The following is a 70,528-nucleotide window of genomic DNA, read 5'->3' on the forward strand; positions in this document are numbered from 1 at the left end:
ATCCTCATTGTTTAGGAGGCTAGGGGGTGCCCAGGGTCCGGCAGCTGTAAAATGATCCAACTGGCATCCCCTAATCCCCCCCAGAACCCCCAACCTATAACTCTACCCCCCAGTGGGCCACATTATCAGCATAGTATCTGCTACACACTGGAGACTCCTTCCAAATATGCTAAATAAAATATCAAGAAAATATCAATTAGACATAATTTTGAAAAACTTTTATGTGGGTGTTTACAGCACAAATATGGATTTTGTTATACACAGATATCTAATATCTCTAATAACATTTAGTTAAATTTATTCAGTTGAGATGTGTCCCATAAATGAGTGTTGTTGTTGTTGTTGTTGTTGTTGTTGTTGTTGTTGTTGTTGTTGCTATTTCATTTCCGTATATTTTTACAGTTTGATGAAAAATAGTGTCTCCTGGACTCCTAGAGTGGCACATGCAAACACTACAGAAAATCAGTAGCATGAGGATGTATACCAGAGAGAGACTTAAAACATGTAAGTGCAAATATCTATAATATGAGAAGACATTGCTCCTTCTAGCTGGACATATTGCAGTGAATATCATCTCTGTATTCTCTTCTCCAGCATTTTCCCTTTTATTACTGTACCTCTCTCTCTCTCTCTCTCTCTCTCTCTCTCTCTATCTATCTATCTAAGGCTTATCTATCTCAAGCAGATGGTTCACTTGGAATAATGTGCACACAACATGATCTGCAGCTATGATAAGACATTCCTCCTTTTCCCAGTGAACTCCCTCTCATGCCCTTCTGCATTCCCACTTATCTCTCCACTTCTCTCCTATTTAGCCACCTAATTTCTCTTATCACTCAATTCAATTTTGCCTACAATACAAATTCTCCCCTCTTTAATTTCCTATTCTGGATCTTGGCTTATCATTTTGCTTTTTGTGTTTGTTCTTTATAGTAATCCTCCATCACTCCTTTCACTTCTTCCATCATTCCATCTCCGAGTTCAACAATGTGGACTCTTTTCTGAATGATACCTTCAACTCATTTTCTTCTCTCTAAAACAACTACACCCAAACCCTAACACACCACACACACATGCGCGCACACCCACACACACACACACACACACACACACACACACACAGTCATGAGTCCTGCTGTTGTCCAATTGTCTCTCTACCCTGTTGTGTTGGCGCCCGTCAAAAAGACCCTAGGACGATCAGACAGTAAGGGGTCCGGAGTTTGCCAGGGCTGCCAGTGCAGACTCTCTGCTTTTATATCCCTCTTGTCCTTTTCCTTATTCCTCCATTACATGATTTTTGTCTTATTTTTGCTTGTTTCCCATTTGACCCATAGTATTATTCAGTTTAAGTTTAGCTCTCCTTCAGTCAGAAAACTGAAATATTTCCACAGGAACTACATTTTAAATGAAGCAAACCTTACACCTTTACCTTTGCCTATAAAATTGTTTTTTTTTTGCAGGACAATACAACCATACCTGCCAGTCTCAGTTTATCTGTTCACATGCCAGACCAATCAACACCATTCATTTTCCAGTTGAAAATTTCAAAGACAAGGGAGGATCACATGGTAAGGATAGCTGTTCCCTCAGAACTCTGTGCAAGGCATGAGCATGTGATGAACCAGATTATACAGTCCCTAGAAAAAGGCAAATAAGGCACAGCTGATAGCTGCATTTACGCATGGACAGGCTCCGAAGTTTGGGAGGTCCAAATGACCCATGAAAAACTTATTGTATGATGTCTTGACTTTGTTGGAAGCTCTAGCTCAGATATTTATAGCACTTTTTGAACATAATTAATTTGTCTAAATATAAAGAAATACATTCAATCTTCCATATACAATTATTTATATCTTAGACAGTCATGTCAGTCATGGCAGAAAGTAGAACAAAGTCTGGTGCTTCAAAAAAGTTTCACTTAAGGGCTCTTTAGCCTCTGGTGCAGTGCGACAGGCTTTTTCTAGAGAGGCTTGAGTGACTTTAATCTGGCCAGTAGAATCTGGCAGACATTTTAGAGCACCTGCGACTGGCCAGAGTGGCTTTTGTCCGGCCTCAACCCTGAACTTTTTCCCTCTTAATCAACTTAACAGAAACTAATTAAAGCCCACTCCTCTCCAGGACCTGCATTGTGCCCCTCAGCATGAAACGTACAAACATAAATAGAGACGCTGAATAGGGGCAATTGGATATGACAGCAGTAGTTATACAGAAGACATTGTTCACTGTAGTAATTAGAAACCAAGAAATAAGTAAATTGAAATATTAATTAAACATCATAGACAGGCCAAACTGTACATAGCATTATGATGCAGCACAACATATGATGCAGCTGCTTAAAGAATTTATGGCCCTGTTTTTTATGCTTTTACTGCAAATTAACTTTAATAGATAATATTAGATATTAATCTTTTAAAAGCAGGTCACATTTTTACACTTTTATGCACATTTCAGGGACCCTAATTACAAAGAAATAATGCATTTCTTGCAAACACACCATATAATTATAGATATAAAGATTCTATACAATGTCCCCTAATCTTAATTCTTAAAATGGATTGAATACGATAAAATTGCCTCCTAGGTGAATGTGTGTGTGAATCTGTGTGCATAGTGAGCTGAGAAAGACTGATATTTTGTTTAGGGTGAATATTTGCATAGCATCCGTATTTCCCAGGGCTGGCTCTGGATTCAGTGCTATCAAGAGTTCTGACCAAGATGGAATAATCCCTGAAGAGCATTTACTCACTCATTCACATTCAGTTGCTGCTTTATCCTGGTTTGGGTTGTGATGGATTCAGAGCCGATCCCAAGAACAATGGGCGTCAGATGAGAACACACCCTGGATTGGCTGCCAGTCCATAGCAGGGCATCATACAGGCACATTTTCACACACTCATTCACAACTAGGCACACTTCATCTTAGCCAATCCACCTTCCAGGTGGAAGAAAAATACACAATATCAACAGCAACTCCACTTAGGAAGTCACCTGAGCTCAAAATCAAACCCGGGGTCTGTGAGGTGGCAAGGCTTTAATTAAACACGGAAAATATTTCTGACTGAATATCAGAAATATTAATACTATAATTAAAAAATTGTGATTATAATTATTGTGATTATACCGGCTTGAGCTTGCATTTTGGTGAAATCACACTGTGTTGATATTGATCGTATTGGTAATTTGTGGATCTATTCATATAGAAAGTTCTATCTTGACTTTAGACTCAGTGAGCAAGCTATGATGACTAAGCATGACTGAGTGGATGGAATTCCCAGCCACTGCCATGGTAGTGCTCTCACAGTCAGTCACAGCCTGCTAAGTGAGAGAGACAGTAATTAAGGAGAGCCTGCTCGAATAGATAGGCCTCCAAAGGAGATTAAAAGAGAGAAAGTGATTGTGCATGTCTGATTCTAGCTCATCAGTGGGTTCTCAGACTGAAGGCTTAACTTTCAAAGAATAGGTTATGCACAGGATTAGGTTTATGTGTCCCACATGGATACACACAAACACACACACTCACACACACACAGGCCATGTTACTAAAGAATTTTTGCTATCCAATATCCTACGATTAACATTTTAGTGAAAATGATACACTGACAGACAGCTCACAACATGCTAATGTGCATACAGTAAGTGCAGCTCACAGTGAGTCTCAGCTCAGCACACTGCCAGTGTGTTTACAGATGTATAACACTGCACTGTAAAAAAAACCCCAAAAAACCCTGTAAATTTTAGAGTAATTTATTGTATTTAACCACTGCACATTTTTTATTTTTACAATAAAATTTCTATAACATATTACATACTATGGTGTAACACATAATCCAGTACATTTGCTCTTTTGGTTTAAAAAATATTCATTTATGTTTTTAAATATACAAACTATATACAATTGAGCTGAAGGTTAAGGGTCTTACTCATGGACCCAAAAATAGCAATTTTGCAGTGCTGGCATTTGAACACACAACCTTATGTTCTGCAACTCAGACTTAACAACTGAGCAACCTCAACTAATCATTTCTAAACTCAACTCTAAACTGCCATGGTTGGGCCCTTGAATTAGAACCTTAACCTTTTGTTCAGTTGTTTCCTGCATCAGTCATAGGTTTTTCCCTGTTTTTAAGAATTAGCCTAATGAGCAAATGTACTGGATTATGTGTTACTTTATACTACATAAAATACTTTACACTAGGTATGGAATAGGCAAATGTTAAAGCTGTTGTTGGAAAACCCATCATTAATAAATTACTGTAAAATTTCAATACTTTTACAATTTGTCTACACTTTTTAACCTAATATCGTCTGCAAACATGCATACAATAGATGTGAGTGTGTTTTTATGAATTGCAAACATCATTATAGCCCTACATCACTACTGTAAAATAGCAAAATATGTGTGTGTACACAATTCTGTCTTTGAAAGAACAGACTTCAATAAATAAATAAATAAAAACTACAAATACGTGATTAAAAAGCATGTTTGAGTGAATCATTTTGCTGATGTTATTGTTATTGCATATTATCTTAAGCCAACTTTGTTAACATAACTGGTAGTTAAAACAACCTACAACAGCATGGGACATGGTGCCTTTTTATGCTTTATTCAGAATTTGGCAATTCACAAATATTTGTATTTAGAAGTGTATGTTGTTAGTGAGTACAGGGCTTACTTTAATTATTATAATCAATTATTATAAGTTAATAGTGGTTAATAGTTAATAGTTTATTTGTTTGTTAATTTATTAATAAATCAGTTGTTTGTAATAATAAAATAAAAAAATAATAGTGTTTTTTGCTTACGTACACAATTTTTGTATTTTTGGTATTTTGTTAAAAGCTATGAAATGAAGTTGTCAAATGAAATTAAATTGGTTTATTAACAAATATAATACGCTTATAGATGTCACTACTACATGTCGGATTTCAGGTGCAGAACTGGGGAAAACAATGCAACAACACCGCCCTCTTCTCCTACTTTAGCAGTACTGCACTTACTGCACTAAAAACTACTGTAATGACGTCTGGTAGTTTGGACACACATTTTCATTGTTTTTTTTTGCATTCTTAATAAGATGTATTATTGACACTTTATTTATTAATATAATAAAATTCAGGCAATTCTGATTCCGATCTTGCCCCTACACAGACCTCCGGTCTTGTTGCCCCTACACAGACCCCCCCGTCTTGTTGCCCCTACACAGACCTCAGAATCAGAATCAGGATCAGCTTTACTGGCCAAGTGTGTTGACACACACACAAAGAAATAAATAAATTAAATTTTAGTAATAAGACTTTAGAGAATTTTAATTCTAATTTCGAATCGAATCTCTAATTTTAGAGAAGACTAATTCTCCAACTTTATCATCATTTTTCTTGCTGAATCATAACAAAAAAGCTTTAAAAATAAATGTCAAAATAAATATCTAATAGTATCTTCTTCTACTTTTGGCTTTTCCTGTAAGGTTTCACCTCAGCGAATCTTCAGTTTCCACCTAACTCTATACTCGGCATCCTCTACTCTCACACCAATTAACTTCATGTCCTCGTTTAACACATCCATGTATCTCCTCTTTGTCCTTCCTCTTGATCTCTTTCCTGGCAGCTCCATCTCCCATATCCTTCTACCAATATAACCATCTCCCTCCTCTGTACATGTCCAAACCACATCAATCTAGCCTCTCTGACCTTGTCCCAAAAACAGCCAACCTGAGCTGTCCCTCTGATGTGCTCGTTCCTAATCCTGTCCATCCTCGTCACTCCCAAATCAGAATCAGAATCGGAATCAGAAACAGAAAGAACTTTATTGTCTTGTATGCTTGCGCGCATACAAAAAAATTTGTTTTAGTGTTATACGCTTCCAGTACACAAAAACAACAAGATGAGATTACCAAAAAATACACATGTAAAAAATGAGAAAATAAATAGCAAAATAAATAAATTCTACTATAGATGGTAGAATGGAATAGACTAGATATAGAATATATAGTATAATAATAATAGAATAGATACATGGATGTACTAGGATGGAGATGGTAACAATTAAATATAAGGTTATTGCACATTGTTATTGCATAATGAGGGGAACATTTAACTGTTTATGGGGTAGATTGCCTGGAGGAAGAAATTGTTCTTGTGCCTGGTTGTTCTGGTATTTGGGGCACTGCCAGATTTAAAAGTTTAAAAAGTGTAGTAAAGAAAACCTCAACATCATCATCTCTGCAACCTCCGTCTTTGCCTCATGTCTTTTCCTCACTGCTACATTCTCTAACCCATACAGCATAGCTGGACTCACTGCTGTCTTCTACACCTTTCCTTTGATTCTTGCTGACACTCTTCTGACACAACACTTCTGACACTCTTCTGTCACTCAACACTCCTGACACTTTTCTGTCACACACAACACTCCTGACACTTTTCTGTCACACACAACACTCCTGACACTTTTCTGTCACACACGACACTTCTGACACTCTTCTGTCACACAAAACACTCCTGACACTCTTCTGTCACACACGACACTTCTGACACTCTTCTGTCACACAACACTCCTGACACTTTTCTGTCATACAACACTACTGACACTCTTCTGTCACACACAACACTCCTGACACCCTTCTGTCACACACACAACACTCCTGAGACTCTTCTTTCGCACAACACTCCTGACACTTTTCTGTCATACAACACTCCTGACACTCTTCTGTCACACACAACACTCCTGACACCCTTCTGTCACACACACAACACTCCTGACACTCTTCTGTCACACAACATTCCTGACACTCTTCTGTCACACAACACCCCTGACACTCTTCAGTCACACGACACTCCTGACACTCTTCTGTCACACAACACTCCTGACACTCTTCTGTCGCACACAACACTCCTGACACCCTTCTGTCACACACAACACTCCTGACACTCTTCTGTCACACAAAACACTCCTGACACTCTTCAGTCACATGACACTCCTGACACTCTTCTGTCACACAACACTCCTGACACTCTTCTGTCACACAACACTCCTGACACTCTTCAGTCACACAACACTCCTGACACTCTTCAGTCACACAACACTCCTGACACTCTTCAGTCACACAACACTCCTGACACTCTTCAGTCACACAACACTCCTGACACTCTTCAGTCACACAACACTCCTGACACTCTTCTGTCACACACAACACTCCTGACACTCTTCTGTCACACAACACTCCTGACACTCTTCAGTCACACAACACTCCTGACACTCTTCTGTCACACAACACTCCTGACACTCTTCTGTCACACACAACACTCCTGACACTCTTCAGTCACACAACACTCCTGACACTCTTCTGTCACACAACACTCCTGACACTCTTCTGTCACACACAACACTCCTGACACTCTTCAGTCACACAACACTCCAGACACTCTTCTGTCACACACAACACTCCTGACACTCTTCAGTCACACAACACTCCTGACACTTTTCTGTCACACATGACACTCCTGACACTCTTCTGTCACACAACACTCCTGACACTCTTCTGTCACACAACACTCCTGACACTCTTCAGTCTCATGACACTCCTGACACTCTTCAGTCACACAACACTCCTGACACTCTTCTGTCACACACAACACTCCTGACACTCTTCAGTCACATGACACTCCTGACACTCTTCTGTCACACAACACTCCTGACACTCTTCTGTCACACACAACACTCCTGACACTTTTCTGTCACACACAACACTCCTGACACTTTTCTGTCACACACAACACTCCTGACACTTTTCTGTCACACACAACACTCCTGACACTTTTCTGTCACATGACTCTCCTGACACTCTTCAGTCACACACCACTCCTGACACTTTTCTGTCACATGACTCTCCTGACACTCTTCAGTCACACAACACTCCTGACACTTTTCTGTCACATGACTCTCCTGACACTCTTCAGTCACACACCACTCCTGACACTCTTCTGTCACATGACACTCTTCAGTCACACAACACTCCTGACACTTTTCTCCACCCACTCCAACCCACCTGCACTCACCTCTTCACCTCTTTTCCACACTCCCCGTCAAACTGGATGTCTCATAATATATCTCATAATATCTATATGTATAACTATCTATATCTCTTTATTTAACCTCTTTGCAGTTAACCGACTGAACACCTTGAAAATGTTCACATTATAATTCTGTATATCTGATTTGGACAGACTTTATTCTTATTACGTTACAGTAGTACCGATTATGCATATATGTATCATAATATGTGTAATATACTTGTCATGATCTTATCACCTTAGTCAGGGTTTTGCAAGGGTTTAGTAACATAAATGTAGATTTTCTAATATATATTCTAATATTAGGCCATAATAAATCAAATGCTGCTGAGCAAAAAAAATAAATTATGAGGCAACTTATATGAAGTCCCAAATACACCTGAATCAAGCCTAATTTGCATAACATAATTTCATTTTTTTATGTGAAAGATGTCGTGACGTTCTGTCGTGAAAATGCTTTGCAGCAATAATGACGATTCGAGCAACGCAGCGCTTTCCGGCAGTGAGGTAAACAACGCGGTGTAGATAGACAGTGAGTTAACGTGAGCCGGAGTTAACGTGAAGCTAAATATGAGCTGTCGTTTAAACAATGTCTTCTGTATGAGACTCGGTGAATACTGCTACGTTTATTAGGGTTTGTAACGTGAACGCGGATGGCCGCGGTTCCATCTGGGCCTGGTAGCGGATCCCGGGCAGAGATGATTTCCTTCCCCGGGATTCGGCGCTCTGTCCCCGGGGAACTGGAGACCATCAGTGGGAAGCTGCAGGACTCGGGCGTGACAGATACAGGACAGACACCGGATGTGTGCGGATGTAAACTGGACCCGTTCTCAGAACAGAACCAACATTGTGAAACGTTCGTGCGACAGATTAACGGCTTCAGCTGTATCGGATTGTCAGGTTTTATCCACGATCACAAACAGGATGAGAGTTTAAATGAACTTCAGTCCACCTCAGATCACTGTGACAGATCCAACAGCGACCCAAACACCAGCAACCCAGAGCACAAACTAGGTTTACCATCTTACATCCATGATGTAAACCAAAAGATTGACAACAGTCAAACTCATGGAAATATAGGACGTGATCTTGGTATTAAAGTCACAAAATGTTACCTAAGGACTGATCAAGGACCTGCTGTAGCATATCAGACTGTTTGTGATGCTGATGGACCAGTAATAGAGATGTGCAGGTTAAATCTGAACCGTTCACCACCAGCCACAGAAGAGACCCAAAGTCAGGATGTTGTGTATGTGCACTATGAGTCTGAACTTCAAATGCCAGGCATAATGAGACTGATAACTAAGGATCTGTCCGAACCTTATTCCATATATACGTACCGGTACTTTATCCACAACTGGCCACAGCTTTGCTTTCTGGTATGTAGGTAAATTTATCTAAGCTGTATCTTTGATCTGGTTCAATGAACTACCAGGTTGTACATGCTGACAAAACCTCAGGATGAAATGTCGCTGATTAAACTGAAAATAAATAATAATCTGTTTGTTGGACCAGTGGTGAAATGTAGGATGGACTTTTTGAGTAGTTGCGCTCAGGTGAATAGTTTTCATTTGGCAAAAACCTTATCTAATGCATGGTTAATCTACTAAATCTGAGGGCTCTGAGGACAGCAAGTGAAACCTAAGTTGTATTCCTGTCCTTTGAGAAGCTCTGGTAATGCTGAATGGAGGTTATATATAAGAAGTGTGCATATTTACGTTTTACTGCTGGACCGCACATGGACACAGAGCACAAATAAGAAAAAAAACCTCTAACAACAAATCAATCTGAAATTTTATCCTGCTTTCTGATCACATCTGTGTCTAGTAATGTTTTCATCATAAAAAAAAAGCATTGTGACTGACCCTAGGATGTTATTCCATGATACATGTTAATCTTGAAGCAGATTCAGAAGTATTTAATAAAGCAGTGATTAGATCAAGAGATCATTGTAAATGCTTAACTTTATTTATCCATAATTTGCATGGAATATTGGTGAAATAGAATATTATTTTCAACGTTATCTAATTTTTACAGTCTTACATTTTATATGTGATGCAACACTGAGCTAAAATCAGTCCAGCTTATACAATTATTTTTACAATTATGAATTACAATTCCTATGACTATCTGTCATCTGCAACAACCTTGGAAAAGGTAGACTGTGGTAGCAGCATTGTAAAATGTTCCCACGGAGTGCAGAAATGCATTACATTACACAGTTCTTTTGAACTAACGGTTGCGGCCTGCAGACGAGAATGAGAATGCTAATGAATAAGAGTGCTGTGTTCATTAGATAAATTATCTTTTCTCTAGTCCCTGTAATAACTCATAATTACAGCTCTGATTGCATGGTGTATAAAGAGGGCCTTTTGAAGAGTTTTAGACAAAATAAAAAAAACAATTCTGGCTCTTATCCTCTTTTGAATATCTTACAAATTAGAGATTTTATCACTATATATAAAGTTATTAATGATTGATTATAACTTATTTTTATTTCAGGCAATGGTACAGGAAGTCTGTGTGGGAGCAATTGTGTGTAAACTAGACATGCACAAGAAGATGTTTCGGCGTGGATATATTGCTATGCTTGCTGTGGACTCCGAATATCGTCGAAAAAACATTGGTGAGGATTTCTGTCCTTAAGTTAATGACCAGGCTTTGTTACATGTGGACAGGAAATGCATTTATCATGACCTTGTACATACATGTTCTTGGCAAACCTTGCTCTAAGCTGTGTTTTGATTTTTTTAGGTACTAACCTTGTGAAGAAGGCCATCAATGCTATGGTGGAGGGAGCTTGTGATGAAGTGAGTTGCCACATGCTATTTTACAAATCAGACTACTTAGATTATTGTACTGGACGAATAGTAAATTATAAGAATAAGAATAGTGAATATTTAAGAAGTGATTGTTGGTAGTTTATTTATGGATGAGTTAGCATGGTATTTGAGAGCCCACTGTAACAAACCTTTGCTTTAAAAACATAAATATTATTTTGTATTATATATTACTTTTTTCTTTAATCATTGGCACATTGTGTTGTATGAATCTGTTTATTCCAGGTGGTTCTGGAGACAGAGATCACTAACAATTCTGCTCTGAAGCTGTATGAAAACTTGGGTTTTGTGAGGGACAAGCGGCTCTTCAGATATTATCTCAATGGTGTGGACGCTTTGCGGCTCAAACTGTGGCTACGCTAAGCTGTCTGAGCCTCCCTTTCTTCAGTATGCTCTCAGTCAGAACACAGTTTTGACTGGGCACAATCATTAAAGGCTATTTTTGCTGTTTAAACAAAGTACAAAACTTGATATATATCTCTGTGAGAATCAGGGATCACAAAGGAAAAAATCTCATGCGTAGCGTTTGAAGTACTCAAAGAGTTACTTGGTATAACTCTTAAGCAGTGCTTGATCTCAGAAGTATCAACAGGAATCGATCTAGCAGATAAAAATCAGATTAGGCTGAAACAAATAACTGACATGAGACATTTTGTGTTTAACTTGAGGCTTCAGTAAGACGTGTTTTGTTTCCATTTTGTTTATTGTTATACAGTGGTTTGAACAAAGTACGGTTTTTTATGTAGTGTGGTGTGTTTTTGATTGCACTGAGGGGATGCTGTGAGCAGCGTGTGCAAGTAATGTGCTTACTGTTGAAGCTGATATGTGATTTCTACATGGGTGGAAGAGTTCCACTCTATATTAGTCCCAAAGCTGTCATTTCCCCATAAACTTTTGTTGAATCATGCATCAAGTTTTAGATTTAATGAAAGATTTAATGAAATAAAAGAGCAAGTATACATTGTGGAAAACAGAATAAACACTTATCATGTACGGGAGCTCTTTAATGTGGTACTGATGCTCATATTCACAAATTATTGTTAGTCTTAATAACTGCAATGGAGAGATTCAGGTTTCGGAAGGTTCCGTGTGAAATTCTGCCTGTGTCAGCAGGAATATAGGAAGTCTTAAAAAACCTTAGTCTGAACAACTACTAACTCACAAAACACCTTTTGAGTTGGTCATGCTGATAGAATAGAAGAAGAATATTTGAGAAATAATTTACGAATGAATTCTACTGTTGTTACATCATAGACAATTTATTTCATTTTAGAATGTAACACCAATTACAAAAAAAAAGTTTTCCTTTATTATGTAAAGTAATAAGAAAGATGGAAAATAGCAGATTTGCCATATTTTATACATTTTGCGTTGGAACTCATTCTATCATTGGGAGTATGCTGCTACTAAAAGAAAAGAAAAAACATTACAAACCCCTGACACCAGAGACTCCTTACATAAATGTCTCCTAACAGAAATCTTCACCGTCTAAATGATTATAGTCTATGTCCTGTTATTATTAAACATAGACTATAAGAAGTGGTCTCTAATAAAAGTCCCTGTGAATTAGTACTGCAGAAGAGACTATAACGAGAACGAGATTTGAATTATATCAGATTCAAGCATCAGATTCAAGCAATCAAAAGATAAATAGAATATTTTACTGTTTAATGCAAAGTACAAGGAAAACAAGACAGAGTAGGTAAGTAACAAAAATGGTCAGAAACTGGGAGAATGTGGTGTGTGTGGTAAAATTATTATTTTGTAACTGCCTTAACATACCTTTGCATCCTTTGAATAATTTTTTACACAATAATTCTGTCCAATGTTATCCACGGTGAGAGAGCATTTTTCTGTTCATGTTGCCTTGTTTTATGTTTAATGCTTTGTATTTGTTGAGAAATCTTTAAAATATATAAACAATATAATATATATATATATATATATATATATATATATATATATATATATATATATATATATAACAATATTATATATATATATATATATATATATATATATATATATGAGAATATAGATTATATATATATATATATATATATATATATATATATATATATATATATATATATATATATATATATAAAAGATCAGAAGAGGGAACTGAAAATTCAGAATAATTGTGTGTCGAGGCGTTCGCTTCAGGAGGTGGTGTCTAGTGGAGTTGGAAGAGATTAAACAACTGGAATATTTAATGTATGAGAGGAAAATGAGAGCAGCTGAAATGTTTACTGGTTATTTCACATTTTACAGCTCCCATTGAAATAAATTTAAATAAAGTCTGTTTTAACTTTTACAGCATCTGTGAGGATATGTAATTTTATTACAGTAGCTTCATGTTGCCTAGCTTTTGAATTAAAGAAAAGAGGTTTCTACAATTATTTTATAATTGAAAGTGAGACGTCAGAAAGTATGTTGCACTTTTGTGATCCACAGGCAGAGTGCAGCACTACTGTAGAGCAAAAGCACAACTTCCACAGAGAACCTTCAATCGAAACAGAAGAAGACCCAGACAATCTCTCTTCTCCTACTTCAGTTAGCTGAGCACAGCAGACAATAACAGTCTGATAAGTTAAAGTTCCCCACATGCAGCAATTTTTTGGATGGCTAACGTCATGGGCAGATTAGAGAAAAACTCTAAATCCAAATATTATTAATAAAAGAATGAACACAGCAGATAACTACAGTTATGGAATGTAATTGGTCTCTGTCAGATTTTCAGCATGCTAAATCTACGTGAAGTGTTAAAAAAAGTAAATATATGATCCGGTAAAGTATAGAGCCAGTTTATCTGGTGATTCTCCAAGGCTGTATTAAGCTGTAGTAGTCTATGCTGCCCTGTAGTCACATGTAAAAATGTCCCCAATTTCCTTACAATGTTACAGTGATGGAAACAGGAGCAGACCATTACTAAACACCGTTTACAAACTTTGCCAGTAAACAACTGGTAAAATATTAAGGCTTTCACATGTGTCCAGTAAAATCAACACACTCCTAAAAGTTGTGTAGCTGATCTAAGTACTAAATATGTTCTCTATTGCCTTTATTTTAAGATACTGAAGTGTTTTACTATGCTCAGTGAATATACGTTGAAAACCAGTCAAAATGACTAAACTTTCGGATACAAGTCGGGTAATCATAAAAAAGTAAAGTCGCTTTATTGTTTCACGTCAACATTTGTTAAAGAAAAGTGCAGAAATTGTGAATTTTGTTTATTATTTTGTTTCTTATTATTTGCCGCAGGTGATTTTGAAGATCCGGACACATAAAAGTAATATGTGTTTGTTTTTCCTCGCTCTGTTTAGTCTTATGTCTGTTGGTGCAAATTCTTTTAATTATCATAACAAACTCATTATAGTTGCTGAACTACCTTAACAAAATGGATTAGTATTTAATTAGTATATACAAATGTGTGATTTGTTATAAATATTGGTTTTACTGGGTCCTTATCTTTCTGTAAAGCTGAGGTTTACACAACATCATTTAGTCATATCAAAATTCATCATAGTAACCTTGGACATTTTATTTAAACATATTCTGGTCTGTTAATTGTTGTGGACAGCACAGAATGTCAAATAAAGTTAGATTTTTTTTTCTGTGGTGTATTTTTGTTGACTAAATCTGGAGTTACAAGCCATTTTCTATTTTCCTACATCACTAATTAAACTCTACTTTTCAGAACTCATGAAGAAAAAAGGTCCATAAATCAGCAGGCAATCTGTTATTTACTCTTAGGTCCTTTTAATTGTCATTATGACAACAGAAATAACACAAACACATGTTTATAACAAAGTGCAATTTGTTAGATTGTCACGAAGGCATTGGAACAACATGTTAAATCTAAGAGCTGATAATAATTAGCAATAATACAGCAATAAACCTTGTACAGTACAATGTATACTTTATGCACAAACATGATCCATGTAATATATACAGTTGTATGCATTCATGGAGCATGTGTTTATTTTCAGAAAGTGGGCTACAGTAAACATAGTGTACTCCATTAGTGAACAATAATACCTTTTGATTTCTGTCTATTTATTTTTTATGATGATCTGACACTTGTGTTAGCAAAAACTTATTCCCATTGCATAAGCAGCTGCATCAAATAAAAAGAATAATTTTCAATTTGTAAATGATAGTCTTCTTTTAAAGTGCTTTGCACATCAAAATGATTTGATCTATTCTAAATACAGTAGGCTTGTAGTCAGAATTTATAAATAGGAAAAATCATTTACACAATTTTCTCATTACCTCAAAAGAACAGATCCAGAACAGGCTTGTTGCGCAGCTTTACAAAAGACAAATGTCTTTTTTTCTGTACTTTCAAAGGTTGACAGTAAAGATTCTTTTCCCATATTGATTTGTTCCTATTTTTCCAGTAACGGAGATTAGAATTTAAGATCAACACGTCACATACCTTTGGCAAAATGCTGCAAGCTAGTTACCTTTTGTTAAGTAGCTTTGCTAATTTAACTAGCTAATTTGATATTAACATTTCTTTTCTTCCAGAAACTGCAGTACTGATTAATATGTGCAGTTTAATGCATTCACTTATAGCAAAAGATTAACAAGCATAATTGCTAATAATACAGTCAAGTTCTTGGAGAGTAGACACACAATATGGACTTAGCCAGGTGCAAAATAACGCAACGTCAAAATGGTTTTGTTTTTTGGAATGTATTGAATAGTCAGAATACTGAGCATTATTCCATTAATGGAAAAAAAAAACAAGCACGATTACAGACTATTAAAAAATAAAGCAAGTTTCAAACCTCAAATATTTTAAAGACTTTTACCCTGCCTGAATCTACAAGGCAAGTGTAGCTAAAGATTAGTTAAAGATTAGATTTACAGCTTTCTGTTTAGCAGTGAGCATGGATGTCTACATCAAGTACTTGCTTTAAAAGACATAGCTGGCTATGTAGAACCATCCAAATACTGTATAAACAGTTTCAGTATAAACAGAAGATATTGTTCACCAAAGCTGGATGCTTGTAAAAACAATACTTTAGGACAGATGCCCATGATTGGCTGGTGACTGAAAGAGAAAAGAGAGTATGCCATCCCTCCTTCCCATGACCAATTCTGTTTTTGTTTTTTTAATCTCCTCACCGTGTGGCCAAAGCTTTTCTGTTGCACCACTTGGGAGCTCTCCAGGAATGTCTTAGCTTTTCTGATTAAATCTTTTGTCCAAACTAACATTTTATTTATTTGCACAGATATTAAACCATAGAATTTTGCTGATGTTTGGGTGCCATTAAACACAGTAAAATGCACCTTAATGTACATTTAAATAATTAGTAGGAGATCAACTTCACAAAATGAAGTTTTTTTTCCAAATATCTGTTGTTAGGACATGTAATATTGTGAGATGGCTGAAGCATTAAATGATCATGAGGACGAACATTTTGTATCGAGTGTTTTAAAATTCATCTTCAGAGCTATCAGCTAGTAGCATTGCTTGGTCTGGCCCACTTCTGATTTCTGTAGGTTGCTGTAGTCAACAAAAACAAAATACCAATCAGAAGTGGACATGTATCATACACGCATTTTGTAATTTATGCATGAGTCACAAAGAAGCTTTTTCTGTCTGGTTTACCTTTCTCCTCTGTTGCTTCAGGCTGTTCTTCCTCTTACGATGGATCATCCGGATGCCATAAAGAGCTCCAACAATAAGTAGTGCCCCAGCTATACCGATCCCCACAGGTGCCAACATCCCAGAAACATAGCCAGCCTTAAAGAAACAGTATTACTTTCCACATTGAGCAGTAAAAAAATTATTAACATTCATATTTTTTTCTTTCTTTTTTTTTTCAAATCACCTACCTTTTCTCGTATCAGCTTAACCCAGCTGCGTACTGCAAGAAAGCAAACAATTGTTAGCGCGTAAAAATGCTACGTTTTTTATTTGAACTAAAGCTTCAACTAAACCTGAGTTCAGTGTCACTTAAAGGCATTACGTGTCAGCATGATCCTATTGCATGTGGTTTACAAGCAATTACATTGTATTGTGTGTAGATGAAGCATTTGTTTAGGAGAGAAGATCTTCATTTGAATCATTATTGAGTATGCACGCTACAAGAATATGCACACTTGGTTAGAAATCTAGAAAACAATGACTAAACTTCTAATCCCAGTTAAATATTTCATGACTATTCATCTAATTTAGTGACAAAATAATTTTCTTTGCTCTTCGTTATTTTAGCCTTACATAGGCAGGAAGAACGCACACTTTCACAACAACACAGTTTATTTGATGCTTGAGATTATTAGATGGCATCTTAAAGCCACATCAGTAACCATGCTTTTTTTGAAGGGCTGTCTAAAATGTTTTACAAGCAACCCACCAAATGCAACACCATCTTAAACTTGTATTTGAACTGTGATTGAAAATCTTTACAGTAGGATCAAGAGCCATTCACCAAATATTTTATCACTGTATATAATTGAAATTTATTGAGGAGTGTGGATCATTTTGAAACCCGTGTTTTGCAAAAATATCAAATAAAATATATCTTGACAGTGTAGCCAGGTGTTATGTCTAAATATCTGGCTTCACATGTGCTGTTTAGTTTTTACCATTTTTAGGAATGATGACAATAAATGTCAATTTATTTATCAAACATAGGAATAGAGAACTCACTGTGAGCAGGTCATATTCATCAGGGCCCTTATCCATAAAGATGCTAAGAATGATCTCAGAGAACTCCTAATTTAGCTTAAACATTTCTAACAAGAAAAATACAAAAACATTTATCTTGTAGAGGAGGCAGGGCTGACCCCGTTGCTAGGTATAACATATTCTTTTGAAGACTGATTAGTTGTCCAAAAAAAAAGTAGTAGCACTTTTAAATACGGTCTATTATAAGCTTTCACTTTGCCTCTATGTTTAAGATAGTTGAGGCTATATCGTGTAATATATATATTTCCCCCACATGTGGGAAACGCCCACATTTTTTAAGAATTTTAAGAATTACATCACTAGGAGCAACTCTTTGCAATAAGAATCTGTATGAATATGGGCCCTGCCCTGTAGTCCTGTTCATTGCTTTATAAAAGCAAAATATATTTATTAATCAAATTCATATCCCTTTTTTCCAGATGATCAGAATCTACCACACAACACAGAGTTCTATTCACATTTCATCGCATAAGTATAGATACAGACTCACTGAGGCCTTGGTTCCTCTGCCCCCAGACTGGAGGAGGAGGGATGAGGTTGTAAGGAGGACGTGTAGGAGAATGCGCAGGAACCTCAGTCAGCTCTTCTTCACTCTCCTCTTCATCTTCCTCAGATTCATCTGCATATTCATCCTCTTCATCCTCATTCTCTGGATAATTAAGGGAAGACAATGAGTAACAAAATAAGCTTTATTTGTGAGAGAGCATATCTGTAAGAACAAACCTTGAGATTCCAGTTCCTCCAGCCCTGACACTGGCTTCAGCAATGCAGAGTGTGTCAACTTCATGTCTGCAACCTGCTGTGTGGTGGCTGACACAGGAGAAGGTAACAAACGAAGTACATCCACAGACGTTAGGAGGACATCTGGATCTGAAAGAACATGTCACTTTTTTCAATGACTTTAACCTCTTGTTCTTCTTTGATTTTGGTTATGGTTGATGCTAGACCACCACTGCTTTGCAAAAATGTATGAATTAATGATTGGTGTTGGTGATGTATGAATTACTGTTGGTGGTTCCTCGTGTACGGCTCAAGCGTAGAGGAGAGCGTGGTTTTTCTGTGGCCGGTCCTAGACTATGGAACTCCCTGCCACTAGAGATTAGGATGGCACCCACCATTTCTAGTTTTAAGTCCATGCTAAAGACCCACTTATTTTCTCTAGCCTTTTCATGATTTGCCCAGGGGTTATGTCTGTTTATATCTGGTTTATGGTTTATATTTATTTCACCTTCTTTTACACTGATTATTTTATTATTTATTTATTTATTTATTTATATATTTACATATATACATATATATATTAAAAAATATATATATGTATATATTTACATATATACATATATATATTTTTTAATAATTCTTATTTTAGTTTCTTTAACTACTTTGTGCATGTGTGTATTCTTAAGTGTATGTGTGTGTATGTCAAACGCACTGTGAAGCACTTTGGTCAGCCATGTGGCTGTTTGTAAATGTGCTATACAAATAAAGTTGAACTTGAACTTGAACTTGAACTAATGATGTAATGCACCCTTCATGACTTCATGACTCAATATTTATATTAATATTTATAATCAATCTGTCTATCTTCAAGATTCAATTCATAGTGTCCTTTTTTGGTTTAAACTTCTTTTCACTGACATGCTGGCCTATTTCACTTTGGCAAAACATTCCCTCCGTAACCCACAGAAGCTGATAGGGTCACAAGAGGGAATTCATTCAGATACAAATGGCTTCCAAAGCCTCCAAAACTGAGGAATAGTCTCTGTTTAACTCAGAGCAACTGTTGTGCAAAGCTGCTTTTCATTCTGGGCCTGAATTTTTTTTATATGCTTGATTGCTCATTAATATAACATTGAACTCCACTGAAAAATGGTGAGAGGGAAAAGAAACAGCACTAACAGCATGTGTGTTTGTGTCTTTAAGATTATTGAAATATTTTCTCTAATTTAAAGCCATTGTAAAGTCCCCCTGAGAGGTTAGTGCTGGAGACTAGGACACATGGCTGCCCTTTAAATCTAAACCTCAGTGGTGTTGCTCATCTGTACACTGTAAAACTGTGATATTACTTGTTTTAAAGCATTTCCTAAATGCCTATCTTATATATTATATACTATTGTTATATATTATGAATCGGTAATACCTTGCATATTACATGCAATTTTATGCATCACATTAAATGTATACTATACATACAAGACATACTAGACAATATTTATGCACTCTCACTCTGTAGCCTCTCTGTCCTTTCACTACGCTCCACGTCTGCTTCAGAGAAAGGCCCGCTGATTGGCATGTGAGATGACGACACAGTATCCGAGTTCTCGGCACCTGACATCTGCCATGGGGAAGGCCAATCCGAAGGCCCTGGAAAAGACTGATGAGGACTGTGGTCTGTATCCATGGTGAGTGTTTGCTCTTGCTCTGTCTCCCCGACCATCCCTGTTGCGGGCACCATGGCGACAGACAGCTCAGATGCCAATGCTGAACTACTGGATGGTGTGACATCATCAAGTGGCTCAAAGATCAAAGGAAGGTCTTCAGAAGACATGGTCGCCTCTGTGCCCACTTCCTGTAACAAGGGCAAGACACTCGCTTCTTCGACTGTTTCAAGAAAGGTGAAACAAATAAGAAAGATGCATTTTAAGACTTTTTTTTTTAAAAGCTTTTCCTGATGTTGATGATGACTCAAATAAAAGCAATAAAAAAACAAAGGCATTAGAGTTAACCATAAAATTTATCTCATTCTATATTCAGCCATGAACACACTGAAGTCTGGACCACTGTGGTTTTAGAAGTTTAATTTTTTTATCTCCCATGTAGCATTTAAAAATAAGCTGTCAAATAGCATCGTTGCCTCACAGTTGCAGGGAACTCGATACGATCCTGAATTATGGTTCCTCAAAAAAAGGCACAAAATGACTTAGCAAGTAAACATAAATAATACAATCAAAGTTATCTAGTATTTTCTGCTATACAGTTACAATAAACCATACATACAACTATTATACTATTTCTAGACATTGTAGTAATTTAACGTAAGCTTTAAATTTATTTATTACACTGGTAGATCATTCTGATATGTTCTAGAGCCAAATAAACTAAACAAATTTATCTGAGCGTCAAATAAGACTATTTCAATTACAATTTGTAAAGATGTCTAAAAAATAGTTTTAATACTTTAAAAAATTCTTGATAAAATTGACTCTATCCATGATGTCTAATTGCTAAGACATTAAATTTGAAGCACTGTCTATGGCTATTATAAAATGGGCAATTAGTACAGATATTAAGTAGGCATATCTTCAGCACTGAACTTTTATTTGAAAAATTTTTATAGAAAGTCCAAATAAAAAACCTTTCTTGTGAGTACTCACTTATCGAATCATATATATACACACACACACACACAGCCATTCCAAATATGGCAGCGGCATGTCCATCATTAGTTGTTCCCCAATTTTATAGGCACTCTTTTTATTTAAATTTTGATGACAAAAATAGAAAGTAATTAGGCTGCCTCCATTTTCCCACGGTGGTTCAAAGTAGAGCAAGTAAAACTTCTGCCTGCTACTCATAATCAAAGTCTATCTTTTTCACTCTCTGCACCTCTTTCATTCCTCCTCTGGTAACAACAAAACCTTACAAATGACTGCTGAAAATACAAGTAATGCAGGTGCAATAGATTTACTGGAACAATATGTTAGGAGCAGAAAATATAAAAAGCATTTTTGTTGTTCAAAAACATGAAAATAAAACACAGAAAAACACAAATTTATTCAAAAGGGTAAATGTTGTGACAATGACAATTATTACATAAAGCAATATTATTATTAATAGGTATTATTACATACTGTAAATACCTCCTTGTAACTGAACTGGTTCTGTCCAGGTGTCTCCAAGCTCAGCCAGTCTGGAACTAAGGGTCAGTAATCCAGGTACCAATACTTTATCTTGCTTCGTAGCTGTAAAGTAGTTTACCTCTGCTACACTCTTTTTGTCCTGTGTAGATCCTCCAGTCTGTCCATCATAACTGTGTGAAGTGGTTGGAGCTGTAACAGCTGGGTTGATGTTCCTGGGAGACTGGCTTACAGAGGCATGGGCAAAGAATGGGGGTTCAGTTGACATTCCTCTCGAACTCTTTAGCTCATCAATTTTTTTTTTGTTTGTCTTTATGTCCCATCTCCCCTCATGTTTTGTAAGAGGCTGTTCAGTCCCCTTATCTTCTCCTATATCACTGTAAGGTAAGCTGATGTAGCCACTGTGTCCCAGTGTAACTCCTGTTGGTGCAGGTCTGTCTGTCCTCAGCTGTATTGGCAATATAAATGGCCCTACTTTCCGCTCAGAATAATTCTCTGGAGATGTTGGCGGCTCCTTCTCTGTATTTTCATTTTCAGGTCCCACTGTAGAGTCAATGAGAGAAAGGGATTCATGTGGAGATGTAGGTAAAATCTTCAGATTCTTTTCCTCTGCTGAACTCTGGTAAGTAGGCTCAGTGCTTTCTTCATGGTACTGTGTGTAAGATTTAGTGCTTTTCTGAAACAACTCTATCTTGTGTCCCAGGATGGCATCTGTAACAGCAATATTCATCTCTTCATGCTTTGCACTGGAAAAGACATCTGCTGTTCCTTTAGGTTCTTGTACAAAAGGGGATGAGGCCAGGGGTATAGAAGAAACTAAGCACATCTTGTCATCATGATGGCTCACTGGATGTTCACTGGTATCTCTTGATTGTTGCTCTCTTCTGTCACAACGTCTTTCCTGTAGCAAGGAGGTGCTCCTTAATGGGGCAGCCCAAGTGGAGAAACATGCCACAACCAACAAGAGAACTTGCAGTAGTACACAGTGCGACATTCTTAAATTTCGGGGCTTGAGAAGACGAAGATTAAGGGAATCCTAAGGGGTTCCTAAGAATTGATATTTGGACACATCCAGAACTCACCTAGGAAAGAAATAGTGAAAATTTTTACATTTCACATCAATATATCATTGACTTTGATCAGAACTATAAGATGTGAAGGAGAACCTACAGAAAAGGCACTGAAGAAAAAAGAAACATTTTTATGTTTAACACCCCATTTTGAAAATTAACATAAAAAAATCTTTATCGCTTCTCTGCAAAAGACACACACCTCCCCTGCAGAACCTGACACAGCACCACTGCTGCACTCCTCCACTCACAAACCCCTAAAAATAGCACTGTTCATTCTCCCTGACAAAGCGCCCTATTGCAGGCTGCACAAATCAATGTGCAGACCATTTTTAAAGATGCATTATTGTAACATATTTTATTTCAGCAAGCGTGAACCTGAAAGCCAGTAAACAATGCTCTATTTTTATGGGGGGAAAACGTGTATGGAAATTACAATCACTGCTGTTTAATGCTTTTTTTTTTCTTCTCTTTAATGTCCACATACAATTATCAACAGACTGGACCTATAGCTCTGATTCTCATCTATGCGCAGTATAAAGGCAAATTACCACTCAGTGCCAAGTGCAAATAAAAAGACAGATCACTCCCAATCTAGGTGACATGTTTGTAAACACAGACATTTGTGTTTCCTACGCAATGAGCAAGCATAACTATATTATTGATGATTATAATATTATTATTATTATATTATTATAATATTATTATGGATTATTCAGCAAAGCTTCTTTTATTTTTTGTGTCATGATGTAGAAGCATATACAAATCACTGATTCTTACCTGGTGTGTTAAAATCAGCCTGTGGACCTCATTCTGTAGAGGTATAGAAACACCCTGGATCCAGATTGTGGATGTTGTTATGGTTTATAAGCTCCGGATGCCATAACGATAGAAATCCCCCCCAAAAGCAGGTCTGAATCCTGTTTAAATCTTTCCTTAACAAAAAAGTTCCCAAAATCTTTCTTTTTACTAAGACAACACACAGTTGTTTGTATCCAGGATCATTTTCTTCATCTACAACTGTGTTTTTTTCTTCTTCCTTTTTTCAATTCAATCTAATTATTCCACTGATTATTGGGATGTATTCCTATTAATCGGTTCATAGACATACATCCTATAAATAGTACAATCTATAAAATGTTTATTTTTTTCATGCAGTTTGCTGAATAATTCTATGTTGACACGTTGAAACAATTTTAATAAACCATCATTGTGGCATCAGATATCGCTGGTTTACATCAGCACCAAGCAGCCTTGGTGACGATAAAACGTTCATTATATCTGATCTCGGATCAGCTTCTTCACTAATCGCACATGATGTTATTAACTATTAAATGACGTTGAGCTGGTCGCAGATCAGCAGAAACAGCGCATGTTGCGTTGCACCGTTACTGCTGACGCAAATAGTGCCTTTCTACAAATAAAATAAAAACGATAGGAGAAAATGTAACAATTTACAAGCAAACAAAGTGCTGAAATGTTATATCTTGTGTCATTAAGTAAAGTAAATTTTCATTTGTAGGAATTTAAAAAATAATTTAATTGTATTTTAATTAGGCAAATGCTAGGTCTGCTATGTGAAGGACCTTCCCCCCGCCCTGTAGCTTGTAGCTTGTGTTGTTCTGATTGTAAATACTGTTGTTATAAATCCACTCGGTTCATTAAAAAATGCCCTTGTTTGAGGTTTTGGGGAGCGGAGGAGAGAAAACAGCTGTTGTTATTGATTTAGGAGCTGCATATACAAAGTAAGTGCTAACGTTGCTAAGGATTGTTAACATCGCTAGCTAACGAGAGTCACAATTCATTTGAGGTGAAGTAACATACGGCACAGAAGCTTTATCTTATAACTCTTTATAAGTTTATGGTTGCTTTTTGTCTTTATTGTTGTGTGAACACGAGAGGAACGACTATAGATCCTGGTGTAGGATGTTGCATGAAAATGAGAAGCAGAAAACTTCATGATGTGATGTTTCTTAAAACTCACTCACTCACTTTCTACCGCTTATCCGAACTACCTCGGGTAACGAGCCTGTGCCTATCTCAGGCGTCATCGGGCATCAAGGCAGGATACACCCTGGACAGAGTGCCAACCCATCGCAGGGCACACACACACTCTCATTCACTCATGCAATCACACACTACGGACAATTTTCCAGAGATGCCAATCAACCTACCATGCATGTCTTTGGACCGGAGGAGGAAACCGGAGTACCCGGAGGAAACCCCCGAGGCACGGGGAGAACATGCAAACTCCACACACACAAGGTGGAGGCGGGAATCGAACCCCCAACCCTGGAGGTGTGAGGCGAACGTGCTAACCACTAAGCCACCTTGCCCCCCGTTTCTTAAAACTAATCAACCTAATTAATGAACTAATGAACCTGCTTCAGGTGTAAAATAATCCCTGTGTTATTAAATGGTCACTGGTAGCATGGTGATACAGTGGAAACTTACTGCTCGGCAAATGGTCCTGTTTACAACTTGAAAAATGACAATAATAACATTTTATAGGCTGGGAAATCTCAAGACAATGTTATGTCCACTTTACAATTTATCTGCAGTATAATTCTATAGAATTTATTAAACTATATGAATGGTGAGTCCTGCAACAGGACATTATAGTTTTTGACCCACTTGAAGAAGGCAGTATTTGACAATGAGCAGACTTTTATTGTTTACACATTCATTTGTAATTGTTAATACTTAAAACTTTTTTCCCACCTGAATGTTGCATTTCAGTTTTTGCCTTTTTATTCCAAGTGATCAGATGTTTGCACCTCTATATTTTCACCGCTTAAGCAGTACTTTTTATACAAATAAACACATGTTTGTTTATTTAAAGATGTGGCTTTGCTGGTGAGAATGGGCCTAGGTTTATTATTCCTAGTGAAATCCAGCGTCCTGGACTTCAGCAGGTGAGCCGGATATCTATCATTTAATACACTTGATGGGGCTGTTACTAAATAATAATAATAAAAAAAACTATAGAAATAAATTTCTCTTTTTTTTGGGATTATATAAGAACTTGGATTTCAATCTTAATTGAGAATCATTCATAAAGTTGAAAAAAATCTGTATTGCCCAGCTCTAGGCTACAGAGAGGACGTCAAAAAAGTAGATTGTGTGTTAGTTGTGGCATAATAATTATTTTTTTTAAGTGAATATGGATATTATGTCTCTTTCCTTCCAGCCTATTAAGGTGGTACAGTACAACATAAACACAGAGGAGCTGTACACCAACCTGAAAGAGTTCATTCACACATTGTACTTTAGGTAAGGGATAAACATCACATTTTCACTCATGCTTTTCCATACCCGGTCTCGCATCAGCACATAATTTCTTGTGTATGTCTCTTGACACGATCATCATTATGTGATTTGTACTGTGACTGCTGTGTTTGTAGGCATCTGCTTGTGAATCCACGTGACAGAAGAGTGGTTATCATCGAGTCTATCCTCTGCCCTTCACACTTCAGAGAAACACTATCACGGGTCTTTTTTAAACACTTTGAGGTAACTGACACATTAACATGAAACAAAATTAATCAAAACCTTACATGGATCTCACACTCCTAAACTGATCTTTTTTTTTTTAAATCACTTGGATCTTGCTGTGTCAGATATCATGTTACATGGATTTCAATGACTGTGATAGAATATGCCACTGTTTAAGCTAGTGTGATGTAAGCTTTTGTATTGTCACTACTCTGGCTGTGAGGGGGATGAACACAAACACACCAGAAGTCAGAAGTCATGAACTTAAGTGCATTTTTATTAACCATGCAATTCAGTGGAGCAGTCTTTGTGTGTGAAGTCTCAAGGTGCAGCGGAAAGAGGGGGATAAGTAGCTTGTGGTTTGGCATCCTCGGTGCAATGCGGGCTTCAGTGGGTGAGGAGCAGTGACTAGGCAAGACCCAGGAGGTGGGTAGTTCACAACAAGCTTAGGGGGGGCTCTGCAATGAAAGAGATGGAGAAGATGGGGATGTGGTAGCCTAGTGGTTAAGGTGTTGGGCTACCAATCGGAAGGTTATGAGTTCGATTCCTGCTGCCACTGCTGGGCCTCTGAGCAAGGCCTTAACCCTCAACTTCTCAGTTGTATTAAAAAAAAGAGATAAAATGTAAGTCGCTCTGGATAAGGCGTCTGCTAAATGCTGTAAATGTAATGTAATGTACACATTAGTTCACATGTGACTTGGCCCTTACCATTTCTCTGTCCTCTTCTCTGGGAGGGTCAAGAGGTTGTAGCACTGCTCTGATTGGCTATAGTATTGCCTCACAGTATGAAACTGCATTTTGTGTTTAAAAAAATAAAATGAGCTGGGGGATTCCCCCTCCCCATCACTCTATTTACAGTTATTTTTTGTTGTTGTTTATGGAGGTGGTGGTTATTGGAAAACCCAATGAATGTACTATTTAAAAAAAAAAATAGAACTCATTAAAGCAGGCTTCCATGGTGAATTACGTCATGGCTGTGAAAGCAGCAAAGTATTTCACAATACAAAACCTAAAAATGATTGAGGCAGAGCCAATAAACTAGACATGTTTTGCTGAAGTCTGCTCGTCAGACCAGAGACCAGCTACAGGGCTAGAAACATTCAGTCAGAAAGTGGGGAGTTTTCACAGACTTATAGATGAAACAACTTATTTACCGTCTCTGGTTTGATTATTGAACTTTCTTGTTTAAAAAAGGTTGAATTAAGTAGTAACTGTTGTCTTTATTCAGTCATGTTTGTTAATTATCTAGATCTTTGGAATCAAGGATTTTGTTTTCTATTTTGTACCAGATTTTCCTGCACTAAGCTTTTTCTGCTGTTGTAAAGCAGAATCACTTTAGCTTACTGTAATATTTAAAACAGTGTTTAAATGCTGCTCCTCTGTTGTAACATGTGCCTTTCTTCCCATCTAGGTGCCATCGGTACTGTTTGCTCCCAGCCATCTAATGTCCATCATGACTTTAGGTGTCAACTCTGCTCTTGTGATGGACTGTGGATATACAGAAACGTTGGTGTTGCCTGTATCCTTTCAGCGTGTGTTAAAGACACAGAGATGAGGAGAGTGCTTTTCGAGAACTGACTACTAAACTTTTCAGCTGTGCAAATTTCATCCACAGTTCATATATCATACAGGAAGCCTGTTTAGACGGTTTGGGACAAATGCCTGTAGATCCACTTAAGTCCTCAGTGGCAAATGCTGAGGACTCAAGACCTGCAAGTGCTTTTTGGTACAAAAAAACTTTCAAAGCCCTGTGAAGGAGGCTACCAAGTAACTAGTGGTCTGGATTTTTCTACACTGCATTAGATATGGTCCAGGAGTGGTTTGATTGCCCCTTTTATTTATAGATATGAGTTTGGATTTTCCTGAACATTTACTAGGTTTATGAAGGAATTCCCATTCTGTCTGCATGGGAGGCCTTGCCAATGGGTGGGAAAGCCATTCACGTGTAAGTCAGATGATCTCACTGGTGAAAAGATCTTTTGTTTTATATGCAAAATCTTTTAAATATAAGGTTATAAAATGGACACAATGAGTTATAACAGGATAAAAAATGTAAAATGTGCAATTAGAAACACAAGCACCTTTTTATGCACCTCTCAAATTTAGTGCATGAAGGGTGTTAACACTTTTATATACAGTATATTGACGTGGCAGAATTGACCCAGAGAATGTGATAGTTAGGAACTATGACATAAAGTCCAGTATATAGGTAGTATTAACCAGTGATCTCATGGTGGGACCTGGTATGTCTGTGTGTATCTGGGCATTAATGTGCTTTTCTCATCACTGTATAGGGAGTTGGCAAGTCTGCTGACAGAACAGTGCACAGTGGATACAGACTTAAGCACAGGCCAAAGTTTACCAGCCATCTTGGGTAAAGTTTTGCTACTGTACATATACCGCTGCATAAGTTTACAGCTCATCTTTAAAGCCTTTACTTTATATAATTGCACTTTGGTAGGATGACCAAAACAGCAGAAAAGTTTACCAGTTTTTCAGATTTTTCTAATTAATCAGACCAAACCCAGCCATTTACAAATCCTCATCAGGTCTATTAGAATCGAGCCGGATCTTTATTCTGATATTTGTATTGTCTTTGCTCTAGGCACCATACCAGAAGAAGTTGTAGAGGATGTTAAAGGTAAGCTCCAAAACAGCAATAAATCAGTAAAAGATGGAGATTATGGCACCTGTAAATTTAATTTGTGTTTAATTTTTTTTGTTCTGTCCATTTCTGTAATTAGTTAGGACATGCTTTGTCAGTGATTTGCAGAGGGGCCTGAAAATCCAGGAGGCCAAGTTCAACATGGATGGAACTGCAGAGGTTTTATGACTTTTATCTTTACTGTTTTGTTGAATGCTGTTAGAGAACATCACACTGGTCATTTTTATCGTTATCTGTACTGTGTGCTGCTTTAGGTGATGCAAGAAGTGTGTAAGAAACACTGAATTAGTTCTGAGCAGCACATTTTTTCTGTCTTTAGAGACCTGCTCCTCCACCAGATGCTGATTATCCCTTAGATGGAAGGAAGATCCTTCACATTAAGGGATCTATCAGGTAAGCCTGCAAAAACCTTTACTAAAGCATGGATTCTTATTTTACTTTTATTTGTTTGACTGGTGCATGTACAAATCCATTTTAATGAAAGATACTGTGACTTTCAGTTTAAAGCTTGTAGTGCATAGGAATCTTAGTAAAAATGAAAAGAGAGAGAGTGACTATGTGAGAGACAGATAAAAAGCAATTATGGGTACAAGTATTGCTTTATTACAAGAGGAAAAAGGATTAGGCCTGGTGGCGTTATTTTCTCCTGTCAAACAGTTAAGAAATTTATAAGTGAATCAGAGATGTTGACTAAATTTTCTAAGGAGTTAAGATGATGTTTCAGGTTGTTATACAGTTGTATGCAAAAGTCTAACCCTAAACTTGTGCATAGGATTGTAGCTGGATAGGGAATAAAGGGATGTGTTGATGTGTTTTTACATGTTTTTGTGCCTTAAACTCTGTCATATCAGGAGAGAGTAAGTGATTTGAGCCTTTCTGCTCAGCTAACTGTAGTTAAAAGACTCTTTTCTCTTTCATTTGGTACTCAAGATATAGGAGGACAGTCACACTGATGTGCACAGTAAAGTTATTCTCTTGCCATAACACTTCATGAGCAGCACATTCTTGAGTTTCTTTCCAAACTGCGTACTAACATACTAAATATTACCGCACTATACCATTGATGTCATTATACAGATGGGGCAGACAGAATTAGGTTAAAATTACCTGAACTACAGTATACAAATTTTTTTTTTTCTCTCCTTCTAGAGACTCGGTTGCTGAGATTTTGTTTGAACAGGATAATGAAGAAAAATCTGTTGCCTCACTAGTGCTCGACACTCTTGTTAAGGTAAAAAACACAAAACAAAATAACTGCACAATCTCCACTCTGTGTTTCAGAGCACAACATCTCAAATTACATTGCACTATTTATTAATCCACAATGTTTTAGAATATTATTGTCTGTATTCTACTGGTTATAGCCTAAGACGGAATACATGTGTATGAACGAGAGGGAGTGAAGTAGAACAGTGAGGTTACCGGGGGCTGAGGTCAAAAAGGTGTGGGAGTTTAAGTATTTGGAGTTCAGTGTGACAGGGAGTGTGGAAAAGAGGTGAAGAAGAGAGTGCAGGTGGGTTGGAGTGGGTGTAGAAAAGTGTTCTGTGACAGAAGAGTGTCAGCAAGAATCAAAGGAAAGGTTTAGAAGACCGTAGTGAGACCAGCATTACTGTATGGGTTAAAGACTGTAGCAGTGAGGAAACGACGAGGCTGAGATGAGGAGGTTGATGTTCTCTTTACGAATGATGAGGATGGACAGGATTATGAACGAGCACATCAGAGGGACATCTCAGGTTGGCTGTTTTGAGGACAATTTCAGAGAAGGTGGTAGAAGGATGTTGGAGATGGAGCTGCCAGGTAAGAGGTCAAGAGAAAGGCAAAAGAGGAGATACATGGATGTGTTAAAAGAGGACATGAAGTTCGAGAGTAGAGGATGCCAAGGATAGAGTTAGGTGGAAACAGATCAATCGCTGTGACGACCCCTAACAGGAAAAGCCCAAAGTAGAAGAAGATTCTACAGGTTCTAACCAAAAGGTTCTTGTACCTGTTTGCTTATTCCTCATCAGTGCCCCATTGACACACGTAAGGTTCTGTCTGAGAACTTGATGGTAATTGGAGGAACAGCCATGCTGCCTGGCTTCCTTCATCGACTCTTGGCTGAAATCCGCTTAATGGCAGAAAAACCCAAATACCGTGACGCTCTCGCCACCAAGAGCTTTCGCATTCACAGTCCACCAGCCAAACCAAACTGCACTGCCTGGCTCGGAGGTAAGAAAGATGATCATAAGACTTGTAACCTCTAAACTATGCATAGGCATTTATAACCATCTTTGTATACTTTTCTGTCTTACCTATGCAGGGGCTATATTCGGAGCATTGCAGGACATCCTGGGTAGTCGGTCTGTGTCCAGAGACTACTACAGTCAGACAGGCCGCATTCCTGACTGGTGTAATCTCAGTAGTCCTCCATTGGAGTCACTGTATGACATTGGAAAAACAGGCCCACCACTCATGAAGAGAGCATTCTCCACAGAAAAATAATCCACTCATCATGACATGTGACATAAAGCCTCACATCATCAAAAACCTATTACCCAAACTTAATGTTTATTAAAAGCAATTATGTATTCTGCTTGTCTGTGATTTTGTGTGTAGCTGTTCACAAAAAGATGACCACTAGGTGGCAGTCTCTATTGCAACAATTCACTTAAAGGCAGATGTATTAATACTGTATTTTCCAAATGTCTTTTGTAAGCTTAAGAGGTTTGAGCTAATTAAAAATATAAATACCTGAAAAAACTAAACACTCTTTGAGCTGTTTTGAGCTTTCTAACTTACCACTTTGGTGGAGAAAATTCCACTGCTTATTGCATAGGTTATTGCAATAATTGAAACATTATAAAAAATGTTTGGGCTGTTTTTTTTTTCTTGTCTCCCATTCTGTACATTTATATTTGTGTTGTATTTTCAATGCTTTTAAAAAGAACCTTACTTGTATTTAATTTATTTACACATTGATGCTGAGAATTCTGTTAAAATACATGGAGTCTTATGTGTACTAAATAAATGTTATAAAATTAATATTTTGGTTTTTCTTTCTTCAAAAAAGTATGTTAATGTCATAAGACGTGTATATATTAGAAGTCTTTTATTTGTTTTGTTATTTGTGTGTGTTGGACATGTTTACAAAGATCAGTTCCAGCCCTGGCAATATTTCTGCTGGTAGACACACAGTAGTACTTTGTGGAAGCTATAATAAACTATACAATTGATGTACTTCCTTCACGTGAACAGAAATCTTCACAGAAATCTTCAGTCTTCGAGTGCTTGCCTTAGTGTGATGATGTAAACAGTCTGTAGCATGTATAAGTAAGTCTATAGCACTGGAGCTAGAGCCGTGATTGGACAAAACAACTTTCCTTCTGGAACTTTCCTTTCTCTCTTTTTTCCCCTTTTAACTAGTAACCTGATTACTCGGGTTACACTCTCCCTGTCTTGAAGATATGCAGGTCCCCTCTGCATCCTTCAGGCTGCAAAGTCACTGCGGAGGGGTGTCCACTATACATTTCCACAGATGCACCCTTATGAGTGTCAGTCCCCTCCAATGATACAGTGAAGGCTGTACTGAGCCCTTGCAGTAATGATTGTATGACCGATGAAAGTGGATTACCCAACTTAGGGTAATGCAGCCTCTTTGGCGGCTCACAATGTTTCCGAGAGCGTCAGGGGGCATCTTCTAACCTCTGGCCAGTCTCCATTGGGCTGTCTTGGGGACTCCTCAAATTAACAGATTCATCCTGTATCAGGCCATCATTCCTTTCGTCATCTCCATTGCAGACCTGCCAACCTTGGAAAAAATTTTTGAGTAGCAACTTACTGCAGCGACACGGCGCGAGGTCAGGCACATTTGCTGGTCAGTGTTGATTAAGTTCACATGCTCACTCATCACAACTTTTTACTTAGCACATAGTTCTCACTCACCACCATATCTAGTTATTCAACATACAAGCAGACCATGAAGAACTCTTTTATTGAAAAGGCAACATAAAAAACAAAATCATGTCTCTTAAACATTACTTAAATACATGGGACATTATAAATAACAAAAATCAACAAATACCATACTGTATAAAAATACTGTATAAATAACAGAAAAAACAAAGGGCTTTCAAAAGGTCTTTTAAACTTTATAAATAACTGAAAACTGCTATGTTCCTTGAACACATATCAGACAACAAAATAAATAAAATCTCAAAACGTGTGATATTTTCACAGCAACCTTGTAATGTCCTTTTAAGCAAATATATTTGCCTGAGAATGAGATGCCATTTTCAGTCATTCATCACTCCTAACAGCTGTGGCACTTCTTGATATTTTTGCATACATGTGTCAATTTTCTCAGCAATAATGCAAGACTCTAGACTTCACTATGGTTTTGACTGGCTGATCATATAATACCACCTCCCTCATCATTTCTACTTTCTGCTTCTATTTCCCTGCTTTTCACAAAAAAATCTGATGTCCATCAGATGTGATCTACAGGAGCCAGTAACAATCGAGTCAGAATACGATTGATATTTAAAAAATTACATTAGTTTCGTCGTGTTATAGCATGACGAAACTAATAGCGTCATGTTGTCTTTTCCGTTAAAGTACGACGGCAATGCGTTTACAGGCATGACTTACGTTTCCTATATAAATACTGGCAAATAAAGTAAAACTTGATCTGTGCGTAAAACTTAAACTTGAGGCACAACACCGGACACTTGGGCACATGCCCCAGTAAAGGAGTCTAACGACGCCTGTGGTTCGGCAGGCTTATTAAAATGGATGAAATTCACAATTCTGGCCATTTACCATTGAAACGTTAAGTCCTCACTTGTAAAAAACAGTCACTGTAAGAAGAATTGAAGACGGACAGAGACAGATGAAAACCACATTCGTTTTGACGGCTCTCCGCTTGTAGCGTTGAAGAGTTTTAAACTGGCGCTATGATTGGTCGAATTATTATTTTCCCAGGTTGCTGCCCAATGCGGTTATACCCATAGGCACATTGCCTGGTGCGCAAATGCACAGACAGTTGAACTCAAAGGCATCAACGGTTTTTTACAATGCGTATTTTGAAGTGACAAATCGTAGCAGCGTACGTTGATGTCTAAATGCGTATCTGCTATACAAAATGCGTAAAGGTTGGCAGGTCTGCCATTGAAAGTCCCAGATGGGGGCTCATCAGACTCTTGGTCTTGGTGTGCATTCTGCATAGGTAAGTCATTTAAGACATCAGTTCCTGTAGGATCTTTCAACTGCAATTTCTCCTTTTCAGGTTCATCACGCAGAGTTCCGTTTTCATCATCAGTTAGATCAGGTAAGTCTGCGATCAGATTAGATCAGGTAACTATGCTGTCACTCCAGTTTGTGACTGCTTCTCAGTCCTATGTTTGGAGATGATTCTGCTCTCAATACTTGGTAAGTACCCAGGTACGTGAACCGTAAAATCATCTTCAGATACAGAACTCGGAGTTTCACCTTCAGACTCTCTCAAAACGGGATTTGCTCGAGTTCTAGGCTTGCGAGGTTTATTTGGGCCTACTGATTCATCAGGTTTATATTTCTTTTGCAAAAACCCACAGGGTAGTAGCAGGTCACGGTGCAACGTGCAGAGTAGCTGAGCGTGCGGAGCAGCTGAAGTTGTTGCGGAGAACAACTTCAGGTTGAACGGTATAGATTGGTAAGTCGCCAGCTTTCTTGATCACAATGTGAACTTCTTTCTCCCACTTATCTGCTAACTTATTCTTTCCTCTCAATCTAACATTCCTCACCAGGACATGATCACCACTTCAAGGAATGACACGACAACTCGCTCATCAAACCTCCGCTTGTTGCGCGATGCTACTTTTGCAGCATTCTCTCTTGCTACCCTGTAGCTCGCCTCCAGTCGATCCTTCAAATTCCTCACATAACTCAAGTGAGACTGGGATGACTCATCAGCAGGTAAACCAAAGGCCAGATCAATTGGTAGTCGGGGCTGCCTCCCGAATATTGACTCATATGGTGAGAATCCAGTCGAATCATTACGAGTACAATTGTACGCGTGGACTAATGGCTTCACAAATCTCTTCCAGCAGGTCTTCTCTTTATCATCCAAGGTCCCCAACATCTGAAGCAAGACCAGAAGTCTGTGAATGTATTTCTTGAGACTGGTCCTGTGTAACGTGTCTGGAACGGTCACTCTCACACACACACAAGGACCACACGATCACTCAATGAAATTAGCTCTTTTTACTGTAAGAAAAGGAAATAAACAGTTGAGACACGGGTCTTCAGCTTCTCCCTCACTGGTACACACACAAGAGTATATCGAGGGGAGGAGCGAAAAAGACATGCGTCATCATCGGCCTTATACGAAAGATAGACTGATAGTATACAATATTAGAAATAGATTATATAAATGTAAATAAAGTATACTATTTATATAGTATACTACTTATATTATATATAGTATTTACATGTTACAAAAATAGAAACAAATGATTATAATACTGTATTTATAATAATAATAATAATAATAATAATAATAATAATAATATATGCATAACCCATATTTCCACACATTACATATCAAAAATTGAATAAAACAGGATACATATATATTCGGCAACGTACCATGTGCAGGCCGCACCACGTGCTTCACAGAACGTGCTTCAACATAAATTTAATCCAATTATTTCTCCTATAACACACTCTGTTCAATATACATCAATTATCAGTGAGCTAAATCTCTTTTCTTTCTGAAACAGAACTCATTAAACAACATACCTGTAAGAAAAGGAAATAAACAGTTGAGACACGGGGCTTCAGCTTCTCCCTCACTGGTACACACTAGTACATATAATGCTAAACAGTTAGCATCACAATATATCTCATTTAAATAATAAAAAAAACACATTAACCGAAACATTTTAACATAACTATCACAATCAGCTGTTATAATCACATTCTCTTAGTGTCAAAAATGCGTTTCAGAGAAAAAATATTACCACAAGAGTATATTGAGGGGAGGAGCGAAAAAGACATGCATCATCATCGGCCTTATACGCAAGATAGACTGAGGCGACCGCATGGCACACAAGAGGAAGCCCCACAGAACATAGGAACAGTTTCTTCCCTCAGGCAATCCATCTGATAAACACACAACACTTCAGTACATACTGAATCTGTACATACAAATTGTCTATACTGTTTACTTCAACTGCACATTTCACAATTGCACATTTATACATACAAATTGTATATATTGTATACTTCAATTTCAATTATATTTCAATTGCACATTTCAAACCTGTACATGACACAATTTTGCCTATATAGTATATGTATTCTGCTACACTGTGGAGCTTCTGTCACTAAAACAAATTCCTCGCATGTGAAAACATGCCTGGCAATAAAGATCTTTCTGATTCTGAGAACTGTCCCACCGATAACGTTCCCTGCCCAAACAAAATCCCAAAGAAAAGTTTAAAGTTATATTCTATGAACAATAATTAAGGACAAAATTTAGTGGAGTTCACTAAACCATTCTTTTGTAAAAAGTAGGGGGGGGGGAGGAAAAAAAATATAAAAAATAAAAATAATAGTAATGCAGGAAACAGACACGGGTCAGGTTAAATGAATGAGTTCCCTTTTTACATCAGTTACACCTGCACAGTTAACATCAGGCATGGTTTCCATCACCCATGATAGGACTAGTCGGAGTTGCTGTCATCGCTGTCAGAGTACGCCCCCAGCAGGTTGAGAGAGGAACCATTCTGAACTGTTGGTGTTTGGCTGCTGCTCGTAGTGGCATTGGCAAGATTTACATCAGTCTGAGCTCCAGCTGCAGGCTGCGGTGCTGTAACTGTTGCCCCAGGCTTCTTCCTCACTACAAGTGACCCTAGTGCACTTCTTCCTCCTAACCCACCCACACTCTTTTCCCAGCTCTCAACTTTCTGCCGCTTTACTCCAGACAAAGTGGCACCCTTCGTATCCATTTCTTTGTCTGTAGTCAGGATGTCTGTAGGGATCTCAGAAGTGTGTCTTTTCTGCTGCTCTTTTACATTTTCTGGCTCCTGATCAGAGTCAGAATCAGAGTCTCTAAGCCGTTTGACCAATGCCCTCTCCAGCATTTCTTTGGTTTCTCTCCCATCGTCCTCCTGCTCTTTTTCCTTCTGTCTCTTCTCCAGCTCCCTGTACTGCTGCAACATGGACTCAAAGTCCACCTGAGCCTGCCTCTGATTCAGATCCTTCAGCTCCTGTAGGTTCTCCAGAACTTCCATCTCCATCTTCGAGTCCCGTGTGCGGTTCTCCAAAACCTTCATAGGATTATTTAACTCCTCCTCCTCTCTCTCCATCTGGATTTTCTTCTCCTCTTCTTCGAGCAGCTTCTCAGCCTGAAAATTTCGTGTCGCTCCATGTTCCATAGCGTAATCAGTGTTTTCTGGGTCAGTCTTAAATGTGATTTCTGCCAGACATCTTGTGCATTTAATATAAAATCGGAAGATGGGTAGCCCCAGATACAGCTCATTCTGTACTGTCTCTTTGCGAGCATTAAACTTCTTCCCTTTATATATGTATTCTCCACATGTCTTACATCTCATGTTAAACGGGGCCATCAATCTGACCACATACTGACGGTCTTTAGGAAGTTTCAGTTTAGGGATTTTGGATGGATCAAAATCTGGGGGATAGTATTTGTTTAAGACTTTTCTCTCAGACATGTTTAGCTTTAGCTAACAGTCAAGAGTTCAGGATAGAAATACAAACAAATAACAAAGGTTCCGACTTGAGTTTCAAACCGCCGTCTGATCCTTATTTCAGAGTTTCTTATTTATTATAATAAACTCTTATCATTATTAATAATTTATTAATTATTAATAATTATTTTAAAAAATTCTCATATCACTGTAATCCTTACAGAAATGTGAAATTTTCGCATCCAATCTTTCTCTCCACTCGTGGAAACGTTCTTGAATAGCACTTTGTATAGCAGCTTCGTTTGAATTTCCCCCCTCTGACTCAATTTCCCCCCTCTGACGTTAGCAGTGTTAGCTGCGCCATCTTGTCTCTCCTCACCCTCCTTCTCTCCCGCCGCCCGTGCAGAAGCGCCGTAGGCGGGGCTTAGGAAAGTGCCGTTTAACGATTGGCTTATGAAAAATCGGCTCTTAGTAGAGCCGATCACTGGAACGAGAGCCGTGATTGGACAAAACAACTTTCCTTCTGGAACTTTCAGAATTAGAATCAGCTTTATTGACAGGCATGTTTTCACATGCGAGGAATTTGTTTTAGTGATGTAAGCTCCACAGTGTAACAGAACGACATATACTATATAGGCAAAATTGTATTGTATGTACACATTTACAGGTGTGAATTGTGCAGAAATATACATATACAAACATAGGCAATTTGTATGTACAAATTTGCAAGTGTGAGAAAAATGTGCAATTGAAGTAACAATATATACAATTTGTATGTACAGATGTGCAAGTATGAAATGTGCAATCGAAGTATACATAGTACAAATGTGCAAGTGTGAAATGTGCAATTAGATGATGTGTGTTCCATGGTGTTAATCGTTCATCAGATGGATTGCTTGAGGGAAGAACCTGTTCCTATGTCTGGTCGTTCTGGTGCTCAGGGCTCTGTAGCATCGACCAGATGGCAACAGTTTAAAGAGGGAGTGTGCTGGATGTGAGGGGTCCAGAGTGATTGACTTTGCCCTTTTGCTCACTCTGGAGAAGTACAGGTCTTGAAGAGTGGGGAGAGTTGTGTCAATGATTCGCTCAGAAGTCCGGACTACCCTCTGTAGTCTTCTGAGGTCAGATTTGGTAGCTGAGCTGAACCAGTCACTGAGGTGCAGAGGATGGATTCAATGATTGCAGTGTAGAACTGTTTCAGCAGATCCTGTGGCAGGTTAAACTTCTTAAGTACATATCTGAAGTACAACCTCTGCTGGGCCTTTTTCACAATGGAGTCTATGTGAATGTGTAGATTTGAGTTTTCCCAGCCGCACTAGCTGCTGCCTGTCTGTCAGAAAGCTGGTGATCCACTGACAGACAGAGGAGGGCACAGAGAGCTGCAGACTCAGTTTTCCTCTAATGACTCAGCTTCAGTGTGGAAAGGTCTGAAAGCCATCACCAACTACACAACACCATCCCCCAGCACTGTGGTGAATCAACAACTGGCAGACGACCTGAATGAGTTCTACTGCAGGTTTGAAAAAGCCCTCACCTTCTGTAACCCCCGAATCAGCCACACCTACAATTCAGTTCAGTGAAGATGATGTGTGTCAGGTCTTCAGGAAGATCAAGAGAAGAAAGGCTCCAGGCCCAGACAGCGTTTCACCAGCCTGTCTGAAAGCCTGTGCCGATCAGCTGGCCCCCATCTTCACACGGATATTCAACACGTCACTGGAGCTGTGTGAAGTACCCTCATGCTTCAAAAGCTCCACCATCATCCCCGTCCCAAAGAAACCCAAAATTACCGGACTTAATGACTACAGACCTATGGCTCTAACATCTGTGGTCATAAAATCTTTCGAAAGACTGGTTCTGGCTTATCTGAAGGACATCACGGGACCCTTACTGGACCCTCTGCAGTTTGCCTACAAAACTTATGTGAGGATCCTGTTTGTGGACTTCAGCTCTGCTTTCAACACCATCATCCCATCACTCCTTCAGCCCAAATTAGCCCAAATTAATTTTCCTTTCTCTCTTTTTTCCCTTTTATCTAGTAACCTGATTACCCGGGTTACAAGTCCATATACACACACATTCTGACCTGAAACACTAATAGGTCCCACTACTACATAAATAGCTCTAAAACACTAAGTTCACTTACACTTAGCATTACTTAAGTTTTGCAGAAATGCATTAAATTTTATTTTGATTATTTGCTTTACAAGATCTTTGAGCTGTAGACTAATCCAGTTATCGCTGTTTGTTGTTGCTGACTTTACTAAATTAAACTGATTTATTTATGTCATTTGTGCCATAAATCTACTATTTCTCAATAGGTCTGTAAAGGTAGGAGAAAGCCAGAATGTACCCATTTTTGTAAAAGAAATCTAAATTTCAATACTTTGAAGAAAAAGAAGAAATAGAATTCAGATTTATTCGCTTCCAGATTGATTACTGAATAGATATCTAGGATAAAGTTCTAGCATATTGTGTTCGGTGCACCATGGAAGTGGTAACCTAGTGGTTAAGGTGTTGGACTACTGATCAGAAGGTTGTGAGTTTGAATCCCCGGGGCCCTGAGCAAGGCCCTTAACCATCAATTGCTCAGTTGTGTAAATCAGATAAATGTAAGTCGCTCTGGATAAGGGTGTACATGCATCTGATTCTATTAGAATAATAATATATAATCCTATTAGACTTGTTTGTGTGACTACAATTGGAGCTGGAATCATCTGGACTTTGTGACAGTTGTTTAAGCTGCTGAAGGATGCATCAAGGTGCTTTCACATGCTGAGAGTACACCTGCTTGATGTAGAGCTACTGAAGCTAAAAGAACTACTACAGTGTGGTAGTGTAGGTTAAAGTTTTGGGTTCGAGTCATAATTTGCCAAGGGATCATGTTGATCAGCTTATAGTTCACTCCATAGTGGTCCACTGAGCAATATAAAGGTTTTTAGAGTCTTGCTGAACTTTTTGAATGTTATATGTACCTTCAGGACATAGGGTTTCTATTTTAAAGGCTAGTATTTAACCATGCAAAAAACATTTAGACAAAAATTTCAAAGCCGAAATATGTTGTAGCTCCTCTAAGAGAATGCTAATTAATTTATGCCAATATTACCAAATACATCATATATGGATTTGCAAATCATCCAGTGACTTAATGTCAATTCATATACATTCCAAACTTTTTTGTTCGGTCAAAAACATCATTAGGGGGGCACGGTGGCTTAGTGGTTAGCACGTTTGCCTCACACCTCCAGGGTTGGGGGTTCGATTCCCGCCTCTGCCTTGTGTGTGTGGAGTTAGCATGTTCTCCCCGTGCCTCCGGGTACTCCGGTTTCCTCCCCCAGTCCAAAGACATGCATGGTAGGTTGATTGGCATCTCTGGAAAATTGTCCGTAGTGTGTGATTGCGTGAGCGAATGAGAGAGTGTGTGTGCCCTGCGATGGGTTGGCACTCCATCCAGTGTGTATCCTGCCTTGATGCCCAATGACGCCTGAGATGACCCGAGACCCGAGAACAGTTCGGATAAGCGGTAGAAAATGAATGAATGAATGAATGAAGAACATCATTAAATTGATCAAGATATTAGCAGAAATTACTTGAATGACAGTGATACATAGAATTCAATTAGTCCACCAACAGAAGTTTGAAGATGAGACATTGGTAGAACTTGTAGTCACAATTGTGCCAATACATCAATGTCAATACATATTTAGTCCTGAAGTTTAAGCTGTCAAGTATAACAAATCCTCTTCTTTTCTTTGTTTACATTCCTGCGTATTCTGTGTGTGTTCCCTGACAAACAGATCATTCTTATCGCTTTACAGCATCTCTATAACACTGGCCACCATATCAGCAAAGAGTCCTCCTTCATTCCACTGTTACCTAAAAAAAAAAAAAAAAAATCTTCAGGAGTGGAGATTGTAAGTAGCATGTAGATTTTTGCTTCCAGCGTAATTACTTGTAGCAGTGAAATGCTCTGTGAATTATAAAATATTATTCTAGTAAAAATGGCATATGAAAAATAGTTTTTAAAAATTTTTAAGCTAATGTAATTATAATACATACTTAGTTTCAAAATTTAGATAAGTCTACCTGGAGTCTGTAAACTGAAAGTGTGAAGCTAGAGAAAATCCTGGATTCTGTAACGGCTCCCAATCCTATCAGAGTTTACTTGTCATTATGATAATGCAGGAGCTGTGAAACATCACTGTCTGCTTCTGCTTGTTCCCATATGGTTTACTGACACAAAGCTCAGCAGATTCCCTTTTTTTCCAACCTTTTTATAGTACACTAATCGCTGCGAAAGGTCAACAGAGAAGAATTGAAATTGTTTGAAATATTTTGGTGGCATAATTTATTTCCAGTGGAAAATATAATCAGAAGCTGAAGGATGACCTCCAGGTTTTACTGTGATTTGGGTAAAAAACACTAAAAGTATAGCACTTCCTTAATTTATGTATGTTGAACAACACTTCACAGTAATCAACTTAATCTTGACTTAATATTCTTCTGGCATTAAAACTGTAAAGATGTTAAAAGCAGGAAAAAAATGTATGTATATACTATATTTTTTACGCATATGTAAAATTTGTGTACGCATATTACGTAATATTCTGGTTCCTCAAAATACCAAACATGTCAACAGAAAAACCACTAGACTTTTCTTTTGTCTTCCCTTTGGTGTAATTTGTAATTTGTATCTACAGGTATTTCCTCACAGAATCTATTGTCATTACGCTTGAAACCGTACCTCATCTGCACGTTCTTAATCACTCTTATGGGCTGGAAGATAAAAGCTCAAAATCACACAAAATCTGGGGGGGTTTTTTCACTCTGACAGTGAACCCAAACCCCATTCTTCATATTATTCTTCATAATATTGTCATACTTGTTTTTATTTTGGCCATTGGTAGTGCTTTTGCCCTCGGGTTCCACCAAAGGTAAAAAAAATAAATAAATAAAATAAAATAAAATAAAAAGCTTTAAGACATTTGGACACAGCAACTAATCAAAGGTTGATGCCAAAAATAAAATGAAAAATGATGATCTTTTATCTATGAATGTCAGTTTTAATATCTAGTTTGCTGTTTATGTTGCTGTTAATCTATGTATTCATTCTTTTTTAAATTCTTTATTTTAGCAAATTCTGTCTACTTATGTTGCATTTTACAGCTTTGAATCCAATGAACAGATTATAGGGGAGTATAGATTTTTCACAATGGTGTACTAGTCATTGTGTGTGCAATAGTGTTAAACAGTGGCATGCAGTCTGGGATAATGACGTCTCATCCTCGTGGTGTGTGTGGCGATGCATGCTCTTCTCTGCAGAGCTCATTGAAGTGCTCTTTTGGAGGTTTGATTCAACATGAGCAGTTTGGCCAGTATAGCACAGATCCTAGCCACACTTCTCCTCCACATTCCACTTACAGAGGTATGAAATAACTTCACATGCTTTGTTGTATATAAAATTAATATTGTGTGAATATTTTTACTTACTTTGAAGACCTTTTTCTTTTTCATTCTGGTCTCCATTTTTAAATCTGAATAACATTATTGATCTGTGTGACCAAGTGATTTAACCTGCATTTGTTTATTATTGCATCTGAGTGATTACTTTCTCAACACAGTGCATGCATATACATATATAGTGAATTGATGAGTATTTTTTAATTTATGCTAGCCTAGTTTTCTTAAGTCTGATAGGATGTCTTAAATCTCAATATGTTCATTTTGACCAACTTTATCTCTTTTTTTGGTGGAGTACGTGGAAGTCTAGCTACAATTTTATAGTGTGGTTGGGAATTTGCACGTCCTCTAGCTAATCTTTGTTACTATCCCAGAATGCCCCTCAGTTGCTCTAATTACTTTAGACTTTCTACGTGTCTGTTCACAAATCATCCTGACTGTGAATATGAGCCAAGTATCCAAAGAAATCTCTTGATTTAGACTTGGTTTGTTGCACAAAGACAATTAGTTGTTTGACACTGTTCAGACTACTTTCTCTTGCACTCAGTGGATGTCAGTACTAGTGTACATTTACATGTCATGAGTCAAAGTGTGAAATGAGTTGGAAATGATTACGATGTTAATTTCTATCATAAATTGTTGGTGTTGTAGGTCTCGGACACTCTAATCATGACCCAATCCAATGGTAAAAATATTTTTTTTGCTCATATGTTATGTCTGTAATCCATGTAAATAATTCTCACACATAAAACTCACACATCATATGTAATAGTGAAGACATTTAAAGGTTTGTAATTGATCATGTAGTGATATTGTTTCATGATGTGTGGCATCGGAGTTTGTGTCGCCCGATGGAAAGGCTGGTGGAGGTGGAGCAGGAGTATCCAGGGGTTGTGGAGTACATCTTTAATCCTCGCTGTGTGCCTCTTCATCGCTGTGCTGGCTGTTGTAATGATGAACAATTACTGTGCTCCCCTACCCGCAGACACAATGTCACAATACAGGTACAGGTTTAATATGTTACATCTGTTAGTCTACTTGGGTACATGTAAACATGCAGACAGTGAATTCTTGATCCATGTACAGTGTGTACACTGTAGGAAAAAATCTATGCTTCTAATCTCATCTAAATGTATGTACATTTAAAGGATCCTAAACCTTGTATTTACATTTCAGTTTAAAGCGTTTAAAGTAAAACGTATCGTGCCAGTTCATCATCTGCAGTGGCTTGCTTGTTTACACAATGTCGATGATGCTGTTGCTATAGATATCCGTGTGTCTGAATATGGATTGGACTGTTGGCAAATGTTAAGTGTCCAACTTGATGAGGAGCATTTTGCAATCTTTCAATATTTCAACAGGCCATCTCATTTTAAAAATTATGTTGGTTTAGGCTGCGTTAATTTGCTAAGGTTAAATATTTAAATTGGATGGTTTTCTCTGCTAATAGGCAAATATCAGTTCCAGAAGCTGAACTGGCTGTGCAGCAATTCAAGCTATAATATTGGTTATTACAAGATACTTTATATTAATTCATTAGCAATACACTATTAGCCATTCCTACGAGGGGAAACCTACAGAGAGTGAATGATGTTTTAGGCAAAACAGCGTATTTGATTATAATAGCTTTAGATATGTAAAGACTAATTTAAGTTAGTTCTTGGATAAAACCATGACATTGTTTGATTTTATCTTTACTTTTTTCATTTTTTGTATTTTATTGGCTTTCACTTGAATAGATATTTTGGTGTGTGTGTGTGTGTGTGTGTGTGTGTGTGTGTGTGTGTGTGTGTGTGTGTGTGTGTGTGTGTAGATTAAAATTTTTCTTTATGCCTGTCCCTATTGAGGAAACACGTCAAACTGTGTAGTAAAAATGGATATGTGTAAAACATGTATAACACATTTAATGTACTTACTTTGATTACAGTTTTTTAACAGATTATTTAATGTAGAGATTGGCTTAGGTCAGTGTTTCATAAAGCCCTCCAATAGTAATATAAGTATAAATAAAGCCACACTTTTGTATGCATACTGGACATAGTATATGGTGCTTGATATATAGATATGTATATTTCATGCAACTAATAATGGCATAATTGGATTCAACATACCATCCTCCTTTCTTTCCAGCTGGTGAGAATAAACCCAGTACAGAGGACAAAGCAGTATGTAGAGCTTTCATTTTCAGAGCATTGCTCCTGTGAGTGCAGGTATGGAAATCAAACGGCATCTAAAAGTGCATTGTAGCTATTATTGAAAGTTTTAAATTTCTTTACTGATCTTATTCTCTTTATTGACATCATAAAACACATTTTTTATGACCTAGGCCCAAACAGAATCACATAAGATATCAGAGGTGAGTCTATTCTGTCAGAAACTAGACTATATATTATATCTAGTCCCTGTTATGAATGTGGAATAATAATAATTTTCTCTGGCACAACAGGCAGAAGTTAAGTAGGCCATACAGGAGAAGAAAGGGGAAAAAAGACAAAAAGAGAACAGAAAACACTACCAGGTATATTTTGTCCTCTGCTGGTTATGACATGAGTTATTTGAGTTGATAAAATTCATTCATTCATTCATTCATTCATTAGGAGGACACATTTCAAAGAAATCACTTAAAGGCTTGGATCCTGTAAAAATAAATGTTCTCAAATATAAATGTTATATTTCATGAACATAGTCAATAGGTAGATAATCAGAATATAAAATAATGTTTAAGAATAATTAATAAATGATTTCTGGTTTTGGTGTTTTCTCAACAGTGTATTGCTACATAAATATTGCATATACTGTATATACTGTATGCATGACCACTGGCTGAAGCTTTTCATCAAACTGTTTGTGTTTTTTAGGTGTCATCATTTTAGCTAAATTCCATTCAATTTCCTCTTGTTTTATTCATACATAAAAAGACATGAACAGTACATGCATCTGGAGTCAAAGCCAGGATGAGTTCTTCTCTCAGAGGAAGCTCTTACAGTCCACAGACAATAAGATATCCATACAGTAGTTCTATGGGAACCATAGAATAACAGAGTGGAGGCTCTGTAATCCCCCTCTATTGTGTAACTTGCTTAAACCCACTGCTATGATGAGTGTGGTAATGGAAATGACAAGGAGACGTGACTTTTTTGACAAGATGGATGAACACAAAGGTGACTGCTACTCATATCCTTGTAAAAAGAGAAATGAAGAATAAAGCCAGTTTTTTCAATGTATGTAATAAATGTTAAAGAAATCTAAATGGTGTCTGATTCTGGTGGTATATGTGTTTTTGTAAAAGATGAATAAAAAAATGAAATTAATTTTTAACATGTTCAGCCTAACCTTTGTCCACTTCTTACCACCAAGGTTAAAGTAAGATCATACTGTTAGGAAATACATTTATGGCATTTGGAAGACATTGTTATCCAGAGCAACTTACTTACAATTTTTATACAACTGAGCTATTGAGGGTTAAAGGCCTTCCTCAATAGCTCAGCAGTGATAGCTTGATGGACTTGAGAGTCAAACTCACAACCTCCCAAGCAGTAGTCTTTCACCTTAACAACTAAACTACCACATCCACAGCCAGATGTTCTGTGCAATTAACTTTATCCTTTTGAACATGCGCTGTTAACGCCGTTTCTTTATGAAACACTTAACTAGGCTTGGACCTGTTGAGCACAGACAGAAAAAGTACATGCTTTACTGGACTGAACAGGAGTTGACAGGAGTAGAGTTGACAACCCATGTCCCAGTCCATGGGGCCCCATTTGTATTTGAAGTCACTGTGTTTGAGACATGAACAACTGATGGTGGTGCAAATGATGTTGGAATGTTAGTTTTTTTTTTAATCCACTCATGTACCTGTTCATATCAGTGCCTCTTAGAATTTATTCCATGCAGGGTGACATTAGCTTGAAAAAAAAAAATTAAACTGACTATAGGATATACCATTATCCAGAACATTTTAAATGAATAAAAAGATATTTATGAATCAGTGTTTATGTACATATTTAATTTCTTGTCATATACAGTAGTTGTCCATAATAATAAGCAAAAGCATGTACAAAATTTTGATGTCATTTGAGTGACTTATTTTGATGTCGTGAACACTTTAACAATGTTGACAAAATAACAAAATGGCTCCATGATGCTCTAAAAACAGAACATTGAAGTTCAGAACATTGAGTATTTTTTGTTAGCTTAACAAGTGCTGTTGTTTTTTATTTCATGCATTGTTTGTTTCTGATTTTCCCATATTAATAGTTGAATAAAGTTGTTAAAAATTCTACACAAATGTTCAATGAAGTTTTTTTTTGGTTCACTATCTCTAATGTTTTATTCAAGATTACAGCAGAAACATACAAAGTAATTTATTATTAGGACAAGATTCCTCGGTTCAACTAAAATAGTGTAGTACTAAAGCACTACAAACCAGCTTAAAGATTATGAATAGAAGTGTGATCTGTTTAATATACTCCTGTATGCAGTAAAATCCTAGTGCACTGAGATTCTTCATGTCAGTAATGTGTTATTTATTTACATTATATGCCACAGACAGGAATATCCACAATTTGAATAAACCACAAAAGTTAATAAAACTTCAAAGACATAGTTTCAGTTGCAAATGCCCTATTGGCCTACACACAGGCTGATTTGAATATTAATGCATCCTATTTACTTACATTTAAACAGATATCCATCTGCTACTTTATTTTGATCCAAAATAATTAAGACACTCAGTTTCGCTATATTAAGATTCATTAATCCTGACAAGATTGCTATAGTTGACAGAAAAATTATATCTTACTCTAGCAAATAGTGCAATGTTTTTGCTCATGCGCAATAGCACATATTTCACACGCTTGAATGTTGTGACCCTCTGTCACGTTTTTTAGCTGATCGTCTGTGGCACTGACCAATAGAAAAGCAGAACGAGATCTGAAGCGTGAGGATGATCAATGACGTAAGCGCATGTGGACGTTTAGGTCACACCACTTTCTCTTTCTACCAAAATATTGTAACATAAATACAGTCTCATAGAGGCGTGATGATATGTTTCATAAAAACATGGTGGTGAGAAAATCATGAAAAAAATGCAGGAAATTTTGACGTTTAATTCCTATGTCTGTGTGTGTGTATATATGTGTATGTATATGTGTGTATATATGTACTGTATGTATGTATGTATGTATGTATGTATGTATGTATGTGTGTGTGTATGTATGTGTGTGTGTGTGTGTATATATGTATGTATGTATGCATGTACAGTGAGGAAAATAAGTACTTGAACACCCTGCTATTTTGCAAGTTCTCCCACTTAGAAATCATGGAGGGGTCTGAAATTGTGATCGTAGGTGCATGTCCACTGTGAGACATAATCTAAAAAAAAAATCCAGAAATCACAATATATGATTTTTGAACTATTTATTTGTATGATACAGCTGCAAATAAGTATTTGAACACCTGTCTATCAGCTAGAATTCTGACCCTCAAAGACCTGTTAGTCTGCCTTTAAAATGTCCACCTCCACTCCATTTATTATCCTAAATTAGATGCACCTGTTTGAGGTCGTTAGCTGCATAAAGACACCTGTCTACACCATACAATCAGTAAGAATCCAACTACTAACATGGCCAAGACCAAAGAGCTGTCCAAAGACACTAGAGACAAAATTGTACACCTCCACAAGGCTGGAAAGGGCTACGGGGAAATTGCCAAACAGCTTGGTGAAAAAAGGTCCACTGTTGGAGCAATCATTAGAAAATGGAAGAAGCTAAACATGACTGTCAATCTCCCTCAGACTGGGGCTCCATGCAAGATCTCACCTCGTGGGGTCTCAATGATCCTAAGAAAGGTGAGAAATCAGCCCAGAACTACACGGGAGGAGCTGGTCAATGACCTGAAAAGAGCTGGGACCACCGTTTCCAAGGTTACTGTTGGTAATACACTAAGACGTCATGGTTTGAAATCATGCATGGCACGGAAGGTTCCCCTGCTTAAACCAGCACATGTCCAGGCCCGTCTTAAGTTTGCCCATGACCATTTGGATGATCCAGAGGAGTCATGGGAGAAAGTCATGTGGTCAGATGATGAGTACCATCCCAAGAACACCATCCCTACTGTGAAGCATGGGGGTGGTAGCATCATGCTTTGGGGGTGTTTTTCTGCACATGGGACAGGGCGACTGCACTGTATTAAGGAGAGGATGACCGGGGCCATGTATTGCAAGATTTTGGGGAACAACCTCCTTCCCTCAGTTAGAGCATTGAAGATGGGTCGAGGCTGGGTCTTCCAACATGACAATGACCTGAAGCACACAGCCAGGATAACCAAGGAGTGGCTCTATAAGAAGCATATAAAGGTTCTGACATGGCTTAGCCAGTCTCCAGACCTAAACCCAATAGAGAATCTTTGGATTGAGCTCAAACTCCGTGTTTCTCAGCGACAGGCCAGAAATCTAACTGATCTAGAGAAGATCTGTGTGGAGGAGTGGGGCTAAATCCCTCCTGCAGTGTGTGCAAACCTGGTGAAAAACTACAGGAAATGTTTGACCTCTGTAATTGCAAACAAAGGCTACTGTACCAAATATTAACATTGATTTTCTCAGGTGTTCAAATACTTATTTGCAGCTGTATCATACAAATAAATAGTTAAAAAATCATACATTGTGATTTCTGGATTTTTTTTTTTAGATTATGTCTCTCACAGTGGACATGCACCTACGATGACAATTTCAGACCCCTCCATGATTTCTAAGTGGGAGAACTTGCAAAATAGCAGGGTGTTCAAGTACTTATTTTCCTCACTGTATGTGTGTATATGTATGTGTTTATATGTGTGTGTGTATGTAGATGTGTGTGTATATATGTATGTATGTAGGTATGTGTGTGTATATGTATGTATGTATGCATGTATGTGCGTGTGTATATGCGTGTGTGTGTGTGTGTGTGCGCGCGCGCGCGCGTGGGCAGCTTCTACGTGGGCAGCTGCTGTCTCGTGTACAGTATCGTGGATTGGAGGTGTGTACCAGCAATACGGGCGAGACGAGAACACACACACACACACACACACACACACACACACACACACACACACACACACACACACACACAGAAAGAAAGAAGGAAAGGTAGGCTTAACCACGCAGTCTTTCTCACGTTTAAACCATTTTAGAAAATTGTTTGTTTGTTCTTTGCTACATCATCGTCATCTTCTGAACACTTACATAGACACACATCTAATCAATGTTAGCTAGAAATCATGTTAGCCTGCTAGCCGACTTTGGTAAACAACATTGCTAGCATGCTAACAGTAAAGTACCATAACGTAGCTAGCCAGATTGGCCAGATAATGCTTACAAATTGAGAGAGAAACATACTTTTTTTTCTATGTATTATTCTGACATATAAATGTTTATCTCGACTGTTATATTATGATCTAAAATCAGTTAAATCAGTTAAATGTCAAACCAGCCAGTGAGCTACCTGCTAACGTGTAGCTAGCTAAATTGAGTAATGGTCCAGTCCCAGTTTAACTAAACGAAGACAATTGTCTCCGTGTGATTACAGGTATTATATTTATTATTCCTTAACAACATTTCCACTGTCTCCCTCTTGTATTTACTACTTTTTAATCACGGTTGAAGAACATCATGTAAAATTGTAAATAAAACATCAACAGAATTCAACAGGTCGTTCCTCGTCCTACAGAACTGTCAGATGTTATCAGTTACAGCTTGTACAGTTACTTGCTTTGCAACATTTAATGGTCTACAAACAAGCTATTAATGTGTACAGCGTTTTATATGAATTTGCTGGTGTTACTAATTGCTTCGTGCTGTAAATTGTGCATCAAGAACTTATCTAATACACCTGATGCGTTATGAAGTGATAATAACTTGTAATATTCTTTTGTTATTCTATTCTTTCTAATGAAACTAACTTTCATTAGTTTTAATCTCTTCGTAAATATTGCAGCATGTGCTATAATTGTTACGAAGTCTTGTAAAGCTTGCGACTTTAAATTTAATTATTTTTTAATATGATGTTGTTTTTTTACTTCAAATTAAAAATCAAGTGATTTTCTTATCAGGAAACGGTTTAATTAACAGTAGCTGTTACTGTTTGACTTTTATCAGCACTTTTTCTTACAGTGTAAGTGTGGTGTGAGGAGACCGAAGGTGAAGGCGGTATGAGCATGATGATGAAAGACGACGGGATTGTAACCACGATGGGCAAATCTAAAACAAAGAGACTAGAAATGTCCAAACCTGATTCCGAAAGGGATTCTGGTTTCTCGGGTTTGTACTATAAAATAGTAAATTGTTTGGTGTCGGAATATGAATTTATCTTTTCCACTATGTGCTGTTTTTGTTTTTATTTTACTTATTTATTTACCTATTTATTTATTTATTTATTTATTTTTTTACAAAAATATTTCTTTATTTTTGTAGACACTAGTTCAGAGCACCTGAGTGTAGTTGATCAGACAGACACAGAGGATGTAGCACGCAGGATGAAGCAAGCAGTGTCAGGTTCCAGGTCTCAGACTTCTCAGCTGGCTGTCATTGGAGGATCATTCCAAAGCCTGTCACCCATGATCATCATGAATAATGTTCTTCTCAAACAGGTAAAAACAACATTCCCTTGATTATTTTCAAGGGAAGCTGTACCTAAACTGTGAAATATGATTTATTTGAAACAAATATTCAATCAGTCTAAACAAGACAGCACTTTTGTTAAAAATCTCAAAAATGTGTGTATTATGAGTTAAAATATGTGCATTTTATAAATAAAAAGATTCATATATATATATGTATGTGTATATATATATATATATATATATATATATATATATATATATATATATATATATATATATATATATACACATACATATATATATATATACAGAAATGTATAGGTCTACATTTCCTCAAATTAATTATTAATTTTTTTAATATTCAGCTAAGGATCATCTGACATGCTAAGAACTCAAGAACTAGTTTTTGTATGCATTTATTTATTGACAGCCTGGTGATAACCCTCCCTCTGTGAAACCATGGGGCTTCAGTCCAGCTGTTGAGGTTGTTCAGCAACCCCAGGTAGTCTTCCTCCAACCAGTACTATCGCAGAGAAATGTTTCAGAGCCAAAAGGACCACCCTTTAAGCGTCGTAAGCACAAGAAGTATCTCCCTATCCTGAAATCCTACCCCAAAATTGCCCCCCACCCAGGGGACAGCCCACGCAGTAGCTGTACTAGCAGCAGCAGCTCCATTGTCACTGCATCAGTGAAGAGTTCCAGTTCATCTTCAAGCTGTTGGGATTCTCCTGATAGAGACAGGCAGCAAGCTGTACAAACTAGTCCTGGATTCCTTACTCCAAACCACATTACACCATCCAGGCATCATACAGCATCACCGGAGCCCCAGGCTCCACTTACTGATTCTCACACTGCCAGTTATCCTGGTGTGGAAAAGCCTATAGCTGAAAGGCTGGAGTCCACAACAGAACCTACAGAAATGCATGTCAAGACATTACAGACCCAACCACAGGCTGCCTTGAAAGATGACATTTGCCAGAACAGTGACTCTGATAGCAATGACAAGAGGATGCGTTTCTGCAACACCTACAATATTTTAAGTAAATCAGGCCTGCTGGACATTACACTGCGTACTAAAGAGTTGATACGACAGAATCGGCGCACTCAGGTAGAGCTGGATCAACTCCGGGAGCACACAAACCTGTTTATGGAGGCCATACAAACAGGAGACTTGTGTATCTGGAGCAAACTACAGATGAGTATGCAGGAAGAACTTGAGAAGTCTTTGAATACTGGACCAGAGACACAAATGGATCATTTGATGTAGGACACTTGAACCAAGAAAGATGAAACTTTTTTGAAAGTGGTTGTGCAAATATTACTAGTCCTTGATCCTTTTATTCCATTGTGATGGAATGTTCCTAAATTTGGGAACTTCCAACATCTGCGTTATTGTCATCAAAGATGAACAATATATTTGAGCCCTGTGGTAACATTGCTCCAAGCACATGGGACAGCAGGTACAGCAGGTAGCTCACTACTCCATGGTCCATTGTTCAATTATGAGTTCCAGAGACTGTCTGTGTGGAGTTTCACACTGTACTACTTGCTGCTTACCTCCTAAAAACATGCCTGATAGCTGGATTGGCTAATTTAAATTGCCCCAAAATGTGAATTATGTGCAGTGTTATGGCATCCTATCCAGGGGGCATTCCCATCTCACTCCAAGCATGGCCAGGGTAGGCTCTAGAACCACTGTGACCAGGATAGAGCAATTACTGAAGGTTCATTTATAATGAAATAGTTAAATAGAACCATGACTACAGCAGGAATGTTGTAAAATGGAACTAATATGTCAGACCTTAGTAAAGTCTTTTTGTCTGTACTTATGAAAAACCATATTTATACATCTTATCTGCAGGCAGTTTTGAAATGGCTTTAATTTTTGTCTCAATAATATAGCTAGATTGTGTTGTTTACATAGTATTAGCAAAATTAAGAATGTGCTTATGGACTGCTGAATGCAAACCGGTAATATAAAAACAAGGATACCGATTTAAAAAAAAAACATTCACATATCAGCAGGCAAAGCAGGCTGGTATGTTAATGCTCTGTAGAGTCATGTGACATTAATATTAGTGATAGTACAAACAGGTAATCAGTAGTCAGTCTTTTGTAGTGCTTTAGCTACTACAATATTTATAAGATCAGCTCAGTGCTGTAATAATTTTGTGCCTGTAGCATGGACTCTTCAGATGCAACTCTTGCAGTGTTTGCAGCAGTTCTCTGTTGTGCGTCTTTTACCTACGTTACCTATATACCATATAGATATAGTAGCATTACTAGATTTATAAAGATCCAAGAAAAGCGGTTTCAGAGTATGCATTGTTCCTCAGCCAAAAGGAAGAGCATTATTGCTTGATCAGATGGCTCTCAAGTATCTTTTAAATGCCCAAGGCAGATGTGAGAGCCTCTTAATTGAATCCTTAATTGTAAAACCAGTTGCCTTAAACCTCACCACTGAAAAATACATTTGTCAGCATAGATGAAATATACAGTTTTCAGAATATGTGTATTGTGTGTCCAGTCAAACTTGTCTTTTTAATATTAATACACAATTCAGTGTCCCAAACAATTTTTAATGCTTTTAATATTGCCCCCCCATTATCATAAATTGTTCTGTAAATTAACATTAACCAAAATTTCTCTGTAGCTTATATCTTAAGCAAATGATGTTAGTTTGAAAAACTTTTTTTAACGCGATGACTATTGCACAGGACCCTCTTCTTCAAACACAGCTTTTCTAACATTTCTTGTCTAAACCTTCAGTTTACAGAGATCCTGATGATGAAATCTATTAAGGTGATGGATTTTTATTGTATTTAGTCTCAGCATCATTACAAAAAGATATGAGATCTACTTAAGGGTTTGGACAAGATCAAATGATTTCTGTGTATTACAGTAAAAGGAATTGGTGTGAGCAGGAAGCCCATATACTGACAGTCTTTTTATTTGTACATTCAGGCATAATAGAAAGAAAGCTTTTCATAGCCAGGTGGATATTATCTAGGCAGTTATCACTGAAAATGTAGCTTGTATCCAGAGTCTCTGTTTGGATCCACAGTGTCTAAAGAAGGGTCTCTGAGATTAGGTTGTGCATAAACACTGGATTGCAACTATCCTGGTATCTGATTCATTTTTTTTTTATTATTATTATTATTATTCCAATTGTATATGTGGTATAATGGAATGGTAATAGCAGAAGTGATACTCAAGGTTTTGTTTTGGGGCAGCGGGACATTGACCACTAGTTTGTACCTGTGACATTTTCTTTTCAAATTCTTTTGAAACGCAAATATAAAAAAAGATATAGTCTGTGAATATCACATTGACCATAGCAGCATTCTCCTGCCTTTATGTCAATATCTTCCTTAAAGGTATGTACTATTGCTTCTGACAAAGGTCATGTAAAAGACCATGTACATCTCATGGTCAGTCAGAATAGACTGTGGGTTTTGCTCTGATCTTTGGATTTAGCTAGAATGTCTTATTTACTCATCCAACGACCTTTTAAAATCTGTCCGCTTCAAATATTACATTAGTATCTCTTTATTTTTTCATATCAGCTGTGCCGCTTAACTTTATACCATGATTTAAACCAGTTTTCATTTGCAAATGTATGTTTCTAGTATTAAATTTGTTACCATATTCTTGGGACACATAACTGTCAATCAGTGAGTCATGGTTAGATTTTAAAGACAGGACAAGTGATGGATTTTAGATGTATGTGTAACAAACACTAGTGCACTGTTTTCTGCTTGTAAAAGCAAAAGGCCTCTTTTTTTTTTGAATCATACAAATATATTTCATCTTGTACATGTATCCTGCATGTATGTTCAATTTTTAAACGGCTCAATGCTTTTCTTTTTTTAACGTTGCAAACTGCAAATTGTGCTTTATTTCATAATATCTGAACAGCTACATTTTAGTTTTCTATCTAGTTGTTTTATCCTTTGTTTTTGTTGGTTTGTTTTAAACAACTGACCTTGTAGTTGAGGACATTCCGTATTTAATGCAAGACCAAATACACATTTCCTTCTCTGCAGTCTTCCATTATACGATCTGTGATGTACAATCCAGGTGTTTGGCACCATTGTGTCATATAGTTCTTTCTGAAAGTATTGGAACAGTTTCAGCCCCGTACACTGAAGACATTTGTGCTTGATATCAAAATATGAATTTGAAGCTGAGAAAAGAAAAGAGGGAAACCTCAGTCAGAGACACTGCACCCATGCATTGGTCACAGCCAGTACAACAATTAAGAAAAAAATAATTGGTGTACTAAAACCAGACATGGAACACAATATGCAAACCGCTTATCAGTAATAAGAATTAAAAGGGCAGAAAGAAATTCGCAAAGAAATACAGAGATGAACCACAAAAGTTTAAACACTCCAAAATAAAACAGAAAGTGATGTAGAGTGGCCGAGGTGTGACCCATGGCTTGGACTTGCATGGCTGCTTCTGGAACAAAACACAGGACTTCATCAAGGGAAGGAATTTAAGGTGATAAACTGGATAAGGCAATCACCATACCTTAACCAAATTGAGCAGAATTTCACCTTCTGAAGAGGAGACTGAAGAAGAAGAATGCAACATTTTTGTAATGGCAGTGGGTCAATGACTTGCTGAAAGCAAGGGATATGCAACCAAATATTAAGTGATATTTCACTGAACTTTAGATTAAGTCTACCTGTTCCTAAACTTTTGCTTCCATTCAAATTGCATGGTCTGCAACACATTTTGATGTAAATATCAGCAAATGAAGGCCGACATTCTGGCGCTCATAATGCTTCAGTGTAAACAAAAACAAAAGATATGACCTTGATGTGCCAATACTTTTGGAGGGGACTGTTTATTAGGTGTAGGGTTACAGAAAATAACCTGAAATGATTCCCCCAATATATCTTATATTAGATATATAGTATGTGAGAGAGGACCTTAGCAAAGGTACAGTGCTAATGCATAATGTGCAGTTATTTTTTCTGCTTGTGTTTTTGTCTTTGGTGCACTTTTACAATATTATTTAAAACAAAATGAAAAAAGAAAAACTACCACTTCCAGTTAAGTATTTAATCTCTATTGGAAGTGCTGGCATGACTACGGTACATGGGCTCTTATAACTGACTCCATGTAGGTTTTGCATTTTTATTTGTTACTCAGTTGACTAGTTGTTGTTGACAAACTTCCTTTGGTACATTTTCATGTACTGTTTGATCATCTTGATTTGTTTCAGACTGAACCTGCAAGATCAGAAAATTTCCTTAATGTGGCTGGTAAATGCTAGCAGGTTATGTTACTCCTGGTTCTTACTGGACTGTGTTGCATAGCAGTGTATGAGAAGGTGTAACATAATTGAATGTAAATATGTGTACTTGGGATGTAACTGAATAGAAACGTTGAGCCTCTCAATAAAACCATATGTACAAACCGTACAAACAAAAGAAATATGCCTTTTAAATGTTGAGCTCACACAGACTACGCAGTTTGCTCAGGGCAGCCTATATATTCTGGGCTGTCCAAAAAATAATTGTTTGATTAATTTAAAAATATATTAACATTCATTAACTCAGTGCCAGTCCCAAGCCTGGATAATTTGTGTGTGTGGTGTGTGTTGCATAAGGAAGGGCATTCGGTATAAAAACCGTGCTAAATCAAAAAATATGCATCTTGGATGATCCACTGTACCAACTGAATGTTTTTTTCAGCATTCTTAAATGATCCCCATTATTTTTCAAAAAATATTCTTGGAAAATCATGAGCACACAAATATATTTAAGGTGGCTATTGTTAACTGAAATTAACATTTAGCAAACAATTAGCTTACTCAGTTAAATTATAGAAGATACGTTTTATGTGACGTCTGAATAAAGGTCGTCAGATTAAAAATTGCTATTTCTAGTGAAAAGTGTTCGCTACAAATTAGCCTATATGTATGGTAACAAACATATGGATTTTTTTATTTGCAAACATCCTTGTTTATATATTTTCTATTTTTATTCTGAAGATGGATGTATGGGGATGCTGCATCCTGAATTATTTAAAAAAAAAAAAAAAAAGCAGAAAGCTGATTCTTTAAATACTGTTTTTGGGTAATTGTGGTTGATCCAGGGCATATCCCAGGAACAATGGGCCCTGGAGGTATGCATAGCTCTCATTGTACACTGTTTTGTCTCTGGCTTATTTTAGGATTTTCCACAAGAAACTGATTTATAGTAGCAGAGTCTTACAAAGATTAGTCATAAATGTCATGAAAGTATCCTGTGTTGCACGTACTACATAGAGCTCCATAAACATCTACAAATACAATCACTGCTTTTACCCAGATATAGCAGGGTCAGGTATGCAGTGGAGCTAGTTTTATATACTGCTAGAACAGAAAAGGTGACTAACTCTTCAGGACTAACATCAAAACACAAAATCACTACAAAAATCATTCTCATTTTACATACACCATGTCCACTCTGGAACACGCCTCTAGAGTGTGCTAAAAACAGAGCAGCTTCTTTTACTTATTGCTCAGAAGTAACACAGAAAATAAGGTACTTAAAAACTTTAATACACTTGCAGTATTTCCTTAAGTGGACCTGAGGGTCTGAGATGTAACAGTCTTCCATGGGGGGTCATTCATACAAATTTCATAAAACAAGAAGAGTTTGGCTTTATTGAGTGTGGCCCACAAATACAGAATTAATGCAAGCTGTGAATTGAGCCATACAGAAGCATACAATCTATCATTGCCCTTAAACTGGCTTTAAGAAACCTGTTTTAGGATTCTCATATTTTAGGAAGATACTGAAAGTAAAGCAGACTGTTAATGTTTAGAGTTTAGAGCACACTGAAGTCCCATGATAGTGGAACTCACTCGACTACACTGACCCCAACATTCTGCAAGACCTCAAGCAGCCAGACAGCACCTCATATATTCTACAAATAATCAAAAATGGTAACATTAAACAGGCCACAATACAAAAAGGGATTTGGTCCCTGCTAGAAGACTTTTACAAGAAATCAAGTTACGTAATGATTAGAAAGCATTGTGGTGGTATTTCTTTATTATTTATATTAACCCAGCCAAAAAAGCCCCCAGAATGGAAAAACAAAACAAAACGTACAAATAAATTACTACTAAGGACGTTTCTGCTTGTAGATGCAATACCAGCCAAGGAATTTCAGGTGATAAACTGGATAAGGCAATCACCAGACCTTAACCAAATTGAGCAGAATTTCACCTTCTGAAGAGGAGACTGAAGAAGAAGAACGCAACGTTTTCGTAATGGCAGTGGGTCAACGACTTGATGCAGTTTCTGCAAGCAAGGGATATGCAACCACATATTATGTGATATTTAATTGAACTTATAATAAGTCTACCTGTTCCTAAACTTTTGCTTCCATTCAAATTGAACGGTCTGCAACACATTTTGATGTAAATATCAGCAAATGAAGGCCGACATTCTGGAGTTCATAATGCTTCAGTGTAAACAAAAACAAAAGATATGACCTTGATGGTCCAATACTTTTGGAGGGGACTGTTTATTAGGTGTAGGGTTACAGAAAATAACCCAAAATTAATTCCCCCCCCCTTTTAGATATATAGTATGTGAGAGAGGACCTTAGCAAAGGTACCGTGCTAATGCATCATTTGCAGTTATTTTTTCTGCTTGTCTTTTTGTCTTTGGTGCACTTTTACAATATTATTTAAAACAAAAGGAAAAAGGCAAAACTACCACTTCCAATTAAGTATTTAATCTCTATTGGAAGTGCTGGCATGACTACAGTACATGGGCTCTTATAACTGACTCCATGTAGGTTTTTTATTTGTTACTCAGTTGACTAGTTGTTGTTGGTTGTTGACAAACTTCCTTTGGTACATTTTCAAGTACTGTTTGATCATCTTGATTTGCTTCAAGCAAATTACTAAATACTAATTAAAATATGATAACTAAATTTCCTACATTTTTATGGATGAGAATTTTGAGTCATCTTCTAAACGCGAGTCGTTCAAATGCGAGTCGATACTCAAGGTTCACCTTAAAAAAAGCCGTCTCCGAGAACCGACTCGTTCTTCAGCGACACATCACTGTTCATATCTCAACCCGGAAGTACATTTTGGCACCGCTTTTTTGTTTGAGATGTTGTTTTCTCTTTTAACATGACGGATGGCGGTAGGATTAAAATAAATGCATTTGAACCAAAATGCTGACTGCATGCATGAATAAGCTGGACTGGAATATAAAACATGTAAAAAATATAACCGTTAATAATGGAAAAATAGTGGAAAAAGAAAATCTAAGCTAGCTAACAGACAGGTAGCTAGTTAGCTTCTTAAAGGGTATTAAATGTCGACAAAACTTTATCTAACCTGAGTTAGTGTGTATAATACAGTTAAGTTCAGGTTAGCAGTTTGACTGTTTTTGCTATTTGTATATGAAGTTGGTTTAAATCTGTCAGTTGCTAAAAGTTAGCTGGCTACATGTTCTGTGTATCCAGGTGTCAAAGGCCGGAGGAGGAAAAGCTATCAGTCCCAATTTCCTCCATCAATGTTGTTGTTCTTGTTGTTGTTGTTGTTTTCTTTAAAAGCACAACTTTAAAATCAGGATTTTTTACTACACAGTTAACAATTACAGAAAAATTCGCAAGTCTTTTTTAACTGCCACTAAACTGTGTTAATTATTATTGACTGCTGTATTAAATGAATAGTTTTCCTTTGACTTTGATTCAATTTTAGTCTTTTGGACGACTGACCAAAAGCCTTTCATAGATGTGATACGATGACCATAATCTGCTATTTCTAGTCCACCAGCGGGTAAGTTTTTATATATATATATATATATATATATATATATATATATATATATATATATATATATATGTATGTATGTATGTATGTATGTATGTAAGTCAAAATAAATGGCTTCATGTCCTGATGGTTATTTTGGTTCTTGGTTGTAATCGGTTCTTTTCCCCACCACAGAACAAACAAGACTGAATCCATGCTTTCTGATGAGCTTGATTCCAAACCTGAGGTATCGAAGCACAACACGCATTCCTTTCTCCAAAGGTTTTAAACATTTATATGATATTAAAATGCCACTCTCTTTTGATCTAACCTGGTTTCATCTTTGTGAAGCTGCTGGTTGAGTTTGTGCAGAACGCCTCCATACCCTTGGGTCAGGGTTTGGAGGAATCAGATCCCAAAACACAGTGTCTACCTCTCCTTCCCTCTTCGGATAATCCCATATGTAGCCAGCTAGACCTTCCAGGTATTCAGTGATGAGTGTTTTGTATTGTTTAGGATTGGTTGTGATGAACATCATCTCTAGATTTTTTAATATCTACATGTTAAGTATGTGCAACTTTTATAAGTAGTTCTCTTTATATATTATTTCTAAATGCCCCAAATTGTTCCTGTGCATTATTCCATAATGAAAGCATGTCTCTTGATTGTGTTTGTCTAGAGAGTGCTCTTAGCGATGCAACATCCCCATCGCTGTCAGAGTTTGGACCAGAACAAAGCCCCCTGGTAGTGCAGCTCCAGTCTCACTCTCCAACCACGACTTCACCTGCAATCCTGCAAGACCTCCATCAACCAGACAGCACCTCATATGTTCTACTCAACCTCGCCAAAGGTATCGTCAAATGTTACCTGGTTTGAATATGTATACAGATTCGTTTAGTGAGCATTCATTCTTAAAGCTGATGTCAAATTTGAGAACTACCTAGTTAATTAAAATGCTAGCTATGTAGATCATTCATTATGAGCGTCGCTATTTGCCCTTTTCCACCATGCAAATAAATCTGGTAGATGAAACAACATTCAGTTATGAGTTATGAGCCACACTCAAAACCACATTCTGTACACTACGTAAGATACCTCAATAGCAATGACACCATTACTGTTATATGTACTGACTTATTATTAAATACAGCATTATAACGTTTGGCACGTAAACCAAACTGTAAAGTCTAATTTTTATTATTTTAATTTTTATCATCTTCTCAGTTTTATGAAGTGTTATAAGAATAAGCATTATGAGAACGATTTCTTTTATCTCTCATCGCCTGCTTTGTTTGCAGGGCTGGCAGCCTCGACAGAGCCCCTGGTATTTGTGCAGGATGATGTGGATGAGGCTGAAGAGGAAATTTCGGCAGGGGAGTGTGCAGACGGGAGTGCCCCATGGTACCTGCGGGTGCAAGAGCTTGCCCATGACAGCTTGATTGCTGCCACTCGAGCCGAGCTGGCAAAGGAAGCCAGAGCTAGTAGCAACAGTAATATCCCCTTTTTTCAGTCAGCTTATTACAGCGTTTTAATTTTTGTCTTGCATAAATCTTTATGGTGGCACTGCTTTGCAATATCGCTTATTCACCAACTACAAATCATAATAAACCCCTTGCACTGTCCCTGTCCAGGTGACCTTATACTTAGCTGCCAGTCAGAGGGGCCAAAAAAGGAGACACCGCCACGAAACAGTCGTGCATCTACAGAGAAGATTCTTAGGTGCCCTTACGAGAACTGCCAACGGACTTTCACCTATCCTGCACACCTAAAATACCACCTGAAAACACATAGGTAGGAGAAGGAAGGTGTTTCTGGAACTGAAAATATTTCCTTTTACACAGTTAAATACTAGTCTCTGCTTTTTGTACTTGCTTTTTATTTTTGCATTGTAGCTAAGATAGATAGGAGAGAAAAGCTTACAGTAAATAAATCTTATACCTGTTATTCTTCCTCAAACAATGCAGGGCTTTGTTACCACCAATTACTGTTGAGCCTTAACCTGATGGCATTGAGTGTATAATACACTAAGTGTGTGTGTATGCTTCAGGAATGACCGAACTTTCCGCTGTGGCGCCGAGGGCTGTGGGAAGAGCTTTTATGTACTGCAGAGACTTCAGGTCCACATGAGAACACATAATGGTGAGAAGCCCTTCATCTGTAATGAGAAGAACTGTGGCAAGAAATTTACCACCGCTGGTAATCTGAAGAACCACAAACGCACACATACTGGTAAGTTTCTTCATTATAGACATCAAATTCTGAGACACTTAGTTTGTATAACAATAAAATATGTGATTTCTAATTTGTGATATTAAACTTTGAGTGAAATACAAGAAACACAGAGTTATTATTGCACCCAATTAACAACTATTTATTATCAATTAATTACTCGTGTGATTAATAACAATTATATGTGTGACTGTAATAGATGTGACACAATTGCATACACAAAACACATTTGACAAAATGTGTCAAATATAAATTGCTTTTTTTTTTTTTATCTTAACCTTCATGTTGTCCCTGGGTCTTTTTGACCCCGCTGGAAGAATTTAATGTGTCATAACTTTGGTTTTCTTCCACATATTTGCCTGAAATTTACCAGGATTGTTCCAAATTGTTTCGTTGAACTATGTGTTCAGAACAGTATATACTACGTGTTCGTGATCCTCTTGGGTCATTTTGACTCGGCCACATTTAGTGGGGCAGTAGGTCACACTTTTGCCCTTTTCAGCGCAATGAACATACATACAGACACAAAAATGCACACGTAAAATGTCCACTAACACATGCACCCAAAACACACACTCACACACCACATGCACACACACACACAAACACACACACAAATTGGGCATTGCATTTCATTAGGCCTCCAGAAAAAAAAACAAAAGCTACTCATCTGTAAATATTTCACACTTGTCAGATGCATTTGTCCAGCTGGCGGCAAAATCTGATCTACCAAGGAGCTTCACAAACACACACACACACACACACACAGTCAAACACTGTTCAAAACATTGGACATTGCATTTTATTTGGCCTCTAGACAAAACAAAGGCTACGTATTTTTAAACATTTCACGCACACACACACACACACATTCATATTTCTATAAAGAAGTTCAAAAATAAAATACATGTGTTTTGTAAATCATATTTGTTTCCTCTCTCTTATTTATACATTTAGTTGCATCAGTAAGCTTTGGCCTAGAGATATGCTGAGTAATGTTTGACATTCATCAGTCAGTGGTTATCCAAAATAATATTTAATCATTTCTGCTTATTTTACTCAAAACATGGCATAATTTTATAAGGTTTACCGTTCAATAATTAAGTGTAATAAAAAAACATAAGGAGTGTAAAAGAAGTTTTATTCATATGAAATTATGCCATGTTTTTGAGTGGGTGTGTGGGTGTGTGTGTGGGTGTGTGTGTGGGTGTGTGTGTGGGTGTGTGTGTGGGTGTGTGTGTGGGTGTGTGTGTGGGTGTGTGTGTGGGTGTGTGTGTGGGTGTGTGTGTGGGTGTGTGTGTGTGTAGCCTGTTGTTGGTTGATCAGATGGCATCAGGTGGGTAAAATACATAGATAATAAATAGATATTAATCTATTTAATTAATACATAGAAAATAAAATAGATATTACACACAGAATGGTGATAATTGTAGAATTTTTGATTTATAAGCATTCAAGTCAATTTGGCCTGACATTCAAGTCGATTTGCGGACATTAAAAATGGTCAAAATGGTTTCAAAACAATCTCCTGCCCTTGAAATATACCAGCCTGTAATTGTGCGTCAACTTTTGTGCCTCTATGGTGAAAATAATTAAATTTTTTTTTTACTAAAAAATGAGCCATTTTTGCATTTTAATGAGGTTTATTATACCAAATATGACAAATATTTTTGCAAAATATATGTTAATATGTTGGAAACAAGTTAGACTAAAAAGGTAAAAAAACTCAGCGCTCCTAATTTGTATAGGAGGACAATACAAGGGTTAATTAGCTTTATTATTAGTAAATTGTTAATGGCTGGTGCAATGTGATCGTTTACTTTTATTAATGATCATGTACATTTTATGTCTTGAACTTTCCCTCGTGCCTTGTGTGTCAGGTGAGAAGCCCTTTCTTTGTGACGTAGACAACTGTGGGCGGTCTTTTGCAGAGTACTCAAGTCTCCGCAAACACATGTTGGTTCACTCTGGTGAGTTTTTATTTTATTCCAGCAACACACAGCTGTATACAAAGGTGTTTTGTAACATTTACAAGAACTGTGATTATATTTGATTTGTTTTTTTTTTTCTCCTAAAGTAGTGTCTCTTGTGCTCGTTTCATTTTGCTCGAACATATAATACTTACAGCAGTTTTCTATTGTAAGGTTTGTTTGGTTACCCTGTAGTTCTTATGTAAAAAAAATATATACTCAAGTCTGCGTTCTAGGATAAAAACCAAAGATGCTTATTTTTCAATAACAGCCCTTTTTTTTATTATTAAAGAACAACATTTTTGTCGTTTAATAGTTACCTTTAATTTTTATAGCAGCTGTAAACAGAGAGTTCCTCACAGTAGTTAACGGGATAGTAGGACAGCTTGTAATGTGGCAAAGAAAGCTGCCTTTTTTGGCATTAAATTTTGTCAATGCACAGCAGTATTTTTTGCTCACTGTAAAAGTATGTGCTTGTATTAAGTTTACCAACCCAGCCGTGTTTTTTTTCTTTACAGATATAGGGGTGGGGTGAAGTGGCGGATAAAAGAGGGCCATTTAAACTCAAACGAGCAGTTTTTCTGTAGCAAGCTTTCTAAACAAGGTTTCTCAGCCATGTAACACACTTTTTATGATGCCAATGTTAAACTTTCTGTTAAATTATTTCTGTTATTATTTCTACATATTCTTCAGATACAATTTCAGCTACTGCACCTTTAAAGTCTTGCCATACAATTTGGGCTGCTCTTATCCTTTAGAACAAACTCACCGTTCTCTTCTTAGGTAGAAAGGTGATTCTGTCAAATGTGTTTTAATAAAGAATAATCTTTAAGCTATAGTTCATTTCTGTGACTTTCTGCCCATCAGAACTGCACATTCCACAACCCCCAGTGAACATTTGTGGGGAACATACTGCTTTGTGATATGAGAGACTTGAGTATGAGTAGTTCATGTGTGTTTCATGTTCAGGTCAGACCTTTACATCATGATATTAGATTAGAGAACATAAAACTCCCAATATTAAATCAGATCTGACTACACACGATACCCACATAACATATTCAGCTCACATGCCAATATCAATAACATGCATTATCTTTGCATTATCAGGGGAGAAGCCCCATCAGTGCTCCATATGTGGGAAGATGTTCTCTCAGAGTGGCAGCAGAAACGTTCACATGAGGAAGCGGCACGGAGAGGATTCACTCACGTCTGAAAGCAGAGAAACAGGTAACAAGATTTGACTGAGTAATATGATCACTATTGAGTCTGCAGTCTTTCACAGCAGTTCCACCAAGCTATTATGGATATCTGCTACACATATTTGCTACGCAGTGATAATTTGCTTGAGTGCAGGTAAATCACCAAAGAGGAAAATAAATGTTAGGCTGGAGATCTTTTCACTTTATCAGATGTAGTTTTGTATTTTGATTGACAGGCGAGGCACTGACTCATAGCAGCTTGTTAGAGGCTGATGGTGCTGCCTCCATGGTAACTATGACGACTGTGGAGCCAGTTAATCTTCATCACGTGATGCTGAGAGCACAAGGTATGTAGCATTCATCCAGATATTCACTGCCTCTAAGTGATCATATAATATAACTATTACATTTCAGTTTTGTCTTTATGTACTGCAGGTCCTACAGACCCCATAGTGGTTCTGTCACCACCTCATGACTTGGTCAACATGACGGCTGGAGCTCACAGTTATGGGGAGGATGTGGTGGCATTGCTCTAATAGTATTTGTAAATAAAATAATTATTAATAATTGCATTCAAGTACATGACATTATTTTATGTAATCATGTGCTTTATGGTCAAAAAGGCAAAAGCTGCACTTTAGTCACCTGTTTTAATGACCTCTGCACTTTGGTCACCTGTTTAAAGCGAACAAGCTTTAAAACGTTGGCCAAAATCAGCTGAACTCAAGGCACTTAAACTACAGTTACTGTTTTAGAAGATAAAGCAAATGATTTTTTTCTGTTACACAAGGCTATAGAAGTACAGACACATGTTAAACATGTTTGTGTGACATCAGAAATTCACTGTGTATAAGCAACAGTGCTGGCAAAAAAAAAATCCACTTGAACCATTTTGAAACAAATGTCTTAACTTCCACTGTAACTGCTTACTGACAGAGCAATGTTTAATTGCTGGCCTATGACACATTTGTCCAATTTGTTCCCCTAGTTTAAATGCAGCTGTCCTCAGTGTGAAATCTTAATGTTCCTTTGCTCAATAAGATGCAGAGCTGTTCGTACACAGATTTCCCAGCTTAATATTGTAAAGGAAAATACAACATTTCTATTAGATGCCTAAATTAAATTCATAAAATGCAGCATTTCATTGCAGCCTATAAAAGAGTACAATTTTCCCCCACTAGCAAGACAGATAATAGCTTTTCAGATAAACACTTTAGTCTTACAGTTTTAGGGTTTTTGTTTTTACTTAAACCACTTCCAAAAGAAAACATGGGTAATTTTTAAACCAGGCATATCTCTGAATCCCCAAAGATATCCCCGATATATACAATCTCACGCACAATTTTTTTAGGGGGAAAAAAGGCAAATAGCAACTCGCATAAAATCTTTATTGTAAGAGACAACAAACAAAAATGAGTTTTAAGACATAAGTGACTTCACTACTAGAGCTGATAAAGTGATGAAAGAGGAGATGATACTTGGCTTTTTTTTTAGACAATGCTAAAGTGTTCAAAGTAACCCAGAGTAGCTCCCAAAGCCCAGCTGGCCTCCACATTGTGCAGCTTTTTGGTCAACTATAAACAAAAAGAAGTTACAAATGATGAGTCTTTATAAAATGAACATGATGATTGTGACAAACTGTGTTTGAACTATTTTAGCTGCCTTACTTTAAACCTGAACAACAGTTTATTTACATCTTAAATGAACAGAGGCAAGATTTAAGATATCTTTCAACAACCACCAGGGAAAGCAATTTATTTAACTTTCACTGATCTTTCTTAATAAAATTAAAACCAGTCCTTTCTGGCTATAGTGAATGAGTAAATGTAGACTTTTCTATGAAATGTTGCTGCCAACACATTACCTCCAGGACTGTTTTCTCCTCAAAGCCATATCCAGACCTCAGAAGACAGGTTATGTATGTAAGATCCATACACAGGAAGGGATAGTCAGGATTATACATGGACACTTTGTTGCACACTATAAAACAAACAAATTCATATATAACCCAAGTAATGCCTTGAGGTAATAATAACGTCTGTCTGGAATGACTAGCCAGACAGTTTTGGTACTGCTTAACTACAGCTACTGTACTTCTCAGAATACTCATTAATTTTTGAGATCATTTCTTTGCTAAGATCATCATGTGTTTACTGCAGAAATCATTTGTATTCACTCAACTACATAATATCAAACACCATTGATGTGGGGATTTGTTTTGGTGTCCTACTTCCTCGCTCGTTTGTATTTCAGTCTTCATTAGTTACTACACTATTTAGCAAGTTCCTCATTAATTAGCTCTTTCATGTAAAACCATTTTGAAATCCCCAATAGCTACAAAATGTGTGTGAATGAAGATCCTAATCCCTCACCCTCCTTAGCTCTGTTCTTGAAGTCCCGGACCTGCACAGCACCACCTCGGGCTTCGTCTGTAACAGATGAGTGAAGGCATTTCAACTGAGTTGTTAGGGACAGATTAAACACTAAATGGACTTAAACTGACTATAATTATAGACATACAACTGATCATCATGTAATACATTCAACAGTCACTTCTATAAATTAGCAGTGAATAGTATTAAGTATTTTGCTGTTAATTAGTTAGGCTTTATTGCCATTGTTTTAAATTCCTTCAACTGGCAGATTTTGTATCTGACTGTTCAGGCAAGAACACAGTAACTGTAAAAGGCGCTCTTATGCTCCCAGTATTGGCTCTTACAGCGATATAAACTCTCATTATGACTGTGCTTACCCTATTCATCTGAACTACCACTGCCCCCTTGTCCTCAGTCACCACTTGCTTATTTATGTGACATGCCCCATTCACCTTAATTGCAGTTGCCCCTTTTACCCAGGCTATCACTGCTCCACTTACTTGAAAGTGCCCTATAATTGCACTTCTGAAATGTGTTACTAGCTTTTTCTCACCAACAAGGCCAGCCTCAACAGCATGGTCAAAATAATAAGAGAAGGCATAAATCCAGCTGTCTTCCATATCATCTGGCTCCCGAATGACACCTTTCACAACCTTCAGCATTTCTTTGTAACAGCTCTTATATCCAGTAGAACCTGGAGAGTGAAAAGTAGTGCAATGCATCTTGCATTTCATTAAACAGATTATCAGGGACTACATTTTGTTTTTAGAGAAGTGTTATGAATGTGTTTTACCTCCTGGCTTTCCGCTGACTTTGTATATTAACCCTCCGAAGCTAATTTTCCCTTTGTAATTCTTAGGCAAGCAGGAGCTCTGATAAACCTTCCCTTCTGGATCTGGAACAAAATTACAAAAATGCAAATGGTACCCAATGGTCAATGCCGAATGCCTGATATTGTCTAATTTATTGGTATGAAAATAGTGGATAGGACACTGAGAAAAAATAAAACAACTTCACTGCTACACCTTTTGAGCCCAAAGCCCCAATAGCAGCAAGCTGGGCAGCCTTTATTCCATTCCCTGAATAACTACAAATGGGAGTGAGAAACACCTTAAAACCAAATTCTTTCATGTTGTACAACATTTCCAAGATGTTTTTAATGCAGTTACCTGTGAGTGTACAATTTATAGGTTGTGTTAAACATACTGAATCTTGCTGTGTAATCAGCAGGAAATCTCTCGGTTGTTTTCTGTAAATCAAAATGAAATAGCTAATGTTTACTCAGAGGAGTGCATGTACATTTAAATAACATTGCATGAACAAGATTGCGGTTACACTGAATATAGGCATGACCGTGGCCTAGCTAATCGCAGCTGAGCTGATAGAACTGCAGTAACTGACATTTAAGACACAAATAATGGACAGAAAACACTCTTCTGCTAGTTTAAAGAGATTCTGTGGCCATATCTACTGATAATGCTGATAAGACAACTATAGCACAGAATGTGGACTTTTGTGTGTCAAACACAGATGAACAGTGATACAGTGCGGTTATAGTTAATATAAGCACTCATAAAACACCATTAATCGATTTGGTGGACTGAAAGTGTCGCCTTAAGTATTGTGTAATGATCATATCTTTACACACACACTCACTTTTGGAAGAAAGGTGACTTGCGTTGATCCTCCACCCAAATCCAATATCCCTACTGACTTTTTTGAGAGGGGGTAAAGTTGACCTAAAAGTAGAGTTGATAAGTGGAGCATAATATTTTGCAAGTAAAAAAGACAAAGTTTTGAATGTTAAACATCATTTAACACCACTAAATTAATTGAAATAGCATTTGTTTTAATATATTACTTCAAATTACATTTGTATTTGTTTTGATTTGACCAATCTGAAATTCAAAGTTCATTCATATCATTTCAGAGTTTAGAAATAATCATTCATTATATATGCGATTCAATAATTTACTCTCATTCAGTAGCCGCTTTATCCTGGTCAGGACAGCGGTGGGTCAGGAGCTTATCCCACTAAAGCGGGGCAGTATTCTAATGCAGTATTAACATTCAAAACTTAAATACTCCTTTTTTTGGAAATTATAAATGGTTTGATTCAATGAACCTAGTAGTACCAGTGTTTAAGTCTACACCAAAAATAAAAAAAGTTACCTGTCAAAAAGTTTACAGTCACCCAGGCCAAAACCCCTGTAAAAAAAAGAGGATGCATAGTTCATGTTAACTTATGTAATCATTAAAGACCATTATTATAATACATGTCCATTATTATATTTCTATGCATTTATGGTAGAGAACACAGGATGTTTACTTAATTTACTTTATACATTAAGTCACACTAAATGTCATCTGTATATTTATTCATGTGTGAGAAACATGTTTTCAACTGGCCACTAATAGTTATTGTCAAACTGCTAACCAAAACTACACCACAATTCAGATAATCCGTGCTTCATACACCTGAGACAATTCTGTGACATCACTGGTGATGGTTTAGGATTCATCCATGAGCACAGTTTGTTTTTACAATTTAA

The 70,528-nt window shown here is 37.2% G+C and overlaps 8 protein-coding genes across 11 annotated transcripts in view; 5 read left to right on the forward strand and 3 right to left on the reverse strand.

Annotated features, from left to right (window-relative positions):
- The first annotated feature begins 8,580 nt into the window (after positions 1-8,580).
- LOC132843266 (uncharacterized) lies at positions 8,581-11,900 on the forward strand. Its single transcript, XM_060866459.1, has 4 exons — positions 8,581-9,446; positions 10,570-10,693; positions 10,822-10,877; positions 11,133-11,900. Exons 1-4 carry the CDS (start codon positions 8,721-8,723, stop codon positions 11,268-11,270), a joined length of 1,044 nt encoding a protein of 347 aa, XP_060722442.1. The 5' UTR covers positions 8,581-8,720; the 3' UTR covers positions 11,271-11,900.
- Positions 11,901-14,286: 2,386 nt separating this feature from the next.
- Positions 14,287-23,751, reverse strand: LOC132843267 (uncharacterized). Its single transcript, XM_060866460.1, has 8 exons — positions 23,321-23,751; positions 21,474-22,552; positions 19,840-20,214; positions 18,337-18,483; positions 18,104-18,262; positions 16,758-16,789; positions 16,531-16,665; positions 14,287-16,425 (listed from the first exon to the last, which is right to left on the reverse strand). Exons 2-8 carry the CDS (start codon positions 22,462-22,464, stop codon positions 16,354-16,356), a joined length of 1,911 nt encoding a protein of 636 aa, XP_060722443.1. The 5' UTR covers positions 22,465-22,552; positions 23,321-23,751; the 3' UTR covers positions 14,287-16,353.
- Positions 23,752-24,144: 393 nt separating this feature from the next.
- actr10 (actin related protein 10) lies at positions 24,145-31,721 on the forward strand. Its single transcript, XM_060866462.1, has 13 exons — positions 24,145-24,285; positions 25,383-25,455; positions 25,731-25,813; positions 25,945-26,053; positions 27,447-27,554; positions 27,913-27,980; positions 28,330-28,409; positions 28,641-28,676; positions 28,780-28,859; positions 29,020-29,093; positions 29,850-29,931; positions 30,707-30,908; positions 31,000-31,721. The coding sequence occupies exons 1-13, from the start codon at positions 24,209-24,211 to the stop codon at positions 31,179-31,181; spliced, it is 1,254 nt and encodes a 417-aa protein (XP_060722445.1). The 5' UTR covers positions 24,145-24,208; the 3' UTR covers positions 31,182-31,721.
- A 4,623-nt stretch (positions 31,722-36,344) lies between these two features.
- On the reverse strand, positions 36,345-37,409 carry LOC132842326 (splicing factor YJU2-like). Its single transcript, XM_060865010.1, has one exon. It carries the CDS (start codon positions 37,391-37,393, stop codon positions 36,383-36,385), a length of 1,011 nt encoding a protein of 336 aa, XP_060720993.1. The 5' UTR covers positions 37,394-37,409; the 3' UTR covers positions 36,345-36,382.
- A 5,275-nt stretch (positions 37,410-42,684) lies between these two features.
- Positions 42,685-46,014, forward strand: pgfa (placental growth factor a). Its single transcript, XM_060865011.1, has 7 exons — positions 42,685-42,791; positions 43,478-43,511; positions 43,634-43,830; positions 44,957-45,036; positions 45,153-45,182; positions 45,273-45,344; positions 45,685-46,014. The coding sequence occupies exons 1-7, from the start codon at positions 42,726-42,728 to the stop codon at positions 45,701-45,703; spliced, it is 498 nt and encodes a 165-aa protein (XP_060720994.1). The 5' UTR covers positions 42,685-42,725; the 3' UTR covers positions 45,704-46,014.
- Positions 46,015-49,842: 3,828 nt separating this feature from the next.
- On the forward strand, positions 49,843-54,540 carry cipcb (CLOCK-interacting pacemaker b). Of its 3 annotated transcripts, none has more exons than XM_060866466.1 (4): positions 49,843-49,949; positions 50,973-51,119; positions 51,273-51,448; positions 51,852-54,540. In XM_060866466.1, the coding sequence occupies exons 2-4, from the start codon at positions 51,011-51,013 to the stop codon at positions 52,686-52,688; spliced, it is 1,122 nt and encodes a 373-aa protein (XP_060722449.1). In that variant the 5' UTR covers positions 49,843-49,949; positions 50,973-51,010; the 3' UTR covers positions 52,689-54,540. The 3 variants fall into 3 exon arrangements, with proteins under 3 accessions (XP_060722449.1, XP_060722447.1, XP_060722448.1); XM_060866464.1 differs by lacking the exon at positions 49,843-49,949 and adding an exon at positions 50,029-50,388 and having other exon boundaries at positions 50,958-51,119; XM_060866465.1 differs by lacking the exon at positions 49,843-49,949 and adding an exon at positions 50,029-50,388.
- A 4,939-nt stretch (positions 54,541-59,479) lies between these two features.
- znf410 (zinc finger protein 410) lies at positions 59,480-66,173 on the forward strand. Of its 2 annotated transcripts, none has more exons than XM_060866467.1 (12): positions 59,480-59,586; positions 60,150-60,227; positions 60,396-60,447; positions 60,552-60,684; positions 60,880-61,050; positions 61,499-61,690; positions 61,832-61,991; positions 62,248-62,429; positions 64,310-64,399; positions 65,510-65,629; positions 65,838-65,948; positions 66,037-66,173. In XM_060866467.1, the coding sequence occupies exons 3-12, from the start codon at positions 60,415-60,417 to the stop codon at positions 66,135-66,137; spliced, it is 1,293 nt and encodes a 430-aa protein (XP_060722450.1). In that variant the 5' UTR covers positions 59,480-59,586; positions 60,150-60,227; positions 60,396-60,414; the 3' UTR covers positions 66,138-66,173. The 2 variants fall into 2 exon arrangements, with proteins under 2 accessions (XP_060722450.1, XP_060722451.1); XM_060866468.1 differs by having other exon boundaries at positions 59,525-59,662.
- A 798-nt stretch (positions 66,174-66,971) lies between these two features.
- Positions 66,972-70,528, reverse strand: part of entpd5b (ectonucleoside triphosphate diphosphohydrolase 5b) — a 7,866-nt gene continuing 4,309 nt past the window's right edge. The window contains exons 6-14 of the mRNA XM_060866469.1: positions 70,149-70,184; positions 69,633-69,715; positions 69,146-69,225; positions 69,002-69,063; positions 68,770-68,871; positions 68,530-68,670; positions 67,974-68,030; positions 67,466-67,581; positions 66,972-67,175 (exon numbers count right to left, since the gene is read on the reverse strand). Coding sequence (XP_060722452.1) covers positions 67,092-67,175; positions 67,466-67,581; positions 67,974-68,030; positions 68,530-68,670; positions 68,770-68,871; positions 69,002-69,063; positions 69,146-69,225; positions 69,633-69,715; positions 70,149-70,184 — 761 coding nt within the window. The 3' untranslated portion in view covers positions 66,972-67,091. The remainder of the gene's footprint in view (positions 67,176-67,465; positions 67,582-67,973; positions 68,031-68,529; positions 68,671-68,769; positions 68,872-69,001; positions 69,064-69,145; positions 69,226-69,632; positions 69,716-70,148; positions 70,185-70,528) is intronic.

Source organism: Tachysurus vachellii, chromosome 3 (assembly GCF_030014155.1).
Source record: "Tachysurus vachellii isolate PV-2020 chromosome 3, HZAU_Pvac_v1, whole genome shotgun sequence".
In the NCBI taxonomy this organism is placed as follows: domain Eukaryota; kingdom Metazoa; phylum Chordata; class Actinopteri; order Siluriformes; family Bagridae; genus Tachysurus; species Tachysurus vachellii.

Bases quoted from the DNA above. Each gene is read 5' to 3' on its own strand.
- pgfa (XM_060865011.1), top strand. From the start codon at position 42,726: ATGAGCAGTTTGGCCAGTATAGCACAGATCCTAGCCACACTTCTCCTC. The intron at 45,037-45,152 runs GTATGGAAATCA...TTTATGACCTAG, and splicing joins CATTGCTCCTGTGAGTGCAG to GCCCAAACAGAATCACATAA. The intron at 45,183-45,272 runs GTGAGTCTATTC...CTGGCACAACAG, and splicing joins AATCACATAAGATATCAGAG to GCAGAAGTTAAGTAGGCCAT.
- actr10 (XM_060866462.1), top strand. From the start codon at position 24,209: ATGCCCTTGTTTGAGGTTTTGGGGAGCGGAGGAGAGAAAACAGCTGTT. The intron at 26,054-27,446 runs GTAACTGACACA...CTTCCCATCTAG, and splicing joins TCTTTTTTAAACACTTTGAG to GTGCCATCGGTACTGTTTGC. The intron at 28,410-28,640 runs GTAAAGTTTTGC...TCTTTGCTCTAG, and splicing joins AAGTTTACCAGCCATCTTGG to GCACCATACCAGAAGAAGTT.
- znf410 (XM_060866467.1), top strand. From the start codon at position 60,415: ATGCTTTCTGATGAGCTTGATTCCAAACCTGAG. The intron at 61,051-61,498 runs GTATCGTCAAAT...CTTTGTTTGCAG, and splicing joins TCTACTCAACCTCGCCAAAG to GGCTGGCAGCCTCGACAGAG. The intron at 62,430-64,309 runs GTAAGTTTCTTC...CTTGTGTGTCAG, and splicing joins CCACAAACGCACACATACTG to GTGAGAAGCCCTTTCTTTGT.
- LOC132843267 (XM_060866460.1), bottom strand. From the start codon at position 22,464: ATGTCGCACTGTGTACTACTGCAAGTTCTCTTGTTGGTTGTGGCATGT. The intron at 18,263-18,336 runs GTTTGTTCTTAC...TTAATTATCCAG, and splicing joins GGAGGAACTGGAATCTCAAG to AGAATGAGGATGAAGAGGAT. The intron at 16,790-18,103 runs GTGAGTCTGTAT...GCTTTCTTGCAG, and splicing joins GCAGAGGAACCAAGGCCTCA to TACGCAGCTGGGTTAAGCTG.
- cipcb (XM_060866466.1), top strand. From the start codon at position 51,011: ATGAGCATGATGATGAAAGACGACGGGATTGTAACCACGATGGGCAAA. The intron at 51,120-51,272 runs GTTTGTACTATA...TTATTTTTGTAG, and splicing joins AAGGGATTCTGGTTTCTCGG to ACACTAGTTCAGAGCACCTG. The intron at 51,449-51,851 runs GTAAAAACAACA...ATTTATTGACAG, and splicing joins ATAATGTTCTTCTCAAACAG to CCTGGTGATAACCCTCCCTC.
- LOC132843266 (XM_060866459.1), top strand. From the start codon at position 8,721: ATGGCCGCGGTTCCATCTGGGCCTGGTAGCGGATCCCGGGCAGAGATG. The intron at 9,447-10,569 runs GTATGTAGGTAA...TTTTTATTTCAG, and splicing joins GGCCACAGCTTTGCTTTCTG to GCAATGGTACAGGAAGTCTG. The intron at 10,694-10,821 runs GTGAGGATTTCT...TGATTTTTTTAG, and splicing joins ATATCGTCGAAAAAACATTG to GTACTAACCTTGTGAAGAAG.
- LOC132842326 (XM_060865010.1), bottom strand. From the start codon at position 37,393: ATGTCTGAGAGAAAAGTCTTAAACAAATACTATCCCCCAGATTTTGAT.